Below are 72,089 nucleotides of genomic sequence, written 5' to 3' on the forward strand. Positions count from 1 at the left end.
CAAAGTGATATTTGGAAGCCCATAGAGGGCTATGGTGAAAAAGGAAATATCCTCAGATGAAATCTTGAAAGAAGCTTTCTGAGAAACTGCTTAGTGTTTTGTTAACTCATCTCACAGAATTTCTCTGTATTTCGTGGATCACCTTGCTACCCTTATTTCTGTGGAATCTGAGAACAGATATTTCGGATCCCTTTGAAGACTATAGGGCCAAAGGAAATAAACTCCGATAACAAAGAGAAAGAAGCTTTCTGAGAACCTTCTTTGTGTTCTGTGAAATCATCTCACAGAGTTACAGCTTTCCCTTCAAGAAGCCTTTCGCTAAGACAGTTCTTGTGGAATTGGCAAAGTGATATTTGGAAGCCCATAGAGGGCTATGTTGAAAAAGGAAATATCCTCAGATGAAATCTGGAAAGAAGCTTTCTGAGAAACTGCTTAGTGTTCTGTTCACTCATCTCACAGAGTTGAATCTGTATTTCGTGGATCTCTTTGCTAGCCTTATTTCTGTGGAATCTGAAAACAGATATTTCGGATCCCTTTGAAGACTATAGGGCCAAAGGAAATATCCTCCGATAACAAAGAGAAAGAATTTTTCTGAGAAACTTCTATGTGTTCGGTGAAATCATCTCACAGAGTTACAGCTTTCCCTTCAATAAGCCTTTCGCTAAGAAAGTTCTTGGGGAACCGGCCAAGTGATATTTGGAAGCCCATAGAGGTCTATGGTGAAAAAGGAAATATCCTCAGATGAAATCTGGAAAGAAGCTTTCCTAGAAACTGCTCTGCGTTGTGTGGCTTCCACTCACATAGTTATATCTGTATTTCGTGTATCTGTTTGCTAGCCTTATTTCTGTGTAATCTGAGAACAGATGTTTCGGATCCCTTTGAAGACAATAGGGCCAAAGGAAATATCCTCCGATAACAAAGAGAAAGAAGCTTTCTGAGAAACTTCTTTGTGTTCTGTGAAATCATCTCACAGAGTTACAGCTTTCCCCTCAAGATGCCTTTCGCTAAGACAGTTCTTGTGTAATTGGCAAAGTGATATTTGGAAGCCCATAGAGGGCTAAGGCGAAAAGGAAATATCCTCAGATGAAATCTGGAAAGAAGCTTTCTGAGAAACTTCTCTGTGATGTGTGACTTCCACTCACAGAGTTACATCTGTATTTCGCGGATCTCTTTGCTAGCCTTATTTCTGTGGAATCTGAGAACAGATATTTCGGATCCCTTTGAAGACTATAGGGCCAAAGGAAATATCCTCCGATAACAAAGAGAAAGAAGCTTTCTGAGGAAATTCTTTGTGTTCTGTGAAATCATCTCACAGAGTTACAGCTTTCCCCTCAAGAAGCCGCTCGCTAAGACAGTTCTTGTGGATTTGGAAAAGTGATATTTGGAAGCCCATAGAGGGCTATGGTAAAAAAGGAAATATCCTCAGATGAAATCTGGAAAGAAGCTTTCTAAGAAACTGCTGTGATGTGTGACTTCCAATCACAGAGTTACATCTGTATTTCGTGGATCTCTTTGCTAGCCTTATTTCTGTGGAATCTCAGAACAGATATTTCGGATCCCTTTGAAGTCTATAGGGCCAAAGGAAATATCCTCAGATAACAAAGAGAAAGAAGCTTTCTGAGAACCTTCTTTGTGTTCTCTGAAATCATTTCACAGAGTTACAGCTTTCCCTTCAAGAAGGCTTTCGCTAAGACAGTTCTTGTGGAATTGGCAAAGTGATATTTGGAAGCCCATTGAGGGCTATGGTGAAAATGGAAATATCCTCAGTAGAAATCTGGAAAGAAGCTTTCTGAGAAACTTCTCTGTGATGTGTGACTTCCACTCACAGAGTTACATCTGTCTTTCGTGGATCTCTTTGCTAGCCTTATTTCTGTGGAATCTGAGAACTGATATTTCGGATCCCTTTGAAGACTATAGGGCCAAAGGAAATATCCTCCGATAACAAAGAGAAAGAAGCTTTCTGAGAACCTTCTTTGTGTTCTGTGAAATCATCTCACAGAGTTACAGCTTTCCTTCAAGAAGCCTTTCGCTAAGACAGTTCTTGTGTAATTGGCAAAGTGATATTTGGAAGCCCATAGAGGGCTATGGTGAAAAAGGAAATATCCTCAGATGAAATATGGAAAGAAGCTTTCTGAGAAACTGCTTAGTGTTCTGTTCACTCATCTCACAGAGTTGCATCAGTATTTCGTGGATCTCTTTGCTAGCCTTATTTCTGTGGAATCTGAAAACAGATATTTCGCATCCCTTTGAAGTCTATAGGGCCAAAGGAAATAACCTCCGATAACAAAGAGAAAGAAGCTTTCTGAGAAACTTCTATGAGTTCGGTGAAATCATCTCACAGAGTTACAGCTTTCCCTTCAAGAAGCCTTTCGCTAAGAAAGTTCTTGGGGAATTGGCAAAGTGATATTTGGAAGACCATAGAGGGCTATGGTGAAAAAGGAAATATCCTCAGATGAAATCTGGAAAGAAGCTTTCTGAGAAACTGCTCTGCGTTGTGTGGCTTCCACTCACAGAGTTACATCTGTATTTCGTGGATCTGTTTGCTAGCCTTATTTCTGTGGAATCTGAGAATAGATATTTCGGATCCCTTTGAAGACAATAGGACCAAGGAAATATCCTCCGATAACAAAGAGAAAGAAGCTTTCTGAGAAACCTCTTTGTGTTCCGTGAAATCATCTCACAGAGTTACAGCTTTCCCCTCAAGAAGCCTTTCGCTAAGACAGTTCTTGTGGAATTGGCAAAGTGATATTTGGAAGCGCATAGACGGCTATGGTGAAAAAGGAAATATCCTCAGATGAAACCTGGAAAGAAGGTTTCTGAGAAACTTCTCTGTGATGTGTGACTTCCACTCACAGAGTTACATCTGTATTTCGTGGATCTCTTTGCTAGACTTATTTCTGTGGAATCTGAGAACAGATATTTCGAATCCCTTTGAAGACTATAGGGCTAAAGGAAATATCCTCCGATAACAAAGAGAAAGAAGCTTTCTGAGAAACCTCTTTGTGTTCTGTGAAATCATCTTACAGAGTTACAGCTTTCCCTTCAAGAAGACTTTCGCTAAGGCAGTTCTTGTGGAATTGGCAAAGTGATATTTGGAAGCCCATAGAGGACGATGGTGAAAAAGGAAACATCCTCAGATGAAATCTGGAAAGAAGCTTTCTGAGAAACTGCTTAGTGTTGTGTTAATTCATCTCAGAGAGTTACATCTGTATTTCGTGGATCTCTTTTCTAGCCTTATTTCTGTGGAATCTGAGAACAGATATTTCGGATCCCTTTGAAGACTATAGGGCCAAAGGAAATATCCTCCGATAACAAAGAGAAAGAAGCTTTCTGAGAAACTTCTCTGTGTTCTGTGAAATCATCTCACAGAGTTACAACTTTCCCCTCAAGAATCCTTTCGCTAAGACAGTTCTTGTGGAATTGGCAAAGTCATATTTGGAAGCCCATAGAGGTCTTTGGTGAAAAAGGAAATATCCTCAGATGAAATATGGAAAGAAGCTTTCTGAGAAACTGCTTAGTGTTATGTTAATTCGTCGCAAACAGTTATTTCTGTATATCGTGGATCTCTTTACTAGCCTTATTTCTCGGAATTTGAGAACAGATATTTCAGATCCCTTTGAAGACTATAGGGCCAAAGGAAATATCCTCCGATAACAAAGAGAAAGAAGCTTTCTGAGAAACTTCGTTGAGTTCTGTGAAATCATCTCACAGAGTTACATCTTCCCCTCAAGGAGTCTTTCGCTAAGACAGTTCTTGTGGAATTGGCAAAGTGATATTTGGAAGCCCATAGAGGGCTATGGTGAAAAAGGAAATATCCTCAGATGAAATCTGGAAAGAAGCTTTCTGAGAAACTTCTCTGTGATGTTTGACTTCCACTCACAGAGTTACATCTGTATTTCGTGGATCTCTTTGCTAGCCTTATTTCTGTGGAATATGAGAACAGATATTTCGGATCCCCTTGAAGACTATAGGGTCAAAGGAAATATCCTCCGATAAGAAAGAGAAAGAAGCTTTCTGAGGAAATTCTTTGTGTTCTGTGAAATCATCTCACAGAGTTACAGCTTTCCCCTCAAGAAGCCGCTCGCTAAGACAGTTCTTGTGGATTTGGAAAAGTGATATTTGGAAGCCCGTAGAGGGCTATGGTAAAAAAGGAAATATCCTCAGATGAAATCTGGAAAGAAGCTTTCTGAGAAACTACTTAGTGTTTTGTTCACTCATCTCACAGAGTTCCATCTGTATTTCGTGGATCTCTTTTCTAGCCTTATTTCTGTTTAATCTGAGAACAGATATTTCGGATCCCTTTGAAGACTATAGGGAAAAAGGAAACATCCTCCGATAACAAAGAGAAAGAAGCTTTCTGAGAAACTTCTATGTGTTCGGTGAAATCATCTCACAGAGTTAAAGCTTTCCCTACAAGAAGCCTTTCGCTAAGAAAGTTCTTGGGGAATTGCAAAGTGATATTTGGAAGACCATAGAGGGCTATGGTGAAAAAGGAAATATCCTCAGATGAAATCTGGAAAGAAGCTTTCTGAGAAACTGCTCTGCGTTGTGTGGATTCCACTCACAGAATTACATCTGTATTTCGTGGATCTGTTTGCTAGCCTTATTTCTGTGGAATCTGAGAATAGATATTTCGGATACCTTTGAAGACAATAGGTCCAAGGAAATATCCTCCGATAACAAAGAGAAAGAAGCTTTCTGAGAAACTTCTTTGTGTTCTGTGAAATCATCTCACAGAGTTACAGCTTTCCCCTCAAGAAGCCTTTCGCTAAGACAGTTCTTGTGGAATTGGCAAAGTGATATTTGGAAGCCCATAGAGGGCTAACGCGAAAAGGAAATTTCCTCAGATGAAATCTGGAAAGAAGCTTTCTGAGAAACTTCTCTGTGATGTGAGACTTCCACTCACAGAGTTACATATGTATTTCTTGGATCTCTTTTCTAGCCTTATTTCTGTGGAATCTGAGAACTGATATTTCGGATCCCTTTGAAGAGTATAGGGCCAAAGGAAATATCCTCCGATAACAAAGAGAAAGAAGCTTTCTGAGAACCTTCTTTGTGTTCTGTGAAATCATCTCACAGAGTTACAGCTTTCCCTTCAAGAAGCCTTTCGCTAAGACAGTTCTTGTGGAATTGGCAAAGTGATATTTGGAAGCCCATAGAGGGCTATGGTGAAAAAGGAAATATCATCAGATGAAATCTGGAAAGAAGCTTTCTGAGAAACTTCTCTGTGATGTGTGACTTCCACTCACAGAGTTACATCTGTAGTTCGTGGATCTCTTTGATAGCCTTATTTCTGTGGAATCTGAGAACAGATATTTCGGATCCCTTTTAAGACTATAGGGCTAAAGGAATTATCCTCCGATAACAAAGAGAAAGAAGCTTTCTGAGAAACTTCTTTGTGTTCAGTGAAATCATCTCACAGAGTTACAACTTTCCCCTCAAGAAGCATTTCGCTAAGACAGTTCTTGTGGAATTGGCAAAGTGATATTTGGAAGCCCATAGAGGGCTATGTTGAAGAAGGAAATATCCTCAGATGAAATCTGGAAAGAAGCTTTCTGCGAAACTGCTTAGTGTTCTGTTAATTCATCTCACAGAGTTACATCTGTATTTCGTGGATTTCTTTGCTAGCCTTATTTCTGTGGAACCTGAGAACAGATATTTCGAATCCCTTTGAATACTCTAGGGCCAAAGGAAATATCCTCCGATAACAAAGAGAATGAAGCTTTCTGAGACACCTCTTTGTGTTCTGTGAAATCATCTCACAGAGTTACAGCTTTCCCCTAAAGAAGCCTTTCGCTAAGACAGTTCTTGTGGAATTGGCAAAGTGATATTTGGAAGCCCATAGAGGGCTATGGTGACAAAGGAAATATCCTCAGATGAAATCTGGAAAGCAGCTTTCTGAGAAACTGCTTAGTGTTCTGTTAATTCATCTCACAGAGTTACATCTATATTTCGTGGATCTCTTTGCTAGCCTTATTTCTGTGGAATCTGAGAACAGATATTTCGGATCCCTTTGAAGACTATAGGGCCATAGGAAATATCCTCCGATAACAAAGAGAAAGAAGCTTTCTGAGAAACTTCTTTGTGTTCTGTGAAATCATCTCAGAGAGTTACAGCTTTCCCCTCAAGAAGCCTTTTGCTAAGACATTTCTTGTGGAATTGGAAAAGTGATATTTGGAAGCCCATAGAGAGCTATGCTGTAAAAGGAAATATCGTCAGATGAATTCTGTAAAGAAGCTTTCTGAGAAACTGCTCTGTGATGTGTGACTTCCACTCACAGAGTTACATCTGTATTTCGTGGATCACTTTGCTAGTCTTATTTCTGTGGAATCTGAAACAGAAATTTCGGATCCCTTTAAAGACAATAGGGCCAAAGGAAATATCCTCCGATAACAAAGAGAAAGAAGCTTACTGAGAAACTTCTTTGTGTTCTGTGAAATCATCTCACAGAGTTACAGCTTTCCCCTCAATAAGCCTTTCGCTAAGACAGTTCTTGTGAAATTGGCAAATTGACATTTTGGAGCCCTTAGTCGGCTACGTTGAAAACGGAAATATCCTCAGATGAAATCTGGAAAGAAGCTTTCTGAGAAACTTCTTAGTGTTCTGTTAATTCACCTCACAGGGTTACATCTGTATTTCGTGGATCTCTTTGCTAGCCTTATTTCTGTGAAATCTGAGAACAGATATTTCGGATCCCTTTGAAGAATATAGGGCCAAAGGAAATATCCTCCGATAACAAAGAGAAAGAAGCTTTCTGAGAAACCTCTTTGTGTTCTGTGAAATCATCTCACAGAGTTACAGCTTTCCCCTAAAGAAGCCTCTCGCTAAGACAGTTCTTGTGGAATTGGAAAAGTGATATTTGGAAGCCCATAGAGGGCTGTGGTGAAAAAGGAAATATGCTCAGATGAAATCTGTAAAGAAGCTTTCTGAGAAACTGCTCTGTGATGTGTAACTTCCACTCACAGAGGTACATCTGTATTTCATGGATCTCTTTGCTAGACTTATTTCTGTGGAATCTGAGAACAGATATTTCGGATCCCTTTGAAGACTCTAGGGCCAAAGGAAATATCCTCCGATAACAAAGAGCAAGAAGCTTTCTGAGAAACCTCTTTGTGTTCTGTGAAATCATCTCACAGAGTTACAGCTTTCCCCTCAAGAAGCCTTTCGCTAAGACAGTTCTTGTGGAATTGGAAAAGTGATATTTGGAAGCCCATAGAGGTCTATGGTGAAAAAGGAAATATCCTCAGATGAAATCTGGAAAGAAGCTTTCTGAGAAACTGTTCTGTGATGTGTGACTTCCACTCACAGAGTTACATCTGTATTTTGTGGATCCCTTTGCTAGCCTTATTTGTTTGGAATCTGAGAACAGATATTTCCGATCCCTTTGAAGACTATAGGGCCAAAGGAAATATCCTCCGATAACAAAGAGAAAGAAGCTTTCTGAGAAACTTCTTTGTGTTCTGTGAAATCATCTCACAGAGTTACAGCTTTCCCCTCAAGATCCTTTCGCTAAGACCGTTCTTGTGGAATTGGCAAAGTGATATTTGTAAGCCCAGAGAGGGCTATGTTGAAAAAGGAAATATCCTCAGATGAAATCTGGAAAGAAGCTTTCTGAGAAACTTCTCTGTGATGTGTGACTTCCACTCACAGAGTTACATCTGTATTTTGTGGATCTCTTTGCTAGCCTTATTTCTGTGGAATCTGAGAACACATATTTCGGATCCCTTTCAAGACTATAGGGACAAGGGAAATATCCTCCGATAACAAAGAGAAAGAAGCTTTCTGAGAAACTTCTTTGTGTTCTGTGAAATCATCTCACAGAGTTACAGCTTTTCCCTCAAGAATCCTTTCGCTAAGACAGTTCTTGTGGAATTGGCAAAGTGATATTTGGGAGCCCTTAGACGGCTAATGTGAAAAAGGAAATATCCTCAGATGAAATCTGGAAAGAAGCTTTCTGAGAAACTGCTTAGTGTTCTGTTAATTCTCCTCACAGAGTTACATCTGTATTTCGTGGATCTCTTTGCTAGCCTTATTTCTGTCGAATCTGAGAACAGATATTTCAAATCCCTTTGAAGACTGTAGGGCCAAAGGAAATATCCTCCGATAACAAAGAGAAAGAAGCTTTCTGAGAAACTTCTTTGTGTTCTGTGAAATCATCTCACCGAGTTACAGCTTTCCCCTCAAGAAGCCTTTCGCTAAGACAGTTCTTGTGGAATTGGCAAAGTGATATTTGGAAGCCCATAGAGGGCTATGATGACAAAGGAAATATCCTCAGATGAAATCTGGAAAGAAGCTATCTGAGAAACTGCTTAGTGTTCTGTTAATTCATCTCACAGAGTTACATCTATATTTCGTGGATCTCTTTGCTAGCCTTATTTCTGTGGAATCTGAGAACACATATTTCGGATCCCTTTGAAGACAATAGGGCCAAAGGAAATATCCTTCGATAACAAAGAGAAAGAAGCTTTCTGAGAAACTTCTTTGTGTTCTGTGAAATCATCTCACAGAGGTACAGCATTCCCCCCAAAGAAGCCTTTAGCTAAGACAGTTCTTGTGGAATTGGCAAAGTGATATTTGGAAGCCCATAGAGGGCTATGGTGACAAAGGAAATATCCTCAGATGAAATCTGGAAAGGAGCTATCTGAGAAACTGCTTAGTGTTCTGTTAATTCATCTCACAGAGTTACATCTGTATTTCGTGGATCTCTTTGCTAGCCTTATTTCTGTGGAATATGAGAACAGATATTTCGGATCCCTTTGAAGTCTATAAGGCCAAAGGAAATATCCTCCGATAACAAAGAGAAAGAAGCTTTCTGAGAAACTTCTTTGTGTTCTGGGAAATCATCTCACAGAGGTACATCTTTCGCCTCAAGAAGCCTTTCGCTAAGACAGTTCCTGTGGAATTGGAAAAGTGATATTTGGAAGCCCATAGAGGGCTATGGTGAAAAAGGAAATATCCTCAGATGAAATCTGTAAAGAAGCTTTCTGAGAAACTGCTCTGTGATGTGTAACTTCCACTCACAAAGTTACATCAGTATTTCATGGATCTCTTTGCTAGCCTTATTTCTGTGGAATCTGAGAACAGATATTTCGGATCCCTTTGAAGACTATAGGGACAAGGGAAATATCCTCCGACAACAAAGAGAAAGAAGCTTTCTGAGAAACTTCTTTGTGTTTTGTGAAATCACCTAACAGAGTTACAGCTTTCCCCTCAAGAAGCCTTTCGCTATGACAGTTCTTGTGGATTTGGCAAACTGACATTTGGGAGCCCTTAGACGGCAATGTTGAAAAAGGAAATATCCTCAGATGAATTCTGGAAAGAAGCTTTCTGAGAAACTGCTTAGTGTTCTGTTAATTCATCTCAAAGAGTTACATCTGTATTTCGTGGATCTCTTTGCTAGCCTTATTTCTGTGGAATCTGAGAACAGATATTTCGTATCCCTTTGAAGACTCTAGGGCCAAAGGAAATATCCTACGATAACAAAGAGAAAGAAGCTTTCTGAGAAACTTCTTTGTGTTCTGTGAAATCATCTCACAGAATAACAGCTTTGCGTTCAACAAGCCGCTCGCTAAGACAGTTCTTGTGGATTTGGAAAAATGATATTTGGAAGCCCATAGAGGGCTATGGTGAAAAAGGAAATATCCTCAGATGAAAACTGGAAAGCAGCTTTCTGAGAAAATGCGTAGTGTTCTGTTAATTCATCTCACAGAGTTACATCTGTATTTCGTGGATGTCTTTGCTAGCCTTATTTCTGTGGAATCTGTGAACAGATATTTCGGATCCCTTTGAAGACTATAGGGCCAAAGGAAATATCCTCCGATAACAAAGAGAAAGAAGCTTATTGAGAAACTTCTTTGTGTTCTGTGAAATCATCTCACAGAGTTACAGCTTTCCCCTCAAGATCCTTTCGCTGAGACAGTTCTTGTGGAATTGGCAAAGTGATATTTGTAAGCCCAGAGAGGGCTATGTTGAAAAAGGAAATATCCTCAGATGAAATCTGGAAAGAAGCTTTCTGAGAAACTTCTCTGTGATGTGTGACTTCCACTCACAGAGTTACATCTGTATTTTGTGGATCTCTTTGCTAGCCTTATTTCTGTGGAATCTGAGAACAGATATTTCGGATCCCTTTGAAGACTATAGGGACAAGAGAAATATCCTCCGATAACAAAGAGAAATAAGCTTTCTGAGAAACTTCTTTGTGTTCTGTGAAATCATCTCACAGAGTTACAGCTTTCCCCTCAAGAAGCCTTTCGCTAAGACAATTCTTGTGGAATTGGCAAAGTGATATTTGGAAGGCCATAGAGGTCTATGGTGAAAAAGGAAATATCCTCAGGCGAAATCTGGAAAGAAGCTTTCTGAGAAACTGCTTAGTGTTCTATTAACTCACCTCACAGAGTTACATCTCTATTTAGTGGATCTCTTTGCTAACCTTATTGATGTGGAATCTGAAAACAGATATTTCCGATCCCTTTGAAGAATATAGGGCCAAAGGAAATATCCTCCGATAACAAAGAGAAAGAAGCTTTCTAAGAAACTTCTTTGTGTTTTGTGAAATCATCTCACAGAGTTACAGCTTTCCCCTCAAGAAGCCTTTCGCTAAGACAGTTCTTGTGGTATTGGCAAAGTGATATTTGGAAGCCCATAGAGGTCTACGGTGAAAAAGGAAATATCCTCAGATGAAATCTGGAAAGAAGGTTTCAGAGAAACTGCTCTGTGATGTGTGACTTCCACTCACAGAGTTACATCTGTATTTCGTGCATCTCTTTGCTAGCCTTATTTCTGTGGAATCTGAGAACAGATATTTCGGATCCCTTTGAAGACTATAGGGCCAAAGGAAATATCCTCCGATAACAAAGAGAAAGAAGCTTTCTGAGAAACTTCTTTGTGTTCTGTGAAATCATCTCACAGAGTTACAGCTTTCCCCTAAAGAAGCCTTTCGCTAAGACAGTTCTTGTGGAATTGGCAAAGTGATATTTGGAAGCCCATAGAGGGCTATGGTGAAAAAGGAAATATCCTCAGATGAAATCTGGAAAGAAGCTTTCTGAGAAACTGCTTAGTGTTCTGTTAACTCATCTCAAAAATTTCATCTGTATTTCGTGCATCTCTTTGCTAGCCTTATTTCTGTGGAATCTGAGAACAGATATTTCGGATCCCTTTGAAGACTATAGGGCCAAAGGAAATATCCTCCGATAACACAGAGAAAAAAGCTTTCTGAGAAACTTCTTTGTGTTCTGTGAAATCATCTCACAGAGTTACAGCTTTCCCCTCCAGAAGCCTTTCGCTAAGACAGTTCTTGTGGAATTGGCAAAGTGATGTTTCGAAGCCCATAGAGGGCTATGGTGAAAAAGGAAATATCCTCAGATGAAATCTGGAAAGAAGCTTTCTGAGAAACTGCTCTGTGATGTGTGACTACCACTCACAGAGTTACATGTGTATTTCGTGGATCTCTTTACTAGCCTTTTTTCTGTGGAATTTGAGAACAGATATTTCGAATCCCTTTGAAGACTATAGGGCCAAAGGAAATATCCTCCGATAACAAAGAGAAAGAAGCTTTCTGAGAAACTTCTTTGTGTTCTGTGGAGTCATCTCACAGGGTTACAGCATTGCCCTCAAGAAGCCTTTCGGTAAGACAGTTCTTGTGGAATTGGGAAAGTGATATTTGGAAGCCCATAGAGGGCTAAGTTGAAAAAGGAAATATCCTCAGATGAAATCTGGAAAGAAACTTTCTGAGAAACGGCTCGGTTATGTGTGACTTCCATTCACAGGGTTACATCTGTATTTCTTGGATCTCTTTGCTACCTTATTTCTGTGGAATCTGAGAATAGATATTTCGGATCCCTTTGAAGACTATAGGGAAAAAGGAAATATCCTCCGATAACAAAGAGAAAGAAGCTTTCTGAGAAACTTCTATGTGTTCGGTGAAATCATCTCATAGAGTTACAGCTTTCCCTTCAAGAAGCCTTTCGCTAAGAAAGTTCTTGGGGAATTGAAAAGTGATATTTGGAAGACCATAGAGGGCTATGGTGAAAAAGGAAATATCCTCAGATGAAATCTGGAAAGAAGCTTTCTGAGAAACTGCTCTGCGTGGTGTGGCTTCCACTCACAGAGTTACATCTGTATTTCGTGGATCTGTTTGCTAGCCTTATTTCTGTGAAATCTGAAAATAGATATTTCGGATCCCTTTGAAGACAATAGGGCCAAGGCAATATCCTCCGATAACAAAGAGAAAGAAGCTTTCTGCGAAACTTCTTTGTGCTCTGTGAAATCATCTCACAGAGTTACAGCTTTACCCTCAAGAAGCCTTTCGCTAAGACAGTTCTTGTGGAATTTGCAAAGTGATATTTGGAAGCCCATAGAGGGCTATGGCGAAAAGGAAATATCCTCAGATGAAATCTGGAAAGAAGCTTTCTGAGAAACTTCTCTGTGATGTGTGACTTCCACTCACAGAGTTACATATGTATTTCTTGGATCTCTTTGCTAGCCTTATTTCTGTGGAATCTGAGAACAGATATTTCGGATCCCTTTGAAGACTATAGGGCCAAAGGAAATATCCTCCGATAACAAAGAGAAAGAAGCTTTCTGAGAACCTTCTTTCTGTTTTTTGAAATCATCTCACAGAGTTACAGCTTTCCCTTCAAGAAGCCTTTCGCTAAGACAGTTCTTGTGGAATTGGCAAAGTGATATTTGGAAGTCCAATAGGCTATGGTAAAAAAGTAAATATCCTCAGATGAAATCTGGAAAGAAGCTTTCTGAGAAACTGCTTAGTGTTCTGTTAACTCATCTCACAGAATTTCATCTGTATTTCGTGGATCTCTTTGCTACCCTTATTTCTGTGGAATCTGAGAACAGATATTTCGGATCCCTTTGAAAACTATAGGGCCAAAGGAAATATCCTCCGATAACAAAGAGAAAGAAGCTTTCTAAGAAACTTCTTTGTGTTCTGTGAAATCATCTCACAGAGTTACAGCTTTCCCCTCCAGAAGCCTTTCGCTAAGACAGTTCTTGTGGAATTGACAAAGTGATATTTCGAAGCCCATATACGGCTAAGGTGAAAAGGAAATATCCTCAGATGAAATCTGGAAAGAAGCTTTCTGAGAAACTTCTCTGTGATGTGTGACTTCCACTGACAGAGTTACATCTGTATTTCGTGGATCTCTTTGCTAGCCTTATTTCTGTGGAATCTGAGAACAGATATTTCGGATCCCTTTGAAGACTATACGGACAAAGGAAATATCCTCCGATAACAAAGAGAAAGAAGCTTTCTGAGAAACTTCTTTGTGTTCTGTGAAATCATCTCACAGAGTTACAGCTTTACCCTCAAGAAGCCTTTTGCTAAGACAGTTCTTGTGGAATTGGCAAAGTGATATTTGGAAGCCCGTAGAGGGCTATTTTGAAAAAATAAATATCCCCAGATGACATCTGGTAAGCAGCTTTCTGAGAAACTGCTTAGTGTTCTGTTATTTCATCTCAAAGGGTTACATCTGTATTTCGTGGATCTCTTTCCAAGCCTTATTTCTGTGGAATCTGAGAACAGATATTTCGGATCCCTTCGAAGACTATAGGGCCAAAGGAAATATCCTCCGATAACAAAGAGAAAGAAGCTTTCTGAGAAACTTCTTTGTGTTCTGTGAAATCATCTCAGAGAGTTACAGCTTTCCCCTCAAGAAGCCTTTTGCTAAGACATTTCTTGTGGAATTGGAAAAGTGATATTTGGAAGCCCTTAGAGGGCTATGGTGAAAAAGGAAATATCCTCAGATGAATTCTGTAAAGAAGCTTTCTGAGAAACTGCTCTGTGATGTTTGACTTCCACTCACAGAGTTACATCTGTATTTCGTGGATCACTTTGCTAGCCTTATTTCTGTGGAATCTGAAACAGAAATTTCGGATCCCTTTAAAGACTATAGGGCCAAAGGAAATATCCTCCGATAACAAAGAGAAAGAAGCTTTCTGAGAAACTTCTTTGTGTTCTGTGAAATCATCTCACAGAGTTACAGCTTTACCCTCAAGAAGCCTTTTGCTAAGACAGTTCTTGTGGAATTGGCAAAGTGATATTTGGAAGCCCATAGAGGTCTATGGTGAAAAAGGAAATATCCTCAGGCGAAATCTGGAAAGAAGCTTTCTGAGAAACTGCTTAGTGGTCTATTAACTCACCTCAAAGAGTTACATCTCTATTTAGTGGATCTCTTTGCTAACCTTATTTATGTGGAATCTGAAAACAGATATTTCCGATCCCTTTGAAGAATATAGGGCCAAAGGAAATATCCTCCGATAACAAAGAGAAAGAAGCTTTCTAAGAAACTTCTTTGTGTTTTGTGAAATCATCTCACAGAGTTACAGCTTTCCCCTCAAGAAGCCTTTCGCTAAGACAGTTCTTGTGGTATTGGCAAAGTGATATTTGGAAGCCCATAGAGGTCTACGGTGAAAAAGGAAATATCCTCAGATGAAATCTGGAAAGAAGGTTTCAGAGAAACTGCTCTGTGATGTGTGACTTCCACTCACAGAGTTACATCTGTATTTCGTGGATCTCTTTGCTAGCCTTATTTCTGTGGAATCTGAGAACAGATATTTCGGATCCCTTTGAAGACTATAGGGCCAAAGGAAATATCCTCCGATAACAAAGAGAAAGAAGCTTTCTGAGAAACTTCTTTGTGTTCTGTGAAATCATCTCACAGAGTTACAGCTTTCCCCTCAAGAAGCCTTTCGCTAAGACAGTTCTTGTGGAATTGGCAAAGTGATATTTGGAAGCCCATAGAGGTCTATGGTGAAAAAGGAAATATCCTCAGGCGAAATCTGGAAAGAAGCTTTCTGAGAATCTGCTTAGGGTTCTATTAATTCACCTCACAGAGTTACATCTTTATTTAGTGGTTGTCTTTGCTAACCTTATTTCTGTGGAATCTGAGAAAAGATATTTCGGATCCCTTTGAAGACTATAGGGCCAAAGGATATATCCTCCGATAACAAAGAGAAAGAAGCTTTCTAAGAAACATCTTTGTGTTCTGTGAAATCATCTCACAGAGTTACAACTTTCCCCTCAAGAAGCCTTTCGCTAAGACAGTTCTTGTGGAATTGGCAAAGTGATATTTGGAAGCCCATATACGGCTAAGGTGAAAAGGAAATATCCTCAGATGAAATCTGGAAAGAAGCTTTCTGAGAAACTTCTCTGTGATGTGTGACTTCCACTCACAGAGTTACATCTGTATTTCGTGGATCTCTTTGCTTGCCTTATTTCTGTGGAATCTGAGAACAGAGATTTCGGATCCCTTTGAAGACTATACGGACAAAGGAAATATCCTCCGATAACAAAGAGAAAGAAGCTTTCTGAGAAACTTCTTTGTGTTCTGTGAAATCATCTCACAGAATTACAGCTTTCCCTTCAAGAAGCCTTTCACTAAGACACTTCTTGTGGAATTGGCAAAGTGATATTTGGAAGCCCATAGAGGGCTATGGTGAAAAAGGAAATATCCTCAGATGAAATCTGTAAAGAAGGTTTCTGAGAAACTGCTCTGTGATGTGTGACTTCCACTCACAGAGTTACATCTGAAGTTCGTGGATCTCTTTGCTAGCCTTATTTCTGTGGAATCTGAGAACAGATATTTCGAATCCCTTTGAAGAAGGTAGGGCCAAAGGAAATATCTTCCTATAACAAAGAGAAAGAAGCTTTCTGAGAAACTTCTTTGTGTTCTGTGAAATCATCTCACAGAGTTACAACTTTCCCCTCAAGAAGCATTTCTCTAAGACAGTTCTTGTGGAATTGGCAAAGTGATATTTGGAAGCCCATAGAGGGCTATGTTGAAGAAGGAAATATCCTCAGATGAAATCTGGAAAGAAGCTTTCTGCGAAACTGCTTAGTGTTCTGTTAATTCATCTCACAGAGTTACATCTGTATTTCGTGGATCTCTTTGCTAGCCTTATTTCTGTGGAACCTGAGAACAGATACTTCGAATCCCTTTGAAGACTCTAGGGCCAAAGAAAATATCCTCCGATAACAAAGAGAATGAAGCTTTCTGAGACACCTCTTTGGGTTCTGTGAAATCATCTCACAGAGTTACAGCTTTCCCCTAAAGAAGCCTTTCGCTAAAACAGTTCTTGTGGAATTGGAAAAGTGATATTTGGAAACCCATAGAGGGCTGTGGTGAAAAAGGAAATATGCTCAGATGAAATCTGTAAGGAAGCTTTCTGAGAAACTGCTCCGTGATGTGTAACTTCCACTCACAGAGTTATATCTGTATTTCATGGATCTCTTTGCTAGCCTTATTTCTGTGGAATCTGAGAACAGATATTTCGGATCCCTTTAAAGACTCTAGGGCCAAAGGAAATATCCTCCGATAACAAAGAGAAAGAAGCTTTCTGAGAAACTTCTTTGTGTTAGTGAAATCATCTCACAGAGTTACAGCTTTCCCCTCAAGAAGCCTTTCGGTAAGACAGTTCTTGTGGAATTGGCAAAGTGATATTTGGAAGCTCATAGAGGGCTATGGTGAAAAAGGAAATATCCTCAGACGAAATCTGGAAAGAAGCTTTCTGAGAAACTGCTTAGTGTTCTGATAATTCATCTCACAGTGTTACATCTATATTTCGTGGATCTCTTTGCTAGCCTTATTTCTGTGTAATCTGAGAACAGATATTTCGGATCCCTTTGAAGACTATAGGGCCAAAGGAAATATCCTCCGATAACAAAGAGAAAGAAGCTTTCTGAGAAACCTCTTTGTGTTCTGTGAAATCATGTCACAGAGTTACAGCTTTCCCGTCAAGAAGCCTTTCGCTAAGACAGTTCTTGTGGAATTGAAAAAGTGATATTTGGAAGCCCATAGAGGGCTATGGTGAAAAAGGAAATATCCTGAGATGAAATCTGGAAAGAAGCTTTCTGAGAAACTGCTCTGTGATGTGTGACTTCCACTCACAGAGTTACATCTGTATTTCGTGGATCCCTTTGCTAGCCTTATTTCTGTGGAATCTGAGAACAGATATTTCGGATCCCTTTGAAGACTATAGGGCCAAAGGAAATATCCTCCGATAACAAAGAGAAAGAAGCTTTCTTAGAAACTTCTTTGTGTTCTGTGAAATCATCTCACAGAGTTACTGCTTTCACCTCAAGAAGCCTTACGCTAAGACAGTTCTTGTGGAATTGGCAAAGTGATATTTGGAAGCTCATAGAGGGCTGTGGTGAAAAAGGAAATATCTTCAGACGAAATCTGGAAAGAAGCTTTCTGAGAATCTGCTTAGGGTTATGTTAATTCACCTCACAGAGTTACATCTTTATTTAGTGGTTGTCTTTGCTAACCTTATTTCTGTGGAATCTGAGAACAGATATTTCGGATCCCTTTGAAGACTACAGGGCCAAAGGAAATATCCTCTGATAACAAAGAGAAAGAAGCTTTCTGAGAAACTTCTTTGTGTTCTGTGAAATCATCTCACAGAGTTACAGCTTTCCCCTCAAGAAGCCTTTCGCTAAGACAGTTTTGTGGAATAGGCAAAGTGATATTTGGAAGCTCATAGACGGCTATGTTGACAAAGGAAATATCCTCAGATGAAATCTGGAAAGAAGCTTTCTGAGAAACTGCTTAGTGTTCTGTTAATTCATCTCACAGTGTTACATCTGTATTTCGTGGATCTCTTTGCTAGCCTTATTTCTGTTGAATCTGAGAACAGATATTTCGGATCCCTTTGAAGACTATAGGGCCAAAGGAAATATCCTTTGATAACAAAGAGAAAGAAGCTTTCTGAGAAACTTCTTTGTGTTCTGTGAAATCATCTCAAAGTGGTACAGCATTCTCCCCAAAAAATCCTTTAGATAAGACAGTTCTTGTGGAATTGGCAAAGTGATATTTGGAAACCCATAGAGGGCTATGGTGACAAAGGAAATATCCTCTGATGAAATCTGGAAAGCCTCTTTCTGAGAAACTGCTTAGTGTTCTGTTAATTCATCTCACAGAGTTACATCTGTATTTCGTGGATCTATTTGCTAGCCTTATTTCTGTGGAATATGAGAACAGATATTTCTGATCCCTTTGAAGTCTATAAGGCCAAAGGAAATATACTCCGATAACAAAGAGAAGGAAGCTTTCTGAGAAACTACTTTGTGTTCTGTGAAATCATTTCACCGAGGTACATCTTTCGCCTCAAGAAGCCTTTCGCTAAGACAGTTCCTGTGGAATTGGAAAAGTGATATTTGGAAGCCCCTAGAGGGCTATGGTGAAAAAGGAAATATCCTCAGATGAAATCTGTAAAGAAGCTTTCTGAGAAACTGCTCTGTGATGTGTAACTTCCACTCACAGAGTTACATCAGTATTTCATTGATCTCTTTGCTAGCCTTATTTCTGTGGAATCTGAGAACAGATATTTCGGATCCCTTTGAAGACTATAGGGACAAGGGAAATATCCTCCGACAACAAAGAGAAAGAAGCTTTCTGAGAAACTTCTTTGTGTTTTGTGAAATCACCTAACAGAGTTACAGCTTTCCCCTCAAGAAGCCTTTCGCTAAGACAGTTCTTGTGGAATTGGCAAAATGACATTTGGGAGCCCTTAGACGGCAATGGTGAAAAAGGAAATATCCTCAGATGAAATCTGTAAAGAAGCTTTCTGACAAACTGCTTAGTGTTCTGTTAATTCATCTCACAGAGTTACAACTGTATTTCGTGGATCTCTTTGCTAGCCTTATTTCTGTGGCATCTGAGAACAGATATTTCGAATCCCTGTGAAGACTATTGGGCCAACGGAAATATCCTCCGATAACAAAGAGAAAGAAGCTCTCTGAGAAACTTCTTTGTGTTCTGTGAAATCATCTCACAGATTTACAGCTTTCCCCTCAAGAAGCCTTTCGCTAAGACAGCTCTTGTGGAATTGGCAAAGTGATATTTGGAAGCCCATAGAGGTCTATGGTGAAAAAGGAAATATCCTCAGGCGAAATCAGGAAAGAAGCTTTCTGAGAAACTGCTTAGTGTTCTATTAACTCACCTCACAGAGTTACATCTCTATTTAGTGGATCTCTTTGCTAACCTTATTTCTGTGGAATCTGAGAACAGATATTTCCGATCCCTTTGAAGAATATAGGGCCAAAGGAAATATCCTCCGATAACAAAGGGAAAGAAGCTTTCTAAGAAACTTCTTTGTGTTTTGTGAAATCATCTCACAGAGTTACAGGTTTCCCCTCAAGAAGCCTTTCGCTAAGACAGTTCTTGTGGTATTGGCAAAGTGATATTTGGAAGCCCATAGAGGTCTATGGTGAAAAAGGAAATATCCTCAGATGAAATCTGGAAAGAAGGTTTCTGAGAAACTGCTCTGTGATGTGTGACTTCCACCCACAGAGTTACATCTGTATTTCGTGGATCTCTTTGCTAGCCTTATTTCTGTGGAATCTGAGAACAGATATTTCGGATCCCTTTGAAGACTACAGGGCCAAAGGAAATAACCTCCGATAACAAAGAGAAAGAAGCTTTCTGAGAAACTTCTTTGTGTTCTGTGAAATCATCTCACAGAATTACAGCTTTGCGTTCAACAAGCCGCTCGCTAAGACAGTTCTTGTGGATTTGGAAAAATGATATTTGGAAGCCCATAGAGGGCTATGGTGAAAAAGGAAATATCCTCAGATGAAATCTGGAAAGCAGCTTTCTGAGAAAATGCGTAGTGTTTTGTTAATTCATCTCACAGATTTACATCTGTTTTTCGTGGATGTCTTTGCTAGCCTTATTTCTGTGGAATCTGAGAACAGATATTTCGGATCTCTTTGAAGACTATAGCGCCAAAGGAAATATCCTCCGATAACAAAGAGAAAGAAGCTTTCTGAGAAACTTCTTTGTGTTCTGTGAAATCATCTCACAGAGTTACAGCTTTCCCCTCAAGAAGCCTTTCGCTAAGACAGTTCTTGTGGAATTTGCAAAGTGATATTTGGAAGCCCCCAGAGGGCTATGGTGAAAAGGAAATATCCTCAGATGAAATCTGGAAAGAAGCTTTCTGAGAAACTTCTCTGTGATGTGTGACTTCCACTCACAGAGTTACATCTGTATTTCGTGGATCTCTTTGCTAGCCTTATTTCTGTGGAATCTGAGAACAGATATTTCGGATCCCTTTGAAGACTATAGGGCCAAAGGAAATATCCTCCGATAACAAAGAGAAAGAAGCTTTCTGAGAAACTTCTTTGTGTTCCGTGAAATCATCTCACAGAGTTACAGCTTTCCCCTCAAAAAGCCTTTCGCTAAGACAGTTCTTGTGGAATTGGCAAAATGATATTTGGAAGCCCTTAGAACGCTATGGTGAAAAAGGAAATATCCTCAGATGAAATCTGGAAAGAAGCTTTCTGAGAAACTGCTTAGTGTTCTGTTACTTCACCTCACAGAGTTACATCGTATTTCGTGCATCTCTTTGCTAGCCTTATTTCTGTGGAATCTGAGAACAGATATTTCGAATCCCTATGAAGGCTATAGGGCCAAAGGAAATATCCTCCGATAACAAAGAGAAAGAAGCTTTCTGAGAAACTTCTTTGTGTTCTGTGAAATCATCTCACAGAGTTACAGCTTTCCCCTCAAAAACCTTTCGCTAAGACAGTTCTTGTGGAATTGGCAAAGTGATATTTGGAAGCTCATAGAGGGCTGTGGTGAAAAGGGAAATATCCTCAGACGACATCTGGAAAGAAGCTTTCTGAGAAACTGCTTAGTGTACTGTTAATTCACCTCACAGAGTTACATCTTTATTTAGGGGTTCTCTTTGCTAACCTTATTTCTCTGTAATCTGAGAACAGATATTTCGGATCCCTTTGAAGACTCTAGGGCCAAAGGAAATATCCTCCGATAACAAAGAGAAAGAAGCTTTCTAAGAAACTTCTTTGTGTTCCGTGAAATCACCTCACAGAGTTACAGCTTTGCCCTCAAGAAGCCTTTCGCTAAGACAGTTCTTGTGGAATTGGCAAAGTGATATTTGGAAGCCCATAGAGGGCTATGATGACAAAGGAAATATCCTCAGATGAAATCTGGAAAGAAGCTTTCTGAGAAACTGCTTAGTGTTCTGTTAATTCATCTCACAGAGTTACATCAATATTTCGTGGATCTCTTTGCTAGCCTTATTTCTGTGGAATCTGAGAACACATATTTCGGATCCCTTTGAAGACAATAGGGCCAAAGGAAATATCCTTCGATAACAAAGAGAAAGAAGCTTTCTGAGAAACTTCTTTGTGTTCTGTGAAATCATTTCACAGAGGTACATCTTTCGCCTCAAGAAGCCTTTCGCTAAGACAGTTCCTGTGGAATTGGAAAAGTGATATTTGGAAGCCCATAGAGGGCTACGGTGAAAAAGGAAATATCCTCAGATGAAATCTGTAAAGAAGCTTTCTGAGAAACTGCTCTGTGATGTGTAACTTCCACTCACAGAGTTACATCAGTATTTCATGGATCTCTTTGCTAGCCTTATTTCTGTGGAATCTCAGAACAGATATTTCGGATCCCTTTGAAGACTATAGGGACAAGGGAAATATCCTCCGACAACAAAGAGAAAGAAGCTTTCTGAGAAACTTCTTTGTGTTTTGTGAAATCACCTAACAGAGTTACAGCTTTCCCCTCAAGAAGCCTTTCGCTAAGACAGTTCTTGTGGAATTGGCAAACTGACATTTGGGAGCCCTTAGACGGCAATGGTGAAAAAGGAAATATCCTGAGATGAAATCTGGAAAGAAGCTTTCTGAGAAACTGCTTAGTGTTCTGTTAATTCATCTCACAGAGTTACATCTGTGTTTCGTGGATCTCTTTGCTAGCCTTATTTCTGTGGAATCTGAATACAGATATTTCGAATCCCTTTGAAGAGTATAGGGCCAAAGGAAATATCCTCCGATTACAAAGAGAAGGAAGCTTTCTGAGAAACTTCTTTGTACTCTGTGAAATCATCTCACAGAGTTACAGCTTTCCTCTCAAGAAACCTTTCGCTAAGACAGTTCTTGTGGAATTGGCAAAGTGATATTTGGAAGCCCATAGAGGTCTATGGTGTAAAAGGAAATATCCTCAGGCGAAATCTGGAAAGAAGCTTTCTGAGAAACTGCTTAGTGTTCTATTAACTCACCTCACAGAGTTACATCTCTATTTAGTGGATCTCTTTGCTAACCTTATTTCTGTGGAATCTGAGAACAGATATTTCCGATCCTTTGAAGAATATAGGGCCAAAGGAAATATCCTCCGATAACAAATAGAAAGAAGCTTTCTAAGAAACTTCTTTGTGTTTTGTGAAATCATCTCACAGAGTTACAGCTTTCCCCTCAAGAAGCCTTTCGCTAAGACAGTTCTTGTGGTATTGGCAAAGTGATATTTGGAAGCCCATAGAGGTCTATGGTGAAAAAGGAAATATCCTCAGATGAAATCTGGAAAGAAGGTTTCTGAGAAACTGCTCTGTGATGTGTGACTTCCACTCACAGAGTTACATCTGTATTTCGTGGATCTCTTTGCTAGCCTTATTTCTGTGGAATCTGAGAACAGATATTTCGGATCCCTTTGAAGACTATAAGGCCAAAAGAAATATCCTCTGATAACAAAGAGAAAGAAGCTTTCTGAGAAACTTCTTTGTGTTCCGTGAAATCATCTCACAGAGTTACAGCTTTCCCCTCAAGAAACCTTTCGCTAAGACAGTTCTTGTGGAATTGGCAAAGTGATATTTGGAAGCGCATAGACGGCTATGGTGAAAAAGGAAATATCCTTAGATGAAATCTGGAAAGAAGCTTTCTGAGAAACTGCTTAGTGTTCTTTTACTTCACCTCACAGAGTTACATCTGTATTTCGTGGATCTCTTTGCTAGCCTTATTTCTGTGGAATCTGAGAACAGATATTTCGAATCCCTTTGAAGACTATAGGGCCAAAGGAAATATCCTCCGATAACAAAGAGAAAGAAGTTTTCTGAGAAACTGCTTTGTGTTCTGTGAAATCATTTCACAGAGTTACAGCTTTTCCCTCAAGAAACCATTCGCTAAGACAGTTCTTGTGGAATTGGCAATGTGATATTTGGAAGCTCATAGAGGGCTATGGTGAAAAAGGAAATATCCTCAGACGAAATCTGGAAAGAAGCTTTCTGAGAAACTGCTTAGTGTTCTGTTAATTCACCTCACAGAGTTACATCTTTATTTAGTGGTTCTCTTTGCTAACCTTATTTCTGTGTAATCTGAGAACAGATATTTCGGATCCCTTTGAAGACTATAGGGCCAAAGGAAATATCCTCCGATAACAAAGAGAAAGAAGCTTTCTAAGAAACTTCTTTGGTGTCTGTGAAATCACGTCACAGAGTTACAGCTTTCCCCTCAAGAAGCGTTTCGATAAGACAGTTCTTGTGGAATTGGCAAAGTGGTATTTGGAAGCCCATAGAGGGCTCTGATGACAAAGGAAATATCCTCAGATGAAATCTGGAAAGAAGCTTTCTGAGAAACTGCTTAGTGTTCTGTTAATTCATCTCACAGAGTTACATCTATATTTCGTGGATCTCTTTGCTAGCCTTATTTCTGTGGAATCTGAGAACACATATGTCGGATCCCTTTGAAGACTATAGGGCCAAAGGAAATATCCTTCGATAACAAAGAGAAAGAAGCTTTCTGAGAAACTTCTTTGTGTTCTGGGAAATCATCTCACAGAGGTACAGCATTCTCCCCAAAAAATCCTTTAGCTAAGACAGTTCTTGTGGAATTGGCAAAGTGATATTTGGAAGCCCATAGAGGGCTATGGTGACAAAGGAAATATCCTCAGATGAAATCTGGAAAGCAGCTTTCTGAGAAACTGCTTAGTGTTCTGTTAATTCATCTCACCGAGTTACATCTGTATTTCGTGGATCTCTTTGCTAGCCTTATTTCTGTGGAATATGAGAACAGATATTTCGGATCCCTTTGAAGTCTATAAGGGCAAAGGAAATATCCTCCGATAACAAAGAGAAAGAAGCTTTCTGAGAAACTTCTTTGTGTTCTGTGAAATCATTTCACCGAGGTACATCTTTCGCCTCAAGAAGCCTTTCGCTAAGACAGTTCCTGTGGAATTGGAAAAGTGATATTTGGAAGCCCATAGAGGGCTATGGTGAAAAAGGAAATATCCTCAGATGTAATCTGTAAAGAAGCTTTCTGAGAAACTGCTCTGTGATGTGTAACTTCCACTCACAGAGTTACATCAGTATTTCATGGATCTCTTTGCTAGCCTTATTTCTGTGGAATCTGAGAACAGATATTTCGGATCCCTTTGAAGACTATAGGGACAAGGGAAATATCCTCCGACAACAAAGAGAAAGCAGCTTTCTGAGAAACTTCTTTGTGTTTTGTGAAATCACCTAACAGAGTTTCAGCTTTCGCCTCAAGAAGCCTTTCGCTAAGACAGTTCTTGTGGAATTGGCAAAGTGACATTTGGGAGCCCTTAGACGGCAATGGTGAAAAAGGAAATATCCTCAGATGAAATCTGGAAAGAAGCTTTCTGAGAAACTGCTTAGTGTTCTGTTAATTCATCTCACAGAGTTACATCTGTATTTCGTGGATCTCTTTGCTAGCCTTATTTCTGTGGAATCTGAGAACAGATATTTCGAATCCCTGTGAAGACTATAGGGCCAACGGAAATATCCTCCGATAAAAAAGAGAAAGAAGCTCTCTGAGAAACTTCTTTGTGTTCTGTGAAATCATCTCACGGAGTTACAGCTTTCCCCTCAAGAAGCCTTTCGCTAAGACAGCTCTTGTGGAATTGGCAAAGTAATATTTGGAAGCCCATAGAGGTCTATGGTGAAAAAGGAAATATCCTCAGGCGAAATCAGGAAAGAAGCTTTCTGAGAAACTGCTTAGTGTTCTATTAACTCACCTCACAGAGTTACATCTCTATTTAGTGGATCTCTTTGCTAACCTTATTTCTGTGGAATCTGAGAACCGATATTTCCGATCCCTTTGAAGAATATAGGGCCAAAGGAAATATCCTCCGATAACAAAGGGAAAGAAGCTTTCTAAGAAACTTCTTTGTGTTTTGTGAAATCATCTCACAGAGTTACAGCTTTCCCCTCAAGAACCCTTTCGCTAAGACAGTTCTTGTGGTATTGGCAAAGTGATATTTGGAAGCCCATAGAGGTCTATGGTGAAAAAGGAAATATCCTCAGATGAAATCTGGAAAGAAGGTTTCTGAGAAACTGCTCTGTGATGTGTGACTTCCACTCACAGAGTTACATCTGTATTTCGTGGATCTCTTTGCTAGCCTTATTTCTGTGGAATCTGAGAACAGATATTTCGGATCCCATTGAAGACTATAGGGCCAAAGGAAATATCCTCCGATAACAAAGAGAAAGAAGCTTTCTGAGAAACTTCTTTGTGTTCTGTGAAATCATCTCACAGAATTACAGCTTTGCGTTCAACAAGCCGCTCGCTAAGACAGTTCTTGTGGATTTGGAAAAATGATATTTGGAAGCCCATAGAGGGCTATGGTGAAAAAGGAAATATCCTCAGATGAAATCTGGAAAGCAGCTTTCTGAGAAAATGCGTAGTGTTCTGTTAATTCATCTCACAGAGTTACATCTGTATTTCGTGGATCTCTTTGCCAGCCTTATTTCTGTGGAATCTGAGAACAGATATTTCGGATCCCTTTGAAGACTATAGGGCCAAAGGAAAAATCCTCCGATAACAAAGAGAAAGAAGCTTATTGAAAAACTTCTTTGTGTTCTGAGAAGTCATCTCACAGAGTTACAGCCTTCCCCTCAAGATCCTTTCGCTGAGACAGTTCTTGTGGAATTGGCAAAGTGATATTTGTAAGCCCAGAGAGGGCTATGTTGAAAAAGGAAATATCCTCAGATGAAATCTGGAAAGAAGCTTTCTGAGAAACTTCTCTGTGATGTGTGACTTCCACTCACAGAGTTACATCTGTATTTCGTGGATCTCTTTGCTAGCCTTATTTCTGTGGAATCTGAGAACAGATATTTCGGATCCCTTTGAAGACTATAGGGCCAAAGGAAATATCCTCCGATAACAAAGAGAAAGAAGCTTTCTGAGAAACTTCTTTGTGTTCCGTGAAATCATCTCACAGAGTTACAGCTTTCCCCTCAAAAAGCCTTTCGCTAAGACAGTTCTTGTGGAATTGGCAAAATGATATTTGGAAGCCCTTAGAACGCTATGGTGAAAAAGGAAATATCCTCAGATGAAATCTGGAAAGAAGCTTTCTGAGAAACTGCTTAGTGTTCTGTTACTTCACCTCACAGAGTTACATCGTATTTCGTGCATCTCTTTGCTAGCCTTATTTCTGTGGAATCTGAGAACAGATATTTCGAATCCCTATGAAGGCTATAGGGCCAAAGGAAATATCCTCCGATAACAAAGAGAAAGAAGCTTTCTGAGAAACTTCTTTGTGTTCTGTGAAATCATCTCACAGAGTTACAGCTTTCCCCTCAAAAACCTTTCGCTAAGACAGTTCTTGTGGAATTGGCAAAGTGATATTTGGAAGCTCATAGAGGGCTATGGTGAAAAGGGAAATATCCTCAGACGACATCTGGAAAGAAGCTTTCTGAGAAACTGCTTAGTGTACTGTTAATTCACCTCACAGAGTTACATCTTTATTTAGTGGTTCTCTTTGCTAACCTTATTTCTCTGTAATCTGAGAACAGATATTTCGGATCCCTTTGAAGACTCTAGGGCCAAAGGAAATATCCTCCGATAACAAAGAGAAAGAAGCTTTCTAAGAAACTTCTTTGTGTTCCGTGAAATCACCTCACAGAGTTACAGCTTTGCCCTCAAGAAGCCTTTCGCTAAGACAGTTCTTGTGGAATTGGCAAAGTGATATTTGGAAGCCCATAGAGGGCTATGATGACAAAGGAAATATCCTCAGATGAAATCTGGAAAGAAGCTTTCTGAGAAACTGCTTAGTGTTCTGTTAATTCATCTCACAGAGTTACATCAATATTTCGTGGATCTCTTTGCTAGCCTTATTTCTGTGGAATCTGAGAACACATATTTCGGATCCCTTTGAAGACAATAGGGCCAAAGGAAATATCCTTCGATAACAAAGAGAAAGAAGCTTTCTGAGAAACTTCTTTGTGTTCTGTGAAATCATTTCACAGAGGTACATCTTTCGCCTCAAGAAGCCTTTCGCTAAGACAGTTCCTGTGGAATTGGAAAAGTGATATTTGGAAGCCCATAGAGGGCTACGGTGAAAAAGGAAATATCCTCAGATGAAATCTGTAAAGAAGCTTTCTGAGAAACTGCTCTGTGATGTGTAACTTCCACTCACAGAGTTACATCAGTATTTCATGGATCTCTTTGCTAGCCTTATTTCTGTGGAATCTCAGAACAGATATTTCGGATCCCTTTGAAGACTATAGGGACAAGGGAAATATCCTCCGACAACAAAGAGAAAGAAGCTTTCTGAGAAACTTCTTTGTGTTTTGTGAAATCACCTAACAGAGTTACAGCTTTCCCCTCAAGAAGCCTTTCGCTAAGACAGTTCTTGTGGAATTGGCAAACTGACATTTGGGAGCCCTTAGACGGCAATGGTGAAAAAGGAAATATCCTGAGATGAAATCTGGAAAGAAGCTTTCTGAGAAACTGCTTAGTGTTCTGTTAATTCATCTCACAGAGTTACATCTGTATTTCGTGGATCTCTTTGCTAGCCTTATTTCTGTGGAATCTGAACACAGATATTTCGAATCCCTTTGAAGAGTATAGGGCCAAAGGAAATATCCTCCGATAACAAAGAGAAGGAAGCTTTCTGAGAAACTTCTTTGTACTCTGTGAAATCATCTCACAGAGTTACAGCTTTCCTCTCAAGAAACCTTTCGCTAAGACAGTTCTTGTGGAATTGGCAAAGTGATATTTGGAAGCCCATAGAGGTCTATGGTGTAAAAGGAAATATCCTCAGGCGAAATCTGGAAAGAAGCTTTCTGAGAAACTGCTTAGTGTTCTATTAACTCACCTCACAGAGTTACATCTCTATTTAGTGGATCTCTTTGCTAACCTTATTTCTGTGGAATCTGAGAACAGATATTTCCGATCCTTTGAAGAATATAGGGCCAAAGGAAATATCCTCCGATAACAAATAGAAAGAAGCTTTCTAAGAAACTTCTTTGTGTTTTGTGAAATCATCTCACAGAGTTACAGCTTTCCCCTCAAGAAGCCTTTCGCTAAGACAGTTCTTGTGGTATTGGCAAAGTGATATTTGGAAGCCCATAGAGGTCTATGGTGAAAAAGGAAATATCCTCAGATGAAATCTGGAAAGAAGGTTTCTGAGAAACTGCTCTGTGATGTGTGACTTCCACTCACAGAGTTACATCTGTATTTCGTGGATCTCTTTGCTAGCCTTATTTCTGTGGAATCTGAGAACAGATATTTCGGATCCCTTTGAAGACTATAAGGCCAAAAGAAATATCCTCTGATAACAAAGACAAAGAAGCTTTCTGAGAAACTTCTTTGTGTTCCGTGAAATCATCTCACAGAGTTACAGCTTTCCCCTCAAGAAACCTTTCGCTAAGACAGTTCTTGTGGAATTGGCAAAGTGATATTTGGAAGCGCATAGACGGCTATGGTGAAAAAGGAAATATCCTTAGATGAAATCTGGAAAGAAGCTTTCTGAGAAACTGCTTAGTGTTCTTTTACTTCACCTCACAGAGTTACATCTGTATTTCGTGGATCTCTTTGCTAGCCTTATTTCTATGGAATCTGAGAACAGATATTTCGAATCCCTTTGAAGACTATAGGGCCAAAGGAAATATCCTCCGATAACAAAGAGAAAGAAGTTTTCTGAGAAACTGCTTTGTGTTCTGTGAAATCATTTCACAGAGTTACAGCTTTTCCCTCAAGAAACCATTCGCTAAGACAGTTCTTGTGGAATTGGCAATGTGATATTTGGAAGCTCATAGAGGGCTATGGTGAAAAAGGAAATATCCTCAGACGAAATCTGGAAAGAAGCTTTCTGAGAAACTGCTTAGTGTTCTGTTAATTCACCTCACAGAGTTACATCTTTATTTAGTGTTTCTCTTTGCTAACCTTATTTCTGTGTAATCTGAGAACAGATATTTCGGATCCCTTTGAAGACTATAGGGCCAAAGGAAATATCCTCCGATAACAAAGAGAAAGAAGCTTTCTAAGAAACTTCTTTGGTGTCTGTGAAATCACCTCACAGAGTTACAGCTTTCCCCTCAAGAAGCGTTTCGATAAGACAGTTCTTGTGGAATTGGCAAAGTGGTATTTGGAAGCCCATAGAGGGCTCTGATGACAAAGGAAATATCCTCAGATGAAATCTGGAAAGAAGCTTTCTGAGAAACTGCTTAGTGTTCTGTTAATTCATCTCACAGAGTTACATCTATATTTCGTGGATCTCTTTGCTAGCCTTATTTCTGTGGAATCTCAGAACACATATGTCGGATCCCTTTGAAGACTATAGGGCCAAAGGAAATATCCTTCGATAACAAAGAGAAAGAAGCTTTCTGAGAAACTTCTTTGTGTTCTGTGAAATCATCTCACAGAGGTACAGCATTCTCCCCAAAAAATCCTTTAGCTAAGACAGTTCTTGTGGAATTGGCAAAGTGATATTTGGAAGCCCATAGAGGGCTATGGTGACAAAGGAAATATCCTCAGATGAAATCTGGAAAGCAGCTTTCTGAGAAACTGCTTAGTGTTCTGTTAATTCATCTCACAGAGTTACATCTGTATTTCGTGGATCTCTTTGCTAGCCTTATTTCTGTGGAATATGAGAACAGATATTTCGGATCCCTTTGAAGTCTATAAGGGCAAAGGAAATATCCTCCGATAACAAAGAGAAAGAAGCTTTCTGAGAAACTTCTTTGTGTTCTGTGAAATCATTTCACCCAGGTACATCTTTCGCCTCAAGAAGCCTTTCGCTAAGACAGTTCCTGTGGAATTTGAAAAGTGATATTTGGAAGCCCATAGAGGGCTATGGTGAAAAAGGAAATATCCTCAGATGAAATCTGTAAAGAAGCTTTCTGAGAAACTGCTCTGTGATGTGTAACTTCCACTCACAGAGTTACATCAGTATTTCATGGATCTCTTTGCTAGCCTTATTTCTGTGGAATCTGAGAACAGATATTTCGGATCCCTTTGAAGACTATAGGGACAAGGGAAATATCCTCCGACAACAAAGAGAAAGAAGCTTTCTGAGAAACTTCTTTGTGTTTTGTGAAATCACCTAACAGAGTTTCAGCTTTCGCCTCAAGAAGCCTTTCGCTAAGACAGTTCTTGTGGAATTGGCAAAGTGACATTTGGGAGCCCTTAGACGGCAATGGTGAAAAAGGAAATATCCTCAGATGAAATCTGGAAAGAAGCTTTCTGAGAAACTGCTTAGTGTTCTGTTAATTCATCTCACAGAGTTACATCTGTATTTCGTGGATCTCTTTGCTAGCCTTATTTCTGTGGAATCTGAGAACAGATATTTCGAATCCCTGTGAAGACTATAGGGCCAACGGAAATATCCTCCGATAAAAAAGAGAAAGAAGCTCTCTGAGAAACTTCTTTGTGTTCTGTGAAATCATCTCACAGAGTTACAGCTTTCCCCTCAAGAAGCCTTTCGCTAAGACAGCTCTTGTGGAATTGGCAAAGTAATATTTGGAAGCCCATAGAGGTCTATGGTGAAAAAGGAAATATCCTCAGGCGAAATCAGGAAAGAAGCTTTCTGAGAAACTGCTTAGTGTTCTATTAACTCACCTCACAGAGTTACATCTCTATTTAGTGGATCTCTTTGCTAACCTTATTTCTGTGGAATCTGAGAACCGATATTTCCGATCCCTTTGAAGAATATAGGGCCAAAGGAAATATCCTCCGATAACAAAGGGAAAGAAGCTTTCTAAGAAACTTCTTTGTGTTTTGTGAAATCATCTCACAGAGTTACAGCTTTCCCCTCAAGAACCCTTTCGCTAAGACAGTTCTTGTGGTATTGGCAAAGTGATATTTGGAAGCCCATAGAGGTCTATGGTGAAAAAGGAAATATCCTCAGATGAAATCTGGAAAGAAGGTTTCTGAGAAACTGCTCTGTGATGTGTTACTTCCACTCACAGAGTTACATCTGTATTTCGTGGATCTCTTTGCTAGCCTTATTTCTGTGGAATCTGAGAACAGATATTTCGGATCCCATTGAAGACTATAGGGCCAAAGGAAATATCCTCCGATAACAAAGAGAAAGAAGCTTTCTGAGAAACTTCTTTGTGTTCTGTGAAATCATCTCACAGAATTACAGCTTTGCGTTCAACAAGCCGCTCGCTAAGACAGTTCTTGTGGATTTGGAAAAATGATATTTGGAAGCCCATAGAGGGCTATGGTGAAAAAGGAAATATCCTCAGATGAAATCTGGAAAGCAGCTTTCTGAGAAAATGCGTAGTGTTCTGTTAATTCATCTCACAGAGTTACATCTGTATTTCGTGGATCTCTTTGCCAGCCTTATTTCTGTGGAATCTGAGAACAGATATTTCGGATCCCTTTGAAGACTATAGGGCCAAAGGAAATATCCTCCGATAACAAAGAGAAAGAAGCTTATTGAAAAACTTCTTTGTGTTCTGAGAAGTCATCTCACAGAGTTACAGCCTTCCCCTCAAGATCCTTTCGCTGAGACAGTTCTTGTGGAATTGGCAAAGTGATATTTGTAAGCCCAGAGAGGGCTATGTTGAAAAAGGAAATATCCTCAGATGAAATCTGGAAAGAAGCTTTCTGAGAAACTTCTCTGTGATGTGTGACTTCCACTCACAGAGTTACATCTGTATTTTGTGGATCTCTTTGCTAGCCTTATTTCTGTGGAATCTGAGAACAGATATTTCGGATCCCTTTGAAGACTATAGGGACAAGAGAAATATCCTCTGATAACAAAGAGAAAGAAACTTTCTGAGAAACTTCTTTGTGTTCTGTGAAATCATCTCACAGAGTTACAGCTTTCCCCTCAAGAAGCCTTTCGCTAAGACAGTTCTTGTGGAATTGGCAAAGTGACATTTGGGAGCCCTTAGACGGCTATCTTGAAAAAGGAAATATCCTCAGATGAAATTTGGAAAGAAGCTTTCTGAGAAACTGCTTAGTGTTCTGTTAATTCATCTCACAGAGTTACATCAATATTTCGTGGATCTCTTTGCTAGCCTTATTTCTGTGGAATCTGAGAACACATATTTCGGATCCCTTTGAAGACAATAGGGCCAAAGGAAATATCCTTCGATAACAAAGAGAAAGAAGCTTTCTGAGAAACTTCTTTGTGTTCTGTGAAATCATTTCACAGAGGTACATCTTTCGCCTCAAGAAGCCTTTCGCTAAGACAGTTCCTGTGGAATTGGAAAAGTGATATTTGGAAGCCCATAGAGGGCTACGGTGAAAAAGGAAATATCCTCAGATGAAATCTGGAAAGAAGGTTTCTGAGAAACTGCTCTGTGATGTGTAACTTCCACTCACAGAGTTACATCAGTATTTCATGGATCTCTTTGCTAGCCTTATTTCTGTGGAATCTCAGAACAGATATTTCGGATCCCTTTGAAGACTATAGGGACAAGGGAAATATCCTCCGACAACAAAGAGAAAGAAGCTTTCTGAGAAACTTCTTTGTGTTTTGTGAAATCACCTAACAGAGTTACAGCTTTCCCCTCAAGAAGCCTTTCGCTAAGACAGTTCTTGTGGAATTGGCAAAATGACATTTGGGAGCCCTTAGACGGCAATGGTGAAAAAGGAAATATCCTCAGATGAAATCTGGAAAGAAGCTTTCTGACAAACTACTTAGTGTTCTGTTAATTCATCTCACAGAGTTACATCTGTATTTCGTGGATCTCTTTGCTAGCCTTATTTCTGTGGAATCTGAGAACAGATATTTCGAATCCCTGTGAAGACTATAGGGCCAACGGAAATATCCTCCGATAAAAAAGAGAAAGAAGCTCTCTGAGAAACTTCTTTGTGTTCTGTGAAATCATCTCACAGATTTACAGCTTTCCCCTCAAGAAGCCTTTCGCTAAGACAGCTCTTGTGGAATTGGCAAAGTGATATTTGGAAGCCCATAGAGGTCTATGGTGAAAAAGGAAATATCCTCAGGCGAAATCAGGAAAGAAGCTTTCTGAGAAACTGCTTAGTGTTCTATTAACTCACCTCACAGAGTTACATCTCTATTTAGTGGATCTCTTTGCTAACCTTATTTCTGTGGAATCTGAGAACAGATATTTCCGATCCCTTTGAAGAATATAGGGCCAAAGGAAATATCCTCCGATAACAAAGGTAAAGAAGCTTTCTAAGAAACTTCTTTGTGTTTTGTGAAATCATCTCACAGAGTTACAGGTTTCCCCTCAAGAACCCTTTCGCTAAGACAGTTCTTGTGGTATTGGCAAAGTGATATTTGGAAGCCCATAGAGGTCTATGGTGAAAAAGGAAATATCCTCAGATGAAATCTGGAAAGAAGGTTTCTGAGAAACTGCTCTGTGATGTGTGACTTCCACTCACAGAGTTACATCTGTATTTCGTGGATCTCTTTGCTAGCCTTATTTCTGTGGAATCTGAGAACAGATATTTCGGATCCCTTTGAAGACTATAGGGCCAAAGGAAATAACCTCCGATAACAAAGAGAAAGAAGCTTTCTGAGAAACTTCTTTGTGTTCTGTGAAATCATCTCACAGAATTACAGCTTTGCGTTCAACAAGCCGCTCGCTAAGACAGTTCTTGTGGATTTGGAAAAATGATATTTGGAAGCCCATAGAGGGCTATGGTGAAAAAGGAAATATCCTCAGATGAAATCTGGAAAGCAGCTTTCTGAGAAAATGCGTAGTGTTTTGTTAATTCATCTCACAGAGTTACATCTGTTTTTCGTGGATGTCTTTGCTAGCCTTATTTCTGTGGAATCTGAGAACAGATATTTCGGATCTCTTTGAAGGCTATAGGGCCAAAGGAAATATCCTCCGATAACAAAGAGAAAGAAGCTTTCTGAGAAACTTCTTTGTGTTCTGTGAAATCATCTCACAGAGTTACAGCTTTCCCCTCAAGAAACATTTCGCTAAGACAGTTCTTGTGGAATTGGCAAAGTGATATTTGGAAGCTCATAGAGGGCTATGGTGAAAAGGGAAATATCCTCAGACGACACCTGGAAAGAAGCTTTCTGAGAAACTGCTTAGTGTACTGTTAATTCACCTCACAGAGTTACATCTTTATTTAGTGGTTCTCTTAGCTAACCTTATTTCTCTGTAATCTGAGAACAGATATTTCATATCCCTTTGAAGACTATAGGGCCAAAGGAAATATCCTCCGATAACAAAGAGAAAGAAGCTTTCTAAGAAACTTCTTTGTGTTCCGTGAAATCACCTCACAGAGTTACAGCTTTCCCCTCAAGAAGCCTTTCGCTAAGACAGTTCTTGTGGAATTGGCAAAGTGATATTTGGAAGCCCATAGAGGGCTATGATGACAAAGGAAATATCCTCAGATGAAATCTGGAAAGAAGCTTTCTGAGAAACTGCTTAGTGTTCTGTTAATTCATCTCACAGAGTTACATCAATATTTCGTGGATCTCTTTGCTAGCCTTATTTCTGTGGAATCTGAGAACACATATTTCGGATCCCTTTGAAGACAATAGGGCCAAAGGAAATATCCTTCGATAACAAAGAGAAAGAAGCTTTCTGAGAAACTTCTTTGTGTTCTGTGAAATCATTTCACAGAGGTACATCTTTCGCCTCAAGAAGCCTTTCGCTAAGACAGTTCCTGTGGAATTGGAAAAGTGATATTTGGAAGCCCATAGAGGGCTACGGTGAAAAAGGAAATATCCTCAGATGAAATCTGTAAAGAAGCTTTCTGAGAAACTGCTCTGTGATGTGTAACTTCCACTCACAGAGTTACATCAGTATTTCATGGATCTCTTTGCTAGCCTTATTCCTGTGGAATCTCAGAACAGATATTTCGGATCCCTTTGAAGACTATAGGGACAAGGGAAATATCCTCCGACAACAAAGAGAAAGAAGCTTTCTGAGAAACTTCTTTGTGTTTTGTGAAATCACCTAACAGAGTTACAGCTTTCCCCTCAAGAAGCCTTTCGCTAAGACAGTTCTTGTGGAATTGGCAAACTGACATTTGGGAGCCCTTTGACGGCAATGGTGAAAAAGGAAATATCCTGAGATGAAATCTGGAAAGAAGCTTTCTGAGAAACTGCTTAGTGTTCTGTTAATTCATCTCACAGAGTTACATCTGTATTTCGTGGATCTCTTTGCTAGCCTTATTTCTGTGGAATCAGAATACAGATATTTCGAATCCCTTTGAAGAGTATAGGGCCAAAGGAAATATCCTCCGATAACAAAGAGAAGGAAGCTTTCTGAGAAACTTCTTTGTACTCTGTGAAATCATCTCACAGAGTTACAGCTTTCCCCTCAAGAAACCTTTCGCTAAGACAGTTCTTGTGGAATTGGCAAAGTGATATTTGGAAGCCCATAGAGGTCTATGGTGTAAAAGGAAATATCCTCAGGCGAAATCTGGAAAGAAGCTTTCTGAGAAACTGCTTAGTGTTCTATTAACTCACCTCACAGAGTTACATCTCTATTTAGTGGATCTCTTTGCTAACCTTATTTCTGTGGAATCTGAGAACAGATATTTCCGATCCCTTTGAAGAATATAGGGCCAAAGGAAATATCCTCCGATAACAAAGGGAAAGAAGCTTTCTAAGAAACTTCTTTGTGTTTTGTGAAATCATCTCACAGAGTTACAGCTTTCCCCTCAAGAACCCTTTCGCTAAGACAGTTCTTGTGGTATTGGCAAAGTGATATTTGGAAGCCCATAGAGGTCTATGGTGAAAAAGGAAATATCCTCAGATGAAATCTGGAAAGAAGGTTTCTGAGAAACTGCTCTGTGATGTGTGACTTCCACTCACAGAGTTACATCTGTATTTCGTGGATCTCTTTGCTAGCCTTATTTCTGTGGATCTGAGAACAGATATTTCGGATCCATTTGAAGACTATAGGGCCAAAGGAAATAACCTCCGATAACAAAGAGAAAGAAGCTTTCTGAGAAACTTCTTTGTGTTCTGTGAAATCATCTCACAGAATTACAGCTTTGCGTTCAACAAGCCGCTCGCTAAGACAGTTCTTGTGGATTTGGAAAAATGATATTTGGAAGCCCATAGAGGGCTATGGTGAAAAAGGAAATATCCTCAGATGAAATCTGGAAAGCAGCTTTCTGAGAAAATGCGTAGTGTTCTGTTAATTCATCTCACAGAGTTACATCTGTATTTCATGGATGTCTTTGCTAGCCTTATTTCTGTGGAATCTGAGAACAGATATTTCGGATCTCTTTGAAGACTATAGCGCCAAAGGAAATATCCTCCGATAACAAAGAGAAAGAAGCTTATTGAGAAACTTCTTTGTGTTCTGTGAAATCATCTCACAGAGTTACAGCTTTCCCCTCAAGAAGCCTTTCGCTAATACAGTTCTTGTGGAATTTGCAAAGTGATATTTGGAAGCCCACAGAGGGCTATGGTGAAAAGGAAATATCCTCAGATGAAATCTGGAAAGAAGCTTTCTGAGAAACTTCTCTGTGATGTGTGACTTCCACTCACAGAGTTACATCTGTATTTCGTGGATCTCTTTGCTAGCCTTATTTCTGTGGAATCTGAGAACAGATATTTCGGATCCCTTTGAAGACTATAGGGGCAAAGGAAATATCCTCCGATAACAAAGAGAAAGAAGCTTTCTGAGAAACTTCTTTGTGTTCCGTGAAATCATCTCACAGAGTTACAGCTTTCCCCTCAAGAAGCCTTTCGGTAAGACAGTTCTTGTGGAATTGGCAAAATGATATTTGGAAGCCCTTAGACGGCTATGGTGAAAAATAAAATATCCTCAGATGAAATCTGGAAAGAAGCTTTCTGAGAAACTGCTTAGTGTTCTGTTACTTCACCTCACAGAGTTACATCGTATGTCGTGCATCTCTTTGCTAGCCTTATTTCTGTGGAATCTGAGAACAGATATTTCGAATCCCTTTGAAGACTATAGGGCCAAAGGAAATATCCTCCGATAACAAAGAGAAAGAAGCTTTCTGAGAAACTTCTTTGTGTTCTGTGAAATCATCTCACAGATTTACAGCTTTCCCCTCAAAAACCTTTCACTAAGACAGTTCTTGTGGAATTGGCAAAGTGATATTTGGAAGCTCATAGAGGGCTATGGTGAAAAGGGAAATATCCTCAGACGACACCTGGAAAGAAGCTTTCTGAGAAACTGCTTAGTGTACTGTTAATTCACCTCACAGAGTTACATCTTTATTTAGTGGTTCTCTTAGCTAACCTTATTTCTCTGTAATCTGAGAACAGATATTTCAGATCCCTTTGAAGACTATAGGGCCAAAGGAAATATCCTCCGATAACAAAGAGAAAGAAGCTTTCTAAGAAACTTCTTTGTGTTCCGTGAAATCACCTCACAGAGTTACAGCTTTCCCCTCAAGAAGCCTTTCGCTAAGACAGTTCTTGTGGAATTGGCAAAGTGATATTTGGAAGCCCATAGAGGGCTATGATGACAAAGGAAATATCCTCAGATGAAATCTGGAAAGAAGCTTTCTGAGAAACTGCTTAGTGTTCTGTTAATTCATCTCACAGAGTTACATCTATATTTCGTGGATCTCTTTGCTAGCCTTATTTCTGTGGAATCTGAGAACACATATTTCGGATCCCTTTGAAGACAATAGGGCCAAAGGAAATATCCTTCGATAACAAAGAGAAAGAAGCTTTCTGAGAAACTTCTTTGTGTTCTGTGAAATCATTTCACAGAGGTACATCTTTCGCCTCAAGAAGCCTTTCGCTAAGACAGTTCCTGTGGAATTGGAAAAGTGATATTTGGAAGCCCATAGAGGGCTACGGTGAAAAAGGAAATATCCTCAGATGAAATCTGTAAAGAAGCTTTCTGAGAAACTGCTCTGTGATGTGTAACTTCCACTCACAGAGTTACATCAGTATTTCATGGATCTCTTTGCTAGCCTTATTCCTGTGGAATCTCAGAACAGATATTTCGGATCCCTTTGAAGACTATAGGGACAAGGGAAATATCCTCCGACAACAAAGAGAAAGAAGCTTTCTGAGAAACTTCTTTGTGTTTTGTGAAATCACCTAACAGAGTTACAGCTTTCCCCTCAAGAAGCCTTTCGCTAAGACAGTTCTTGTGGAATTGGCAAACTGACATTTGGGAGCCCTTAGACGGCAATGGAGAAAAAGGAAATATCCTGAGATGAAATCTGGAAAGAAGCTTTCTGAGAAACTGCTTAGTGTTCTGTTAATTCATCTCACAGAGTTACATCTGTATTTCGTGGATCTCTTTGCTAGCCTTATTTCTGTGGAATCAGAATACAGATATTTCGAATCCCTTTGAAGAGTATAGGGCCAAAGGAAATATCCTCCGATAACAAAGAGAAGGAAGCTTTCTGAGAAACTTCTTTGTACTCTGTGAAATCATCTCACAGAGTTACAGCTTTCCCCTCAAGAAACCTTTCGCTAAGACAGTTCTTGTGGAATTGGCAAAGTGATATTTGGAAGCCCATAGAGGTCTATGGTGTAAAAGGAAATATCCTCAGGCGAAATCTGGAAAGAAGCTTTCTGAGAAACTGCTTAGTGTTCTATTAACTCACCTCACAGAGTTACATCTCTATTTAGTGGATCTCTTTGCTAACCTTATTTCTGTGGAATCTGAGAACAGATATTTCCGATCCCTTTGAAGAATATAGGGCCAAAGGAAATATCCTCCGATAACAAAGAGAAAGAAGCTTTCTAAGAAACTTCTTTGTGTTTTGTGAAATCATCTCACAGAGTTACAGCTTTCCCCTCATGAAGCCTTTCGCTAAGACAGTTCTGGTGGTATTGGCAAAGTGATATTTGGAAGCCCATAGTGTTCTATGGTGAAAAAGGAAATATCCTCAGATGAAATCTGGAAAGAAGGTTTCTGAGAAACTGCTATGTGATGTGTGACTTCCACTCACAGAGTTACATCTGTATTTCGTGCATCTCTTTGCTAGCCTTATTTCTGTGGAATCTGAGAACAGATATTTCGGATCCCTTTGAAGACTATAAGGCCAAAAGAAATATCCTCTGATAACAAAGAGAAAGAAGCTTTCTGAGAAACTTCTTTGTGTTCCGTGAAATCATCTCACAGAGTTACAGCTTTCCCCTCAAGAAACCTTTCGCTAAGACAGTTCTTGTGGAATTGGCAAAGTGATATTTGGAAGCGTATAGACGGCTATGGTGAAAAAGGAAATATCCTTAGATGAAATCTGGAAAGAAGCTTTCTGAGAAACTGCTTAGTGTTCTTTTACTTCACCTCACAGAGTTACATCTGTATTTCGTGCATCTCTTTGCTAGCCTTATTTCTGTGGAATCTGAGAACAGATATTTCGAATCCCTTTGAAGACTATAGGGCCAAAGGAAATATCCTCCGATAACAAAGAGAAAGAAGTTTTCTGAGAAACTGCTTTGTGTTCTGTGAAATCATTTCATAGAGTTACAGCTTTTCCCTCAAGGAACCATTCGCTAAGACAGTTCTTGTGGAATTGGCAATGTGATATTTGGAAGCTCATAGAGGGCTATGGTGAAAAAGGAACTATCCTCAGACGAAATCTGGAAAGAAGCTTTCTGAGAAACTGCTTAGTGTTCTGTTAATTCACCTCACAGAATTACATCTTTATTTAGTGGTTCTCTTTGCTAACCTTATTTCTGTGTAATCTGAGAACAGATATTTCGGATCCCTTTGAAGACTATAGGGCCAAAGGAAATATCCTCTGATAACAAAGAGAAAGAAGCTTTCTAAGAAACTTCTTTGGTGTCTGTGAAATCACCTCACAGAGTTACAGATTTCCCCTCAAGAAGCGTTTCGATAAGACAGTTCTTGTGGAATTGGCAAAGTGATATTTGGAAGCCCATAGAGGGCTCTGATGACAAAGGAAATATCCTCAGATGAAATCTGGAAAGAAGCTTTCTGAGAAACTGCTTAGTGTTCTGTTAATTCATCTCACAGAGTTACATCTATATTTCGTGGATCTCTTTGCTAGCCTTATTTCTGTGGAATCTGAGAACACATATGTCGGATCCCTTTGAAGACTATAGGGCCAAAGGAAATATCCTTCGATAACAAAGAGAAAGTAGCTTTCTGAGAAACTTCTTTGTGTTCTGTGAAATCATCTCACAGAGGTACAGCATTCTCCCCAAAAAATCCTTTAGCTAAGACAGTTCTTGTGGAATTGGCAAAGTGATATTTGGAAGCCCATAGAGGGCTATGGTGAAAAAGGAAATATCCTCAGATGAAATCTGGAAAGCAGCTTTCTGAGAAACTGCTTAGTGTTCTGTTAATTCATCTCACAGAGTTACATCTGTATTTCGTGGATCTCTTTGCTAGCCTTATTTCTGTGGAATCTGAGAACAGATATTTCGAATCCCTGTGAAGACTATAGGGCCAACGGAAATATCCTCCGATAAAAAAGAGAAAGAAGCTCTCTGAGAAACTTCTTTGTGTTCTGTGAAATCATCTCACAGAGTTACAGCTTTCCCCTCAAGAAGCCTTTCGCTAAGACAGCTCTTGTGGAATTGGCAAAGTGATATTTGGAAGCCCATAGAGGTCTATGGTGAAAAAGGAAATATCCTCAGGCGAAATCAGGAAAGAAGCTTTCTGAGAAACTGCTTAGTGTTCTATTAACTCACCTCACAGAGTTACATCTCTATTTAGTGGATCTCTTTGCTAACCTTATTTCTGTGGAATCTGAGAACCGATATTTCCGATCCCTTTGAAGAATATAGGGCCAAAGGAAATATCCTCCGATAACAAAGGGAAAGAAGCTTTCTAAGAAACTTCTTTGTGTTTTGTGAAATCATCTCACAGAGTTACAGCTTTCCCCTCAAGAACCCTTTCGCTAAGACAGTTCTTGTGGTATTGGCAAAGTGATATTTGGAAGCCCATAGAGGTCTATGGTGAAAAAGGAAATATCCTCAGATGAAATCTGGAAAGAAGGTTTCTGAGAAACTGCTCTGTGATGTGTGACTTCCACTCACAGAGTTACATCTGTATTTCGTGGATCTCTTTGCTAGCCTTATTTCTGTGGAATCTGAGAACAGATATTTCGGATCCCTTTGAAGACTATAGGGCCAAAGGAAATATCCTCCGATAACAAAGAGAAAGAAGCTTTCTGAGAAACTTCTTTGTGTTCTGTGAAATCATCTCACAGAATTACAGCTTTGCGTTCAACAAGCCGCTCGCTAAGACAGTTCTTGTGGATTTGGAAAAATGATATTTGGAAGCCCATAGAGGGCTATGGTGAAAAAGGAAATATCCTCAGATGAAATCTGGAAAGCAGCTTTCTGAGAAAATGCGTAGTGTTCTGTTAATTCATCTCACAGAGTTACATCTGTATTTCGTGGATGTCTTTGCTAGCCTTATTTCAGTGGAATCTGAGAACAGATATTTCGGATCCCTTTGAAGACTATAGGGCCAAAGGAAATATCCTCCGATAACAAAGAGAAAGAAGCTTATTGAAAAACTTCTTTGTGTTCTGTGAAGTCATCTCACAGAGTTACAGCCTTCCCCTCAAGATCCGTTCGCTGAGACAGTTCTTGTGGAATTGGCAAAGTGATATTTGTAAGCCCAGAGAGGGCTATGTTGAAAAAGGAAATATCCTCAGATGAAATCTGGAAAGCAGCTTTCTGAGAAAATGCTCTGTGATGTGTAACTTCCACTCACAGAGTTACATCTGTATTTTGTGGATCTCTTTGCTAGCCTTATTTCTGTGGAATCTGAGAACAGATATTTCGGATCCCTTTGAAGACTATAGGGACAAGAGAAATATCCTCTGATAACAAAGAGAAAGAAACTTTCTGAGAAACTTCTTTGTGTTCTGTGAAATCATCTCACAGAGTTACAGCTTTCCCCTCAAGAAGCCTTTCGCTAAGACAGTTCTTGTGGAATTGGCAAAGTGACATTTGGGAGCCCTTAGACGGCTATCTTGAAAAAGGAAATATCCTCAGATGAAATTTGGAAAGAAGCTTTCTGAGAAACTGCTTAGTGTTCGGTTAATTCACCTCACAGAGTTACATCTGTATTTCGTGGATCTCTTTGCTAGCCTTATTTCTGTGGAATCTGAGAACAGATATTTGAATCCCTTTGAAGACTGTAGGACCAAAGGAAATATCCTCCGATAACAAAGAGAAAGAAGCTTTCTGAGAAACTTCTTTGTGTTCTGTGAAATCATCTCACAGAGTTACAGCTTTCCCCTCAAGAAGCCTTTCGCTAAGACAGTTCTTGTGGAATTGGCAAAGTGATATTTGGAAGCAGATAGAGGTCTATGGTGAAAAAGGAAATATCCTCAGGCGAAATCTGGAAAGAAGCTTTCTGAGAAACTGCTTAGTGTTCTATTAACTCACCTCACAGAGTTACATCTTATTTAGTGGATCTCTTTGCTAACCTTATTTATGTGGAATCTGAAAACAGATATTTCCGATCCCTTTGAAGAATATAGGGCCAAAGGAAATATCCTCCGATAACAAAGAGAAAGAAGCTTTCTTAGAAACTTCTTTGTGTTTTGTGAAATCATCTCACAGAGTTACAGCTTTCCCCTCAAGAAGCCTTTCGCTAAGACAGTTCTTGTGGTATTGGCAAAGTGATATTTGGAAGCCCATAGAGGTCTACGGTGAAAAAGGAAATATCCTCAGATTAAATCTGTAAAGAAGGTTTCAGAGAAACTGCTCTGTGATATGTGACTTGCACTCATAGAGTTACATCTGTATTTCGTGGATCTCTTTGCTAGCCTTATTTCTGTGGAATCTGAGAACAGATATTTCGGATCCCTTTGAAGACTATAGGGCCAAAGGAAATATCCTCCGATAACAAAGAGAAAGAAGTTTTCTGAGAAACTTCTATGTGTTCAGTGAAATCGTCTCACAGAGTTACAGCTTTCCCTTCAATAAGCCTTTCGCTAAGAAAGTTCTTGGGGAATTGGCAAAGTGATATTTGGAAGACCATAGAGGGATATGGTGAAAAAGGAAATATCCTCAGACGAAATCTGGAAAGAAGCTTTCTGAGAAACTGCTCTGCGTTGTGTGGCTTCCACTCACAGAGTTACATCTGTATTTCGTAGATCTGTTTGCTAGACTTATTTCTGTGGAATCTGAGAACAGATATTTCGGATCCCTTTGAAGACAAAAGGCCAAAGGAAATATCCTCCGATATCAAAGAGAAAGAAGCTTTCTGAGAAACTTCTTTGTGTTCTGTGAAATCATCTCAGAGAGTTACAGCTTTACCCTCAAGAAGCCTTTCGCTAAGACAGTTCTTGGGTAATTGGCAAAGTGATATTTGGAAGCCCATAGAGGGCTATGGCGAAAAGGAAATATCCTCAGATGAAATCTGGAAAGAAGCTTTCTGAGAAACTTCTCTATGATGTGTGACTTCCACTCACAGAGTTACATCTGTATTTCGCGGATCTCTTTTCTAGCCTTATTTCTGTGGAATCTGAGAACAGATATTTCGGATCCCTTTGAAGACTATAGGGCCAAAGGAAATATCCTCCGATAACAAAGAGAAAGAAGCTTTCTGAGGAAATTCTTTGTGTTCTGTGAAATCATCTCACAGAGTTACAGCTTTCCCCTCCAGAAGCCTTTCGCTAAGACAGTTCTTGTGGATTTCGCAAAGTGATATTTGGAAGCCCATAGAGGGCTAGGGTGAAAAAGGAAATATCCTCAGATGAAATCTGGAAAGAATCTTTCTGAGAAACTGCTGTGATGAGTGACTTCCAATCACAGAGTTACATCTGCCTTTCGTGGATCTCTTTGCTAGCCTTATTTCTGTGGAATCTGAGAACAGATATTTCGGATCCCTTTGAAGACTATAGGGCCAAAGGAAATATCCTCCGATAACAAAGAGAAAGAAGCTTTCTGAGAACGTTCTTTGTGTTCTCTGAAATCATCTCACAGAGTTACAGCTTTCCCTTCAAGAAGCCTTTCGCTAAGACAGTTTTTGTGGAATTGGCAAAGTGATATTTGGAAGCCCATAGAGGGCTATGGTGAAAAAGGAAGTATCCTCAGATGAAATCTGGAAAGAAGCTTTCTGAGAAACTGCTTAGTGTTCTGTTAACTCATCTCACAGAATTTCATCTGTATTTCGTGGATCTCTTTGCTACCCTTATTTCTGTGGAATCTGAGAACAGATATTTCGGATCTCTATGAAGACTATAGGGCCAAAGGAAATATCATCCGATAACAAAGAGAAAGAAGCTTTCTGAGAACCTTCTTTGTGTTCTGTGAAATCATCTCACAGAGTTACAGCTTTCCCTTCAAGAAGCCTTTCGCTAAGACAGTTCTTGTGTAATTCGCAAAGTGATATTTGGAAGCCCATAGAGGGCTATGGTGAAAAAGGAAATATCCTCAGATTAAATCTGGAAAGAAGCTTTCTGAGAAACTGCTTAGTGTTCTGTTCACTCTTCTCACAGAGTTGCATCTGTATTTCGTGGATCTCTGTGCTAGCCTTATTTCTGTGTAATCTGAAAACAGATATTTCGGATCCCTTTGAAGACTATAGGGCCAAAGGAAATATCCTCCGATAACAAAGAGAAAGAAGCTTTCTGAGAAACTTCTATGTGTTCGGTGAAATCATCTCACAGAGTTAAAGCTTTCCCTTCAAGAAGCCTTTCGCTAAGACAGTTCTTGGGGAATTGGCAAAGTGATATATGGAAGACCATAGAGGGCTATGGTGAAAAAGGAAATATCCTCAGCTGAAATCTGGAAAGAAGCTTTCTGAGAAACTGCTCTGCGTTGTGTGGCTTCCACTCACAGAGTTATATCTGTATTTCGTGGATCTGTTTGCTAGCCTTATTTCTGAGGAATCTGAGAATAGATATTTCGGATCCCTTTGAAGACAATAGGGCCAAGAAAGTATCCTCCGATAACAAAGAGAAAGAAGCTTTCTGAGAAACTTCTTTGTGTTCTGTGAAATCATCTCACAGAGTTACGGCTTTACCCTCAAGAAGCCGTTCGCTAAGACAGTTCTTGTGGAATTGGCAAAGTGATATTTGGAAGCCCATAGAGGGCTTTGGCGAAAAGGAAATATCCTCAGATGAAATCTGGAAAGAAGCTTTCTGACAAACTTCTCTGTGATGTGTGACTTCCACTCACAGAGTTACATATGTGTTTCTTGGATCTCTTTGCTAGCCTTATTTCTGTGGAATCTGAGAACAGATATTTCGGATCCCTTTGAAGACTATAGGGCCAAAGGAAATATCCTCCGATAACAAAGAGAAAGAAGCTTTCTGAGAAACTTCTTTGTGTTCTGTGAAATCATCACACAGAGTTACAGCTTTCCCCTCAAGAAGCCTTTCGCTAAGACAGTTCTTGTGCAATTGGCAAAGTGATATTTCGAAGCCCATAGAGGGCTATGGTGAAAAAGGAAATATACTCAGATGAAATCTGGAAAGCAGCTTTCTGAGAAAATGCTTAGTGTTCTGTTAATTCATCTTAAAGAGTTACATCTGTATTTCGTGGATCTCTTTGCTAGACTTATTTCTGTGGAATCTGAGAACAGATATTTCGGATCACTTTGAAGACTATACGGCCAAAGGAAATATCCTCAGATTACAAAGAGAAAGAAGCTTTCTGAGAAACTTCTTTGTGTTCTGTGAAATCATCTCACAGAGTTACAGCTTTCCCTTCAAGAAGCCTTTCGCTAAGAAAGTTCTTGGGGAATTGGCAAGGTGATATTTGGCAGACCATAGAGGGCTATGGTGAAAAAGGAAATATCCTCAGATGAAATCTGGAAGGAAGCTTTCTGAGAAACTGCTTTGTGTTGTTTGGCTTCCACTCACAGAGTTACATCTGTATTTCGTGGATCTCTTTGCTAGACTTATTTCTGTGGAATCTGAGAACAGATATTTCGGATCCCTTTGAAGACAATAGGGCCAAAGGAAATATACTCCGATAACAAAGAGAAAGAAGCTTTCTGAGAAACTTCTTTGTGTTCTGTGAAATCATCTCACAGAATTACAGCTTTACCCTCAAGAAGTCTTTCGCTCAGACAGTTCTTGTGGAATTGGCAAAGTGATATTTGGAAGCCCATAGAGGGCTATGGCGAAAAGGAAATATCCTCAGATGAAATCTGGAAAGAAGCTTTCTGAGAATCTTCTCTGCGTTGTGTGGCTTCCACTCACAGAGTTACATCTGTATTTCGTGGATCTGTTTGCCCTCCTTATTTCCGTGGAATCTGAGAACAGATATTTCGGATCCCTTTGAAGACTACAGGGCCAAAGGAAATATCCTCCGATAACAAAGAGAAAGAAGCTTTCTGAGAAACTTCTTTGTGTTCTGTGAAATCATCTCACAGAGTTACAGCGTTCCCCTCAAGAAGGCTTTCGCCAAGACAGTTCTTGTGGAATTGGCAAAGTGATATTTGGAAGCCCATAGAGGGCTATTGGAAAAAGGAAATATCCTCAGATGAAATCTAGAAAGAAGATTTCTGAGAAACTTCTCTGTGATGTGTGACTTCCACTCACAGAGTTACATCTGTGTTTCGTGGATCTCTTTGCTAGCCTATTTTCTTTGGAATCTGAGAACACATATTTCGAATCCCTTTGAGGACTATAGGGCCAAAGGAAATATCCTCTGATAACAAAGAGAAAGAAGCTTTCTGAGAAACCTCTTTGTGTTCTGTGAAATCATCTCACAGAGTTACAGCTTTCCCCTCAAGAATCCTTTCGCTAAGACAGTTGTTGTGGAATTGGCAAAGTGATATTTGGAAGCCCATTGAGGGCTATGGTGAAAAAGGAAATATCCTCAGACGTAATCGGGAAAGAAGCTTTCAGAGAAACTGCTTAGTGTTCTGTTAATTCACCTCACAGAGTTACATCTTTATTTAGTGGATCTCTTTGCTAACCTTATATCTGTGGAATCTGAGAACAGATATTTCGGATCCCTTTGAAGACTATAGGGCCAAAGGAAATATCCTCCGATAACAAAGAGAAAGAAGCTTTCTGAGAAACTTCTTTGTGTTCTGTGAAATCATCTCACAGAGTTACAGCTTTCCCCTCAAGAAGCCGCTCGCTAAGACAGTTCTTGTGGAATTGGCAAAGTGACATTTGGAAGCCCATAGAGGGCAATGGTGAAAAAGGAAACATCCTCACATGAAATCTGGAAAGAAGCTTTCTGAGAAACTTCTCTGTGATGTGTGACTTCCACTCACAGAGTTACATATGTATTTCTTGGATCTCTTTGCTACCCTTATTTCTGTGGAATCTGAGAACACATATTTCGGATCCCTTTGAAGACTATAGGGCCAAAGGAAATATCCTCCGATAACAAAGAGAAAAAAGCTTTCTGAGGAAATTCTTTGTGTTCTGAGAAATCATCTCACAGAGTTACAGCTTTTCCCTCAAGAAGCCTTTCGCTAAGACAGTTCTTGTGGAATTGGCAAAGTGATATTTGGAAGCCCATAGAGGGCTATGGTGAAAAAGGAAATATCCTCAGATGAAATCTGGAAAGAAGCTTTCTGAGAAACTGCTTAGTGTTCTGTTAACTCATCTCAAAGAATTTCATCTGTATTTCGTGCATCTCTTTGCTAGCCTTATTTCTGTGGAATCTGAGAACAGATATTTCGGATCCCTTTGAAGACTATAGGGCCAAAGGAAATATCCTCCGGTAACAAAGAGATAGAAGCTTTCTGAGAAGCTTCTTTGTGTTCTGTGAAATCATTTCACAGAGTTACAGCTTTCCCCACCAGAAGCCTTTCGCTAAGACAATTCTTGTGGAATTGGCAAAGTGATATTTCGAAGCCCATAGAGGGCTATGGTGAAAAAGGAAATATCCTCAGATGAAATCTGGAAAGAAGCTTTCTGAGAAACTGCTCTGTGATGTGTGACTACCACTCACAGAGTTACATGTGTATTTCGTGGATCTCTTTACTAGCCTTTTTTCTGTGGAATTTGAGAACAGATATTTCGAATCCCTTTGAAGACTATAGGGCCAAAGGAAATATCCTCCGATAACAAAGAGAAAGAAGCTTTCTGAGAAACTTCTTTGTGTTCTGTGGAGTCATCTCACAGAGTTACAGCATTGCCCTCAAGAACCCTTTCGGTAAGACAGTTCTTGTGGAATTGGCAAAGTGATATTTGGAAGCCCATAGAGGGCTAAGGTGAAAAAGGAAATATCCTCAGATGAAATCTGGAAAGAAACTTTCTGAGAAACGGCTCTGTTATGTGTGACTTCCACTCAGAGGGTTTCATCTGTATTTCTTGGATCTCTTTGCTACCTTATTTCTGTGGAATCTGAGAATAGATATTTCGGATCCCTTTGAAGACTATAGGGCCAAAGGAAATATCCTCTGATAACAAAGAGAAAGAAGCTTTCTGAGAAACCTCTTTGTGTTCCGTGAAATCATCTCACAGAGTTACAGCTTTCCCCTCAAGAAGCCTTTCGCTAAGACAGTTGTTGTGGAATTGGCAAAGGGATATTTGGAAGCGCATAGACGGCTATGGTGAAAAAGGAAATATCCTCAGATGAAACCTGGAAAGAAGGTTTCTGAGAAACTGCTCTGTGATGTGTGACTTCCACTCACAGAGTTACATCTGTATTTCGTGGATCTCTTTGCTAGCCTTATTTCTGTGGAATCTGAGAACAGATATTTCGAATCCCTTTGAAGACTATAGGGCTAAAGGAAATATCCTCCAATAACAAAGAGAAAGAAGCTTTCTGAGAAACCTCTTTGTGTTCAGTGAAATCATCTCACAGAGTTACAGCTTTCCCCTCAAGAAGCCTTTCGCTAAGACAGTTCTTGTGGAATTGGCAAAGTGATATTTGGAAGCCCATAGACGGCTATGGTGAAAAAGGAAATATCCTCAGATGAAATCTGGAAAGAAGCTTTCTGAGAAACTGCTTAGTGTTATGTTAATTCGTCGCAAACAGTTACTTCTGTATATCATGGATCTCTTTACTAGCCTTATTTCTCGGAATTTGAGAACAGATATTTCAGATCCCTTTGAAGACTATAGGGCTAAAGGAAATATCCTCCGATAACAAAGAGAAAGAAGCTTTCTGAAAAACTTCTTTGTGTTCGGTGAAATCCTCTCACAGAGTTACAGCTTTCCCTTCAAGAAGCCTTTCGCTAAGAAAGTTCTTGTGTAATTGGCAAAGGGATACTTCGAAGCCCATAGAGAGCTATGGCGAAAAGGAAATATCCTCAGAAGAAATCTGGAAAGAAGCTTTCTGAGAAACGTCTCTGTGATGTTTGACTTCCACTCACAGAGTTACATCTGTATTTCGTGGATCTCTTTGCTAGCCTTATTTCTGTGGAATCTGAGAACAGATATTTCGGATCCCTTTGAAGACTATAGGGCCAAGGGAAATATCCTCCGATAACAAAGAGAAAGAAGCTTTCTGAGGAAATTCTTTGTGTTCTGTGAAATCATCTCACAGAGTTACAGCTTTCCCTTCAAGAAGCCGCTCGCTAAGACAGTTCTTGTGGATTTGGAAAAGTGATATTTGGAAGCCCATAGAGGGCTATGGTAAAAAAGGAAATATCCTCAGATGAAATCTGGAAAGAAGCTTTCTGAGAAACTCCTTAGTGTTTTGTTCACTCATCTCACAGAGTTACATCTGTATTTCGTGGATCGCTTTGCTAGCCTTATTTCCTTGGAATCTGAGAGGAGATATTTCGGATCCCTTTGAAGACTACAGGGAAAAAGGAAATATCCTCCGATAACAAAGAGAAAGAAGCTTTCTGAGAAACTTCTTTGTGTTCTGTGAAATCATCTCACAGAGTTACAGCTTTCCCCTCAAGAAGCCGCTCGCTAAGACAGTTCTTGTGGAATTGGCAAAGTGACATTTGGAAGCCCATAGAGGGCAATGGTGAAAAACGAAACATCCTCACATGAAATCTGGAAAGAAGCTTTCTGAGAAACTGCTCTGCGTTGTGTGGCTTCCACTCACAGAGTTACATCTGTATTTCGTGGATCTGTTTGCTAGCCTTATTTCTGTGGAATCTGAGAATAGATAATTCGGATCCCTTTGAAGACAATAGGGCCAAGGAAATTTCCTCCGATAACAAAGAGAAAGAAGCTTTCTGAGAAACTTCTTTGTGTTCTGTGAAATCATCTCACAGAGTTACAGCTTTACCCTCAAGAAGCCTTTCGCTAAGACAGTTCTTGTGGAATTGGCAAAGTGATATTTGGAAGCCCATAGAGGGCTATGGCGAAAAGGAAATATCCTCAGATGAAATCTGGAAAGAAGCTTTCTGAGAAACTTCTCTGTGATGTGTGACTTCCACTCACAGAGTTACATATGTATTTCTTGGATCTCTTTGCTAGCCTTATTTCTGTGGAATCTGAGAACAGATATTTCGGATCCCTTTGAAGACTATAGGTACAAAGGAAATATCCTCCGATAACAAAGAGAAAGAAGCTTTCTGAGGAAATTCTTTGTGTTCTGTGAAATCATCTCACAGAGTTACAGCTTTCGCCTCAAGAAGCCGCTCGCTAAGACAGTTCTTGTGGATTTGGAAAAGTGATATTTGGAAGCCCATAGAGGGCTAGGTTGAAAAAGGAAATATCCTCAGATGAAATCTGGAAAGAATCTTTCTGAGAAACTGCTGTGATGTGTGACTTCCAATCACAGAGTTACATCTGCCTTTCGCGGATCTCTTTGCTAGCCTTATTTCTGTGGAATCTGAGAACAGATATTTCGGATCCCTTTGAAGACTATAGGGCCAAAGGAAATATCCTCCGATAACAAAGAGAAAGAAGCTTTCTGAGAACCTTCTTTGTGATCTCTGAAATCATCTCACAGAGTTACAGCTTTCCCTTCAAGAAGCCTTTCGCTAAGACAGTTCTTGTGGAATTGGCAAAGTGATATTTGGAAGCCCATAGAGGGCAATGGTGAAAAAGGAAATATCCTCAGATGAAATCTGGAAAGAAGCTTTCTGAGAAACTGCTTAGTGTTCTGTTAACTCATCTCACAGAATTTCATCTGTATTTCGTGGATCTCTTTGCTACCCTTATTTCTGTGGAATCTGAGAACAGATATTTCGGATCCCTTTGAAGACTATAGGGACAAAGGAAATATCCTCCGATAACAAAGAGAAAGAAGCTTTCTGAGAACCTTCTTTGTGTTCTGTGAAATCATCTCACAGAGTTACAGCTTTCCCTTCAAGAAGCCTTTCGCTAAGACAGTTCTTGTGTAATTCGCAAAGTGATATTTGGAAGCCCATAGAGGGCTATGGTGAAAAAGGAAATATCCTCCGATGAAATCTGGAAAGAAGCTTTCTGAGAAACTGCTTCGTGTTCTGTTCACTCATCTCACAGAGTTGCATCTGTATTTCGTGGATCTCTGTGCTAGCCTTATTTCTGTGGAATCTGAAAACAGATATTTCGGATCCCTTTGAAGACTATAGGGCCAAAGGAAATATCCTCCGATAACAAAGAGAAAGAAGCTTTCTGAGAAACTTCTATGTGTTCGGTGAAATCATCTCACAGAGTTACAGCTTTCCCTTCAAGAAGCCTTTCGCTAAGATAGTTCTTGGGGAATTGGCAAAGTGATATTTGGAAGACCATAGAGGGCTATGGTGAAAAAGGAAATATCTTCAGATGAAATCTGGAAAGAAGCTTTCTGAGAAACTGCTCTGCGTTGTGTGGCTTCCACTCACAGAGTTACATCTGTATTTCGTGGATCTGTTTGCTAGCCTTATTTCTGTGGAATCTGAGAATAGATATTTCGGATCCCTTTGAAGAGAATAGGGCCAAGAAAATATCCTCCGATAACAAAGAGAAAGAAGCTTACTGAGAAACTTCTTTGTGTTCTGTGAAATCATCTCACAGAGTTACAGCTTTACCCTCAAGAAGCCTTTCGCTAAGACAGTTCTTGTGGAATTGGCAAAGTGATATTTGGAAGCCCATAGAGGGCTTTGGCGAAAAGGAAATATCCTCAGATGAAATCTGGAAAGAAGGTTTCTGAGAAACTTCTCTGTGATGTGTGACTTCCACTCACAGAGTTACATATGTGTTTCTTGGATCTCTTTGCTAGCCTTATTTCTGTGGAATCTGAGAACAGATATTTCGGATCCCTTTGAAGACTACATGGCCAAAGGAAATATCCTCCGATAACAAAGAGAAAGAAGCTTTCTGAGGAAATTCTTTGTGTTCTGTGAAATCATCTCACAGAGTTACAGCTTTCCCCTCAAGAAGCCTTTCGCTAAAACTGTTCTTGTGGAATTGGCAAAGTGATATTTGGAAGCCCATAGAGGGCTATGGTGAAAAAGGAAATATCCTCAGATGAAATCTGGAAAGAAGCTTTCTGAGAAACTGCTTAGTGTTCTGTTAACTCATCTCAAAGAATTTCATCTGTATTTCGTGGATCTCTTTGCAAGCCTTATTTCTGTGGAATCTGAGAACAGATATTTCGGATCCCTTTGAAGACTATAGGGCCAAAGGAAATATCCTCCGATAACAAAGAGAAAGAAGGTTTCTGAGAAACTTCTTTGTGTTCTGTGAAATCATCTCACAGAGTTACAGCTTTCCCCTCCAGAAGCCTTTCGCTAAGACAGTTCTTGTGGAATTGGCAAAGTGATATTTGGAAGCCCATAGAGGGCTATGGTGAATAAGGAAATATCCTCAGACGAAATCTGGAAAGAAGCTTTCTGAGAAACTGCTTAGTGTTCTGTTAATTCACCTCACAGAGTTACATCTTTATTTAGTGGATCTCTTTGCTAACCTTATTTCTGTGGAATCTGAGAACAGATATTTCGGATCTCTTTGAAGACTATAGCGCCAAAGGAAATATCCTCCGATAACAAAGAGAAAGAAGCTTTCTGAGAAACTTCTTTGTGTTCTGTGAAATCCTCTCACAGAGTTACAGCTTTCCCCTCAAGAAGCCTTTCGCTAAGACAATTCTTGTGGAATCTGCAAAGTGATATTTGGAAGCCCACAGAGGGCTATGGTGAAAAGGAAATATCCTCAGATGAAATCTGTAAAGAAGCTTTCTGAGAAACTGCTCTGTGATGTGTGACTTCCACTCACAGAGTTACATCTGTATTTCGTGGATCTCTTTGCTAGCCTTATTTCTGTGGAATCTGAGAACACATATTTCGGATCCCTTTGAAGACTATAGGGCCAAAAGAAATATCCTCTGATAATAAAGAGAAAGAAGCTTTCTGAGAAACTTCTTTGTGTTCCGTGAAATCATCTCACAGAGTTACAGCTTTCCCCTCAAGAAGCCTTTCGCTAAGACAGTTCTTGTGGAATTGGCAAAGTGATATTTGGAAGCCCATAGACGGCTATGGTGAAAAAGGAAATATCCTCAGATGAAATCTGGAAGGAAGCTTTCTGAGAAACTGCTTAGTGTTCTGTTACTTCACCTCACAGAGTTACATCTGTATTTCGTGCATCTCTTTGCTAGCCTTATTTCTGTGGAATCTGAGAACAGATATTTCGAATCCCTTTGAAGACTATAGGGCCAAAGGAAATATCCTCCGATAACAAAGAGAAAGAAGCTTTCTGAGAAACTTCTTTGTTTTCTGTGAAATCATCTCACAGAGTTACAGCTTTCCCCTCAAAAACCTTTCGCTAAGACAGTTCTTGTGGAATTGGCAAAGTTATATTTTGAAGCTCATAGAGGGCTATGGTGAAAAGGGAAATATCCTCAGACGAAATCTGGAAAGAAGCTTTCTGAGAAACTGCTTAGTGTTCTGTTAATTCACCTCACAGAGTTATATCTTTATTTAGTGGTTCTCTTTGCTAACCTTATTTCTGTGTAATCTGAGAACAGATATTTCGGATCCCTTTGAAGACTCTAGGGCCAAAGGAAATATCCTCCGATAACAAAGAGAAAGAAGCTTTCTAAGAAACTTCTTTGTGTTCTGTGAAATCACCTCACAGAGTTACAGCTTTCCCCTCAAGAAGCCTTTCGCTAAGACAGTTCTTGTGGAATTGGCAAAGTGATATTTGGAAGCCCATAGAGGGCTCTGATGACAAAGGAAATATCCTCAGATGAAATCTGGAAGGAAGCTTTCTGAGAAACTGCTTAGTGTTCTATTAACTCACCTCACAGAGTTACATCTCTGTTTAGTGGATCTCTTTGCTAACCTTATTTATGTGGAATCTGAAAACAGATATTTCCGATCCCTGTGAAGAATATAGGGCCAAAGGAAATATCCTCCGATAACAAAGAGAAAGAAGCTTTCTAAGAAACTTCTTTGTGTTTTGTGAAATCATCTCACAGAGTTACAGCTTTCCCCTCAAGAAGCCTTTCGCTAAGACAGTTCTTGTGGTATTGGCAAAGTGATATTTGGAAGCCCATAGAGGTCTATGGTGAAAAAGGAAATATCCTCAGATGAAATCTGGAAAGAAGGTTTCTGAGAAACTGCTCTGTGATGTGTGACTTCCACTCACAGAGTTACATCTGTATTTCGTGGATCTCTTTGCTAGCCTTATTTCTGTGGAATCTGAGAACAGATAGTTCGGATCCCTTTGAAGACTATAGGGCCAAAAGTAATATCCTCTGATAACAAAGAGAAAGAAGCTTTCTGAGAAACTTCTTTGTGTTCCGTGAAATCATCTCACAGAGTTACAGCTTTCCCCTCAAGAAGCCTTTCGCTAAGACAGTTCTTGTGGAATTGGCAAAGTGATATTTGGAAGCCCATAGACGGCTATGGTGAAAAAGGAAATATCCTCAGATGAAATCTGGAAAGAAGCTTTCTGAGAAACTGCTTAGTGTTCTTTTACTTCACCTCACAGAGTTACATCTGTATTTCGTGGATCTCTTTGCTAGCCTTATTTCTGTGGATTCTGAGAACAGATATTTCGAATCCCTTTGAAGACTATAGGGCCAAAGGAAATATCCTCCGATAACAAAGAGAAAGAAGTTTTCTGAGAAACTTCTTTGTGTTCTGTGAAATCATCTCACAGAGTTACAGCTTTCCCCTCAAGAAACCTTTCGCTAAGACAGTTCTTGTGGAATTGGCAAATTGATATTTGGAAGCTCATAGAGGGCTATGGTGAAAAAGGAAATATCCTCAGACGAAATCTGGAAAGAAGCTTTCTGAGAAACTGCTTAGTGTTCTGTTAATTCACCTCACAGAGTTACATCTTTATTTAGTGGTTCTCTTTGCTAACCTTATTTCTGTGTAATCTGAGAACAGATATTTCGGATCCCTTTGAAGACTATAGGGCCAAAGGAAATATCCTCCGATAACAAAGAGAAAGAAGCTTTCTAAGAAACTTCTTTGTGTTCTGTGAAATCACCTCACAGAGTTACAGCTTTCCCCTCAAGAAGCCTTTCGGTAAGACAGTTCTTGTGTAATTGGAAATGTGATATTTGGAAGCACATAGAGGGCTATGATGACAAAGGAAATATCCTCAGATGAAATCTGGAAAGAAGCGTTCTGAGAAACTGCTTAGTGTTCTATTAACTCACCTCACAGAGTTACATCTGCATTTAGTGGATCTCTTTGCTAACCTTATTTCTGTGGAATCTGAGAACAGATATTTCCGATCCCTTTGAACAATATAGGGCCAAAGGAAATATCTCCGCTAACAAAGAGAAAGAAGCTTTCTAAGAAACTTCTTTGTGTTTTGTGAAATCATCTCAGAGAGTTACAGCTTTCCCCTCAAGAAGCCTTTCGCTAAGACAGTTTTTGTGGTATTGGCAAAGTGATATTTGGAAGCCCATAGAGGTCTATGGTGAAAAAGGAAATATCCTCAGATGAAATCTGGAAAGCAGCTTTCTGAGAAACTGCTAAGTTTCTGCTAATTCATCTCACATAGTTACATCTGTATTTCGTGGATCTCTTTGCTAGCCTTATTTCTGTGGATTCTGAGAACAGATATTTCGGATCCCTTTGAAGACGATAGGGCCAAAGGAAATATCCTCCGATAACAAAGAGAAAGAAGCTTTCTGAGAAACGTCTTTGTGTTCTGTGAAATCATCTCACAGAGTTACAGCTTTCCCCTCAAGATCCTTTCGCTATGACCGTTCTTGTGGAATTGGCAAATTGATATTTGTAAGCCCAGAGAGGGCTATGTTGAAAAAGGAAATATCCTCCGATGAAATCTGGAAAGAAGCTTTCTGAGAAACTTCTCTGTGATGTGTGACTTCCACTCACAGAGCTACACCTGTATTTTGTGGATCTCTTTGCTAGCCTTATTTCTGTGGAATCTGAGAACACATATTTCGGATCCCTTTCAAGACTATAGGGACAAGGGAAATATCCTCCGATAACAAAGAGAAAGAAGCTTTCTGAGAAAATTCTTTGTGTTCTGTGAAATCATTTCACAGAGTTACAGCTTTCACCTCAAGAATCCTTTCGCTAAGACAGTTCTTGTGGAATTGGCAAAGTGACATTAGGGAGCCCTTAGACGGCTAAGGTGAAAAAGGAAATATCCTCAGATGAAATCTGGAAAGAAGCTTTCTGAGAAACTGCTTAGTGTTCTGTTAATTCACCTCACAGAGTTACATCTGTATTTCGTGGATCTCTTTGCTAGCCTTATTTCTGTGGAATCTGAGAACAGATATTTCGAATCCCTTTGAAGACTGTAGGGCCAAAGGAAATATCCTCCGATAACAAAGAGAAAGAAGCTTTCTGAGAAACTTCTTTGTGTTCTGTGAAATCATCTCACAGAGTTACAGCTTTCCCCTCAAGAAGGCTTTCGCTAAGACAGTTGTTGTGGAATTGGCAAAGTGATATTTGGAAGCCCATAGAGGGCTATGGGGAAAAAGGAAATATCCTCAGACGAAATCTGGAAAGAAGCTTTCTGAGAAACTGCTTAGTGTTCTGTTAATTCACCTCACAGAGTTACATCTTTATTTAGTGGATCTCTTTGCTACCCTTATTTCTGTGGGATCTGAGAACAGATATTTCGGATCTCTTTGAAGACTATAGCGCCAAAGGAAATATCCTCCGACAACAAAGAGAAAGAAGCTTTCTGAGAAACTTCTTTGTGTTCTGTGAAATCATCTCACAGAGTTACAGCTTTCCCCTCAAGAAGCCTTTCGCTAAGACAGTTCTTGTGGAATATGCAAAGTGATATTTGGAAGCCCACAGAGGGCTATGGTGAAAAGGAAATATCGTCAGATGAAATCTGGAAAGAAGCTTTCTGAGAAACTTCTCTGTGATGTGTGACTTCCACTCACAGAGTTACATCTGTATTTCGTGGATCTCTTTGCTAGCCTTATTTCTGAGGAATCTGAGAACACATATTTCGGATCCCTTTGAAGACTATAGGGCCAAAGGAAATATCCTCCGATAACAAAGAGAAAGAAGCTTTCTGAGGTACTTCTTTGTTTTCGGTGAAATCATCTCACAGAGTTACAGCTTTCCCCTCAGGAAGTCGCTCGCTAAGACAGTTCTTGTGGATTTGGAAAAGTGATATTAGGAAGCCCATAGAGGTCTATGGTGAAAAAGGAAATATCCTCAGATGAAATCTGGAAAGAAGCTCTCTGAGAAACTGCTCTGTGATGTGTGACTTCCACTCCAGAGTTACACCTGTATTTCGTGGATCTCTTTGCTAGCCTTATTTCTGTGGAATCTGAGAACAGATATTTCGGATCCCTTTGAAGACTATAGGTCCAAAGGAAATATCCTACGATAACAAAGAGAAAGAAGCTTTCTGAGAAACTTCTTTGTGTTCTGTGAAATCATCTCACAGAGTTACAGCTTTCCCTTCAAGAATTCTTTCACTAAGACAGTTCTTGTGGAATTGTCAAAGTGATATTTGGAAGCCCATAGAGGGCTATGGTGAAAAAGAAAATATCCCCAGATGAAATCTGGAAAGAAGCTTTCAGAGAAACTTCTCTGTGATGTGTGACTTCCACTCACAGAGTTACATCTGTATTTCGTGGATCTCTTTGCTAGCCTTATTTCTGTGGAATCTGAGAACAGATATTTCGGATCCCTTTGAAGACTATAGGGCCAAAAGAAATATCCTCTGATAACAAAGAGAAAGAAGCTTTCTGAGAAACTTCTTTGTGTTCCGTGAAATCATCTCACAGAGTTAGAGCTTTCCCCTCAAAAGCCTTTCGCTAAGACAGTCCTTGTGGAATTGCCAAAGTGATATTTGGAAGCCCATAGACGGCTATGGTGAAAAAGGAAATATCCTCAGATGAAATCTGGAAAGAAGCTTTCTGAGAAACTGCTTAGTGTTCTGTTACTTCACCTCACAGAGTTTCATCTGTATTTCGTGCATGTCTTTGCTAGCCTTATTTCTATGGAATCTGAGAACAGATATTTCGAATCCCTTTGAAGACTATAGGGCCAAAGGAAATATCCTCCGATAACAAAGAGAAAGAAGCTTTCTGAGAAACTTCTTTGTGTTCTGTGAAATCATCTCACAGAGTTACAGCTTTCCCCTCAAAAACCTTTCGCTAAGGCAGTTCTTGTGGAATTGGCAAAGTGATATTTGGAAGCTCATAGACGGCTATGGTGAAAAGGGAAATATCCTCAGACGAAATCTGGAAAGAAGCTTTCTGAGAAACTGCTTAGTGTTCTGTTAATTCACCTCACAGAGTTACATCTTTATTTAGTGGTTCTCTTTGCTAACCTTATTTCTGTGTAATCTGAGAACAGATATTTCGGATCCCTTTGAAGACTATAGGGCCAAAGGAAATATCCTCCGATAACAAAGAGAAAGCAGCTTTCTAAGAGACTTCTTTGTGTTCTGTGAAATCACCTCACAGAGTTACAGCTTTCCCCTCAAGAAGCCTTTCGCTAAGACAGTTCTTGTGGAATATGCAAAGTGATATTTGGAAGCCCACAGAGGGCTATGGTGAAAAGGAAATATCGTCAGATGAAATCTGGAAAGAAGCTTTCTGAGAAACTTCTCTGTGATGTGTGACTTCCACTCACAGAGTTACATCTGTATTTCGTGGATCTCTTTGCTAGCCTTATTTCTGAGGAATCTGAGAACACATATTTCGGATCCCTTTGAAGACTATAGGGCCAAAGGAAATATCCTCCGATAACAAAGAGAAAGAAGCTTTCTGAGGTACTTCTTTGTTTTCGGTGAAATCATCTCACAGAGTTACAGCTTTCCCCTCAGGAAGTCGCTCGCTAAGACAGTTCTTGTGGATTTGGAAAAGTGATATTAGGAAGCCCATAGAGGTCTATGGTGAAAAAGGAAATATCCTCAGATGAAATCTGGAAAGAAGCTCTCTGAGAAACTGCTCTGTGATGTGTGACTTCCACTCCAGAGTTACACCTGTATTTCGTGGATCTCTTTGCTAGCCTTATTTCTGTGGAATCTGAGAACAGATATTTCGGATCCCTTTGAAGACTATAGGTCCAAAGGAAATATCCTACGATAACAAAGAGAAAGAAGCTTTCTGAGAAACTTCTTTGTGTTCTGTGAAATCATCTCACAGAGTTACAGCTTTCCCTTCAAGAATTCTTTCACTAAGACAGTTCTTGTGGAATTGTCAAAGTGATATTTGGAAGCCCATAGAGGGCTATGGTGAAAAAGAAAATATCCTCAGATGAAATCTGGAAAGAAGCTTTCAGAGAAACTTCTCTGTGATGTGTGACTTCCACTCACAGAGTTACATCTGTATTTCGTGGATCTCTTTGCTAGCCTTATTTCTGTGGAATCTGAGAACAGATATTTCGGATCCCTTTGAAGACTATAGGTCCAAAGGAAATATCCTCCGATAACAAAGAGAAAGAAGCTTTCTGAGAAACTTCTTTGTGTTCTGTGAAATCATCTCACAGAGTTAGAGCTTTCCCCTCAAAAGCCTTTCGCTAAGACAGTCCTTGTGGAATTGCCAAAGTGATATTTGGAAGCCCATAGACGGCTATGGTGAAAAAGGAAATATCCTCAGATGAAATCTGGAAAGAAGCTTTCTGAGAAACTGCTTAGTGTTCTGTTACTTCACCTCACAGAGTTTCATCTGTATTTCGTGCATGTCTTTGCTAGCCTTATTTCTATGGAATCTGAGAACAGATATTTCGAATCCCTTTGAAGACTATAGGGCCAAAGGAAATATCCTCCGATAACAAAGAGAAAGAAGCTTTCTGAGAAACTTCTTTGTGTTCTGTGAAATCATCTCACAGAGTTACAGCTTTCCCCTCAAGAAGCCTTTCGCTAAGACAGTTCTTGTGGAATTGGCAAAGTGATATTTGGAAGCCCATAGAGGGCTATGATGACAAAGGAAATATCCTCAGATGAAATCTGGAAAGAAGCTTTCTGAGAAACTGCTTAGTGTTCTGTTAATTCATCTCACAGAGTTACATCTGTATTTCGTGGATCTCTTTGCTAGCCTTATTTCTGTGGAATCTGAGAACACATATTTCGGATCCCTTTGAAGACAATAGGGCCAAAGGAAATATCCTTCGATAACAAAGAGAAAGAAGCTTTCTGAGAAAATTCTTTGTGTTCTGTGAAATCATCTCCAGAGGTACATCTTTCGCCTCAAGAAGCCTTTCGCTAAGACAGTTCCTGTGGAATTGGAAAAGTGATATTTGGAAGCCCATAGACGGCTATGGTGAAAAAGGAAATATCCTCAGATGAAATCTGGAAAGAAGCTTTCTGAGAAACTGCTTAGTGTTCTGTTACTTCACCTCACAGAGTTTCATCTGTATTTCGTGCATGTCTTTGCTAGCCTTATTTCTATGGAATCTGAGAACAGATATTTCGAATCCCTTTGAAGACTATAGGGCCAAAGGAAATATCCTCCGATAACAAAGAGAAAGAAGCTTTCTGAGAAACTTCTTTGTGTTCTGTGAAATCATCTCACAGAGTTACAGCTTTCCCCTCAAAAACCTTTCGCTAAGACAGTTCTTGTGGAATTGGCAAAGTGATATTTGGAAGCTCATAGAGGGCTATGGTGAAAAGGGAAATATCCTCAGACGAAATCTGGAAAGAAGCTTTCTGAGAAACTGCTTAGTGTTCTGTTAATTCACCTCACAGAGTTACATCTTTATTTAGTGGTTCTCTTTGCTAACCTTATTTCTGTGTAATCTGAGAACAGATATTTCGGATCCCTTTGAAGACTATAGGGCCAAAGGAAATATCCTCCGATAACAAAGAGAAAGCAGCTTTCTAAGAAACTTCTTTGTGTTCTGTGAAATCACCTCACAGAGTTACAGCTTTCCCCTCAAGAAGCCTTTCGCTAAGACAGTTCTTGTGGAATTGGCAAAGTGATATTTGGAAGCCCATAGAGGGCTATGATGACAAAGGAAATATCCTCAGATGAAATCTGGAAAGAAGCTTTCTGAGAAACTGCTTAGTGTTCTGTTAATTCATCTCACAGAGTTACATCTGTATTTCGTGGATCTCTTTGCTAGCCTTATTTCTGTGGAATCTGATAACACATATTTCGGATCCCTTTGAAGACAATAGGGCCAAAGGAAATATCCTTCGATAACAAAGAGAAAGAAGCTTTCTGAGAAAATTCTTTGTGTTCTGTGAAATCATCTCACAGAGGTACATCTTTCGCCTCAAGAAGACTTTCGCTAAGACAGTTCCTGTGGAATTGGAAAAGTGATATTTGGAAGCCCATAGAGGGCTACGGTGAAAAAGGAAATATGCTCAGATGAAATCTGTAAAGAAGCTTTCTGAGAAACTGCTCTGTGATGTGTAACTTACACTCACAGAGTTACATCAGTATTTCGTGGATCTCTTTGCTAGCCTTATTTCTGTGGAATCTGAGAACAGATATTTCGGATCCCTTTGAAGACTATAGGGCCAAAAGAAATATCCTCTGATAACAAAGAGAAAGAAACTTTCTGAGAAACTTCTTTGTGTTCCGTGAAATCATCTCACAGAGTTACAGCTTTCCCCTCAAGAAGCCTTTCGCTAAGACAGTTCTTGTGGAATTGGCAAAGTGATATTTGGAAGCCCATAGACGGCTATGGTGAAAAAGGAAATATCCTCAGATGAAATCTGGAAAGAAGCTTTCTGAGAAATTGCTTAGTGTTCTTTTACTTCACCTCACAGAGTTACATCTGTATTTCGTGGATCTCTTTTCTCGCCTTATTTCTGTGGATTCTGAGAACAGATATTTCGAATCCCTTTGAAGACTATAGGGCCAAAGGAAATATCCTCCGATAACAAAGAGAAAGAAGTTTTCTGAGAAACTTCTTTGTGTTCTGTGAAATCATCTCACAGAGTTACAGCTTTCCCCTCAAGAAACCTTTCGCTAAGACAGTTCTTGTGGAATTGGCAAATTGATATTTGGAAGCTCATAGAGGGCTATGGTGAAAAAGGAAATATCCTCAGACGAAATCTGGAAAGAAGCTTTCTGAGAAACTGCTTAGTGTTCTGTTAATTCACCTCACAGAGTTACATCTTTATTTAGTGGTTCTCTTTGCTAACCTTATTTCTGTGTAATCTGAGAGCAGATATTTCGGATCCCTTTGAAGACTATAGGGCCAAAGGAAATATCCTCCGATAACAAAGAGAAAGAAGCTTTCTAAGAAACTTCTTTGTGTTCTGTGAAATCACCTCACAGAGTTACAGCTTTCCCCTCAAGAAGCCTTTCGGTAAGACAGTTCTTGTGTAATTGGAAATGTGATATTTGGAAGCACATAGAGGGCTATGATGACAAAAGAAATATCCTCAGATGAAATCTGGAAAGAAGCGTTCTGAGAAACTGCTTAGTGTTCTATTAACTCACCTCACAGAGTTACATCTGCATTTAGTGGATCTCTTTGCTAACCTTATTTCTGTGGAATCTGAGAACAGATATTTCCGATCCCTTTGAACAATATAGGGCCAAAGGAAATATCTCCGCTAACAAAGAGAAAGAAGCTTTCTAAGAAACTTCTTTGTGTTCTCTGAAATCATCTCAGAGAGTTACAGCTTTCCCCTCAAGAAGCCTTTCGCTAAGACAGTTCTTGTGGTATTGGCAAAGTGATATTTGGAAGCCCATAGAGGTCTATGGTGAAAAAGGAAATATCCTCAGATGAAATCTGGAAAGCAGCTTTCTGAGAAACTGCTAAGTTTCTGTTAATTCATCTCACATAGTTACATCTGTATTTCGTGGATCTCTTTGCTAGCCTTATTTCTGTGGAATCTGAGAACAGATATTTCGGATCCCTTTGAAGACGATAGGGCCAAAGGAAATATCCTCCGATAACAAAGAGAAAGAAGCTTTCTGAGAAACGTCTTTGTGTTCTGTTAAATCATCTCACAGAGTTACAGCTTTCCCCTCAAGATCCTTTCGCTATGACCGTTCTTGTGGAATTGGCAAATTGATATTTGTAAGCCCAGAGAGGGCTATGTTGAAAAAGGAAATATCCTCCGATGAAATCTGGAAAGAAGCTTTCTGAGAAACTTCTCTGTGATGTGTGACTTCCACTCACAGAGCTACACCTGTATTTTGTGGATCTCTTTGCTAGCCTTATTTCTGTGGAATCTGAGAACACATATTTCGGATCCCTTTCAAGACTATAGGGACAAGGGAAATATCCTCCGATAACAAAGAGAAAGAAGCTTTCTTAGAAACTTCTTTGTGTTCTGTGAAATCATTTCACAGAGTTACAGCTTTCCCCTCAAGAATCCTTTCGCTAAGACAGTTCTTGTGGAATTGGCAAAGTGACATTAGGGAGCCCTTAGACGGCTAAGGTGAAAAAGGAAATATCCTCAGATGAAATCTGGAAAGAAGCTTTCTGAGAAACTGCTTAGTGTTCTGTTAATTCACCTCACAGAGTTACATCTGTATTTCGTGGATCTCTTTGCTAGCCTTATTTCTGTGGAATCTGAGAACAGATATTTCGAATCCCCTTGAAGACTGTAGGGCCAAAGGAAATATCCTCCGATAACAAAGAGAAAGAAGCTTTCTGAGAAACTTCTTTGTGTTCTGTGAAATCATCTCACAGAGTTACAGCTTTCCCCTCAAGAAGGCTTTCGCTAAGACAGTTGTTGTGGAATTGGCAAAGTGATATTTGGAAGCCCATAGAGGGCTATGGTGAAAAAGGAAATATCCTCAGACGAAATCTGGAAAGAAGCTTTCTGAGAAACTGCTTAGTGTTCTGTTAATTCACCTCACAGAGTTACATCTTTATTTAGTGGATCTCTTTGCTACCCTTATTTCTGTGGGATCTGAGAACAGATATTTCGGATCTCTTTGAAGACTATAGCGCCAAAGGAAATATCCTCCGATAACAAAGAGAAAGAAGCTTTCTGAGAAACTTCTTTGTGTTCTGTGAAATCATCTCACAGAGTTACAGCTTTCCCCTCAAGAAGCCTTTCGCTAAGACAGTTCTTGTGGAATATGCAAAGTGATATTTGGAAGCCCACAGAGGGCTATGGTGAAAAGGAAATATCGTCAGATGAAATCTGGAAAGAAGCTTTCTGAGAAACTTCTCTGTGATGTGTGACTTCCACTCACAGAGTTACATCTGTATTTCGTGGATCTCTTTGCTAGCCTTATTTCTGTGGAATCTGAGAACAGATATTTCGGATCCCTTTGAAGACTATAGGGCCAAAGGAAATATCCTCCGATAACAAAGAGAAAGAAGCTTTCTGAGGTACTTCTTTGTTTTCCGTGAAATCATCTCACAGAGTTACAGCTTTCCCCTCAGGAAGTCGCTCGCTAAGACAGTTCTTGTGGATTTGGAAAAGTGATATTTGGAAGCCCATAGAGGTCTATGGTGAAAAAGGAAATATCCTCAGATGAAATCTGGAAAGAAGCTCTCTGAGAAACTGCTCTGTGATGTGTGACTTCCACTCCAGAGTTACACCTGTATTTCGTGGATCTCTTTGCTAGCCTTATTTCTGTGGAATCTGAGAAGAGATATTTCGGATCCCTTTGAAGACTATAGGTCCAAAGGAAATATCCTACGATAACAAAGAGAAAGAAGCTTTCTGAGAAACTTCTTTGTGTTCTGTGAAATCATCTCACAGAGTTACAGCTTTCCCTTCAAGAATTCTTTCACTAAGACAGTTCTTGTGGAATTGTCAAAGTGATATTTGGAAGCCCATAGAGGGCTATGGTGAAAAAGAAAATATCCTCAGATGAAATCTGGAAAGAAGCTTTCAGAGAAACTTCTCTGTGATGTGTGACTTCCACTCACAGAGTTACATCTGTATTTCGTGGAACTCTTTGCTAGCCTTATTTCTGTGGAATCTGAGAACAGATATTTCGGATCCCTTTGAAGACTATAGGGCCAAAAGAAATATCCTCTGATAACAAAGAGAAAGAAGCTTTCTGAGAAACTTCTTTGTGTTCCGTGAAATCATCTCACAGAGTTAGAGCTTTCCCCTCAAAAGCCTTTCGCTAAGACAGTTCTTGTGGAATTGGCAAAGTGATATTTGGAAGCCCATAGAGGGCTATGGTGAAAAAGAAAATATCCTCAGATGAAATCTGGAAAGAAGCTTTCTGAGAAACTGCTTAGTGTTCTGTTACTTCACCTCACAGAGTTTCATCTGTATTTCGTGCATGTCTTTGCTAGCCTTATTTCTATGGAATCTGAGAACAGATATTTCGAATCCCTTTGAAGACTATAGGGCCAAAGGAAATATCCTCCGATAACAAAGAGAAAGAAGCTTTCTGAGAAACTTCTTTGTGTTCTGTGAAATCATCTCACAGAGTTACAGCTTTCCCCTCAAAAACCTTTCGCTAAGACAGTTCTTGTGGAATTGGCAAAGTGATATTTGGAAGCTCATAGAGGGCTATGGTGAAAAGGGAAATATCCTCAGACGAAATCTGGAAAGAAGCTTTCTGAGAAACTGCTTAGTGTTCTGTTAATTCACCTCACAGAGTTACATCTTTATTTAGTGGTTCTCTTTGCTAACCTTATTTCTGTGTAATCTGAGAACAGATATTTCGGATCCCTTTGAAGACTATAGGGCCAAAGGAAATATCCTCCGATAACAAAGAGAAAGCAGCTTTCTAAGAAACTTCTTTGTGTTCTGTGAAATCACCTCACAGAGTTACAGCTTTCCCCTCAAGAAGCCTTTCGCTAAGACAGTTCTTGTGGAATTGGCAAAGTGATATTTGGAAGCCCATAGAGGGCTATGATGACAAAGGAAATATCCTCAGATGAAATCTGGAAAGAAGCTTTCTGAGAAACTGCTTAGTGTTCTGTTAATTCATCTCACAGAGTTACATCTGTATTTCGTGGATCTCTTTGCTAGCCTTATTTCTGTGGAATCTGAGAACACATATTTCGGATCCCTTTGAAGACAATAGGGCCAAAGGAAATATCCTTCGATAACAAAGAGAAAGAAGCTTTCTGAGAAAATTCTTTGTGTTCTGTGAAATCATCTCACAGAGGTACATCTTTCGCCTCAAGAAGACTTTCGCTAAGACAGTTCCTGTGGAATTGGAAAAGTGATATTTGGAAGCCCATAGAGGGCTACGGTGAAAAAGGAAATATGCTCAGATGAAATCTGTAAAGAAGCTTTCTGAGAAACTGCTCTGTGATGTGTAACTTCCACTCACAGAGTTACATCAGTATTTCGTGGATCTCTTTGCTAGCATTATTTCTGTGGAATCTGAGAACAGATATTTCGGATCCCTTTGAAGACTATAGGGCCAAAAGAAATATCCTCTGATAACAAAGAGAAAGAAACTTTCTGAGAAACTTCTTTGTGTTCCGTGAAATCATCTCACAGAGTTACAGCTTTCCCCTCAAGAAGCCTTTCGCTAAGACAGTTCTTGTGGAATTGGCAAAGTGATATTTGGAAGCCCATAGACGGCTATGGTGAAAAAGGAAATATCCTCAGATGAAATCTGGAAAGAAGCTTTCTGAGAAATTGCTTAGTGTTCTTTTACTTCACCTCACAGAGTTACATCTGTATTTCGTGGATGTCTTTTCTAGCCTTATTTCTGTGGAATCTGAGAACAGATATTTCGAATCCCTTTGAAGACTATAGGGCCAAAGGAAATGTCCTCCGATAACAAAGAGAAAGAAGTTTTCTGAGAAACTTCTTTGTGTTCTGTGAAATCATCTCACAGAGTTACAGCTTTCCCCTCAAGAAACCTTTCGCTAAGACAGTTCTTGTGGAATTGGCAAAGTGATATTTGGAAGCTCATAGAGGGCTATGGTGAAAAAGGAAATATCCTCAGACGAAATCTGGAAAGAAGCTTTCTGAGAAACTCCTTAGTGTTCTGTTAATTCACCTCACAGAGTTACATCTTTATTTAGTGGTTCTCTTTGCTAACCTTATTTCTGTGTAATCTGAGAACAGATATTTCGGATCCCTTTGAAGACTATAGTGCCAAAGGAAATATCCTCCGATAACAAAGAGAAAGAAGCTTTCTAAGAAACTTCTTTGTGTTCTGTGAAATCATCTCACAGAGTTACAGCTTTCCCCTCAGGAAGCCTTTCGGTAAGACAGTTCTTGTGGAATTGGAAAAGTGATATTTGGAAGCACATAGAGGGCTATGATGACAAAGGAATCATCCTCAGATGAAATCTGGAAAGAAGCTTTCTGAGAAACTGCTTAGTGTTCTGTTAATTCATCTCACAGAGTTACATCTATATTTCGTGGATCTCTTTGCTAGCCTTATTTCTGTGGAATCTGAGAACACATATTTCGGATCCCTTTGAAGACTATAGGGCCAAAGGAAATATCCTTCGATAACAAAGAGAAAGAAGCTTTCTGAGAAACTTCTTTGTGTTCTGTGAAATCATCTCACAGAGGTACAGCATTCCCTATAAAAAAATCCTTTAGCTAAGACAGTTCTTGTGGAATTGGCAAAGTGATATTTGGAAGCCCATAGAGGGCTATGGTGACAAAGGAAATATCCTCAGATGAAATCTGGAAAGCAGCTTTCTGAGAAACTGCTTAGTGTTCTGTTAATTCATCTCACAGAGTTACATCTGTATTTCGTGGATCTCTTTGCTAGCCTTATTTCTGTGGAATCTTAGAACAGATATTTCGGATCCCTTTGAAGTCTATAAGGCCAAAGGAAATATCCTCCGATAACAAAGAGAAAGAAGCTTTCTGAGAAACTTCTTTGTGTTCTGTGAAATCATTTCACCGAGGTACATCTTTCGCCTCAAGAAGCCTTTCGCTAAGACAGTTCCTGTGGAATTGGAAAAGTAATATTTGGAAGCCCATAGAGGGCCATGGTGAAAAAGGAAATATCCTCAGATGAAATCTGTAAAGAAGTTTTCTGAGAAACTGCTCTGTGATGTGTAACTTCCACTCACAGAGTTACATCAGTATTTCATGGATCTCTTTGCTAGCCTTATTTCTGTGGAATCTGAGAACAGATATTTCGGATCCCTTTGAAGACTATAGGGACAAGGGAAATATCCTGCGACAACAAAGAGAAAGAAGTTTTCTGAGAAACTTCTTTGTGTTTTGTGAAATCACCTTACAGAGTTACAGCTTTCCCCTCAAGAAGCCTTTCGCTAAGACAGTTCTTGTGGAATTGGCAAAGTGACATTTGGGAGCCCTTAGACGGCTATGGTGAAAAAGGAAATATCCTCAGATGAAATCTGGAAAGAAGCTTTCAGAGAAACTGCTTAGTGTTCTGTTAATTCATCTCACAGAGTTACATCTGTATTTCGTGGATCTCTTTGTTAGCCTTATTTCTGTGGAATCTGAGAACAGATATTTCGAATCCCTGTGAAGACTACAGGGCCAACGGAAATATCCTCCGATAAAAAAGAGAAAGAAGCTCTCTGAGAAACTTCTTTGTGTTCTGTGAAATCATCTCACAGAGTTACAGCTTTCCCCTCAAGAAGCCTTTCGCTAAGACAGCTCTTGTGGAATTGGCAAAGTGATATTTGGAAGCCCATAGAGGTCTATGGTGAAAAAGGAAATATCCTCAGGCGAAATCTGGAAAGAAGCTTTCTGAGAAACTGCTTAGTGTTCTATTAACTCACCTCACAGAGTTACATCTCTATTTAGTGAATCTCTTTGCTAACCTTATTTCTGTGGAATCTGAGAACAGATATTTCGGATCCCTTAGAAGACTATAGGGCCAAAGGAAATATCCTCCGATAACAAAGGGAAAGAAGTTTTCTGAGAAACTTCTATGTGTTCGGTGAAATCATCTCACAGAGTTACAGCTTTCTCTTCAATAAGCCTTTCGCAAAGAAAGTTCTTGGGGAATTGGCAAAGTGATATTTGGAAGACCATAGAGGGATATGGTGAAAAAGGAAATATCCTCAGATGAAATCTGGAAAGAAGCTTTCTGAGAAACTGCTCTGCGTTGTGTGGCTTCCACTCACAGAGTTACATCTGTATTTCGTGGATCTGTTTGCTAGCCTTATTTCTGTGGAATCTGAGAACAGATATTTCGGATCCCTTTGAAGACAATAGGGCCAAAGGAAATATCCTCCGATAACAAAGAGAAAGAAACTTTCTGAGAAACTTCTTTGTGTTCTGTGAAATCATCTCAGAGAGTTACAGCTTTACCCTCAAGAAGCCTTTCGCTAAGACAGTTCTTGGGTAATTGGTAAAGTGATATTTGGAAGCCCTTAGAGGGCTATGGCGAAAAGGAAATATCCTCAGATGAATTCTGGAAAGAAGCTTTCTGAGAAACTTCTCTGTGTTGTGTGACATCCACTCACAGAGTTACATCTGTATTTCGCGGATCTCTTTGCTAGCCTTATTTCTGTGGAATCTGAGAACAGATATTTCGGATCCCTTTGAAGACTATAGGGCCAAAGGAAATATCCTCCGATAACAAAGAGAAAGAAGCTTTCTGAGGAAATTCTTTGTGTTATGTGAATTCATCTCACAGAGGTACAGCATTCCCCCCAAAAAATCCTTTAGCTAAGACAGTTCTTGTGGAATTGGCAAAGTGATATTTGGAAGCCCATAGAGGGCTATGGTGACAAAGGAAATATCCTAAGATGAAATCTGGAAAGCAGCTTTCTGAGAAACTGCTTAGTGTTCTGTTAATTCATCTCACAGAGTTACATCTGTATTTCGTGGATCTCTTTGCTAGCCTTATTTCTGTGGAATCTTAGAACAGATATTTCGGATCCCTTTGAAGTCTATAAGGCCAAAGGAAATATCCTCCGATAACAAAGAGAAAGAAGCTTTCTGAGAAACTTCTTTGTGTTCTGTGAAATCATTTCACCGAGGTACATATTTCGCCTCAAGGAGCCTTTCGCTAAGACAGTTCCTGTGGAATTGGAAAAGTGATATTTGGAAGCCCATAGAGGGCTATGGTGAAAAAGGAAATATCCTCACATGAAATCTGTAAAGAAGCTTTCTGAGAAACTGCTCTGTGATGTGTAACTTCCACTCACAGAGTTACATCAGTATTTCATGGATCTCTTTGCTAGCCTTATTTCTGTGGAATCTGAGAACAGATATTTCGGATCCCTTTGAAGACTATAGGGACAAGGGAAATATCCTCCGACAACAAAGAGAAAGAAGCTTTCTGAGAAACTTCTTTGTGTTTTGTGAAATCACCTAACAGAGTTACAGCTTTCCCCTCAAGAAGCCTTTCGCTAAGACAGTTCTTGTGGAATTGGCAAAGTGACATTTTGGAGCCCTTAGACGGCTATGGTGAAAAAGGAAATATCCTCAGGTGAAATCTGGAAAGAAGCTTTCAGAGAAACTGCTTAGTGTTCTGTTAATTCATCTCACAGAGTTACATCTGTATTTCGTGGATCTCTTTGTTAGCCTTATTTCTGTGGAATCTGAGAACAGATATTTCGAATCCCTGTGAAGACTACAGGGCCAACGGAAATATCCTCCGATAAAAAAGAGAAAGAAGCTCTCTGAGAAACTTCTTTGTGTTCTGTGAAATCATCTCACAGAGTTACAGCTTTCCCCTCAAGAAGCCTTTCGCTAAGACAGTTCTTGTGTAATTCGCAAAGTGATATTTGGAAGCCCATAGAGGGCTATGGTGAAAAAGGAAATATCCTCAGATTAAATCTGGAAAGAATCTTTCTGAGAAACTGCTTAGTGTTCTGTTCACTCATCTCACAGAGTTGCATCTGTATTTCGTGGATCTCTCTGCTAGCCTTATTTCTGTGGAATCTGAAAACAGATATTTCGGATCCCTTTGAAGACTATAGGGCCAAAGGAAATATCCTCCGATAACAAAGAGAAAGAAGCTTTCTGAGAAACTTCTATGTGTTCGGTGAAATCATCTCACAGAGTTACAGCTTTCCCTTCAAGAAGCCTTTCGCTAAGGAAGTTCTTGGGGAATTGACAAAGTGATATTTGGAAGACCATAGAGGGCTATGGTGAAAAAGGAAATATCCTCAGATGAAATCTGGAAAGAAGCTTTCTGAGAAACTTCTCTGTGATGTGTGTCTTCCACTCACAGAGTTACATATGTGTTTCTTGGATCTCTATACTAGCCTTATTTCTGTGGAATCTGAGAACAGATATTTCGGATCCCTTTGAAGACTACAGGGCCAAAGGAAATATCCTCCGATAACAAAGAGAAAGAAGCTTTCTGAGGAAATTCTTTGTGTTCTGTGAAATCATCTCACAGAGTTACAGCTTTCCCCTCAAGAAGCCTTTCGCTAAAACAGTTCTTGTGGAATTGGCAAAGTGATATTTGGAAGCCCATAGAGGGCTATGGTGAAAAAGGAAATATCCTCAGATGAAATCTGGAAAGAAGCTTTCTGAGAAACTGCTTAGTGTTCTGTTAACTCATCTCAAAGAATTTCATCTGTATTTCGTGGATCTCTTTGCTAGCCTTATTTTTGGGGAATCTGAGAACAGATATTTCGGATCCCTTTGAAGACCATAGGGCCAAAGGAAATATCCTCCGATAACAAAGAGAAAGAAGCTTTCTGAGAAACTTCTTTGTGTTCTGTGAAATCATCTCACAGAGTTACAGCTTTCCCCTCAAGAAACCTTTCGCTAAGGCAGTTCTTGTGGAATTGGCAAAGTGATATTTCGAAGCCCATAGAGGGCTATGGTGAAAATGGAAATATCCTCAGATGAAATCTGGAAAGCAGCTTTCTGAGAAAATGCTTAGTGTTCTGCTAATTCATCTCACAGAGTTACATTTGTATTTCGTGGATCTCTTTGCTAGACTTATTTCTGTGGAATCTGAGAACAGATATTTCGGATCACTTTGAAGACTATAGGGAGAAAGGAAATATCCTCAGATTAAAAAGAGAAAGAAGCTTTCTGAGAAACTTCTTTGTGTTCTGTGAAATCATCTCACAGAGTTACAGCTTTCCCGTCAAGAAGCCTTTCGCTAAGACAGTTATTGTGGATTTGGAAAAGTGATATTTGGAAGCCGTTAGAATGCTATGGTGAAAAAGGAAATATCCTCAGATGAAATCTGGAAAGAAGCTTTCTGAGAAACTGCTGTGATGTGTGACTTCCAATCACAGAGTTACATCTGTATTTC

The sequence above is a fragment of the Macaca nemestrina genome, chromosome 12, assembly GCF_043159975.1.
Source record: "Macaca nemestrina isolate mMacNem1 chromosome 12, mMacNem.hap1, whole genome shotgun sequence".
In the NCBI taxonomy this organism is placed as follows: Eukaryota; Metazoa; Chordata; class Mammalia; order Primates; family Cercopithecidae; genus Macaca; species Macaca nemestrina.